At 39.1% G+C, this 72,089-nt stretch overlaps 1 protein-coding gene across 1 annotated transcript; it reads right to left on the minus strand.

Annotated features, from left to right (window-relative positions):
• Positions 1-9,410: 9,410 nt before the first annotated feature.
• Positions 9,411-47,758, minus strand: KATNAL1 (katanin catalytic subunit A1 like 1). The gene is made up of 11 exons (XM_014057877.2): positions 47,594-47,758; positions 39,654-39,829; positions 31,914-32,074; positions 30,720-30,885; positions 29,509-29,636; positions 27,282-27,387; positions 19,110-19,268; positions 18,528-18,654; positions 17,261-17,395; positions 13,604-13,730; positions 9,411-10,773 (listed from the first exon to the last, which is right to left on the minus strand). Exons 2-11 carry the CDS (start codon positions 39,813-39,815, stop codon positions 10,575-10,577), a joined length of 1,470 nt encoding a protein of 489 aa, XP_013913352.1. The 5' UTR covers positions 39,816-39,829; positions 47,594-47,758; the 3' UTR covers positions 9,411-10,574.
• Positions 47,759-72,089: the final 24,331 nt, after the last annotated feature.

The following is a 72,089-nucleotide window of genomic DNA, read 5'->3' on the forward strand; positions in this document are numbered from 1 at the left end:
AGCGGTTGGCGGCAAACATATTTACTCACATAATAGTAGTTTTAAATATTGGTCCAAACATACTTATTTCAAAACATAATATGATGGGTTTGTATCTTCATAATATATGCCTCAATAATAAAGCGCTTTTTCTGTGCTGTTTTGTCTACTCTGGAAAATCCCTAGATGATTCATATGCCACTGTCACGGCAACCTTTTCAAACTTTTCCACAGTGCATATATTTTGCTGCAGCGTTTCAGCATCCAGTCACTTTATTGTATTGTTCCCAGAATAAATACTGAGATGATGCTTATCTTTGGACTCCAACAGGTTTACAAATAACTACATGTGGAATCCATAAAGCATTAAAGAAAAAAAATCAAACTAAAATCTGAATGCAAGTTTTCTACAGCAAAAGTTCCTCAGGACTTTGGTTCTGACTGCCATCCCAAACCTAGTAGAGGAGGACATCATTTTGATCTCCGGATGCGAGGGGTTCCATAATGGCAGTGGTGAATAAAGGGAGAAAGCAGAAAATGCTGGGTTCTAGTACACCCTGGGATTCAATTTTTTTTTACTACCGGTTCTGTGGGCCTGGCTTGGTGATTCTGTGACTGGGGGGTTGTGGCTTGGTGGGCATGGCCAACCTGACATCACTCATGTTAACGAGTGCCTTGCCTGCCCTCTCCTTGCCTCAAAGGCCTCAACGAGATGCAATTCCCATGTCTATTTATTTACTACTACTGAACATTCAAAATACACTATTTAACCCTGGCTCTGATCTTAACAAGGACCAGAATGCTCTGTACTTTTTTTTAACCATTGTATTAGATATTTTTCAAATAAAATGAAATAAAATTAGTAGATCATTCTGGACTTTTTGCATGAAACAGGGGAAAAATAAATGTATAACATATGGAGTTGATTAGGAAAAATTAGTATATAATAGAAAAAAGAAAGATATGGTATTAACAGCTTAATGTCAATTTGTACATTTATCTGGCAAAAGTCATTTCTTTGTATTTCTTTTTCTCTCCACACTTTTGGCTTTCTTTGTTATTCTTTATTTTCTTTTCCTTTCTATCTTAATTATTATTAGTGTTTGTTAGGGTTCTTTTATCCTTTTTTTTGAAAATAGGGATAGGAATTCTCCCTATGCCACTTTTGACTTAATCTTCCAAATGAGATGATTCTCCCTTTTAAAAAAATAGCCCTGCAGATATTACATGCCAAACCATTAAAGGCTTTATAGCATAAAGCCTGCATATTTGATTTTTAGAGTCTTTTTGTTGCGATTAGAGCGGGAACTCATTTGAGATCAAGCATTTCTGGGGAAAGTAAGAAACAGAACGAATAGCTCCAAGGTAGAGTTATCTACTTTAAATTGTGCTTACTTCAGTCCTTCACGGATTTAAAAGGTAGGGAAATCATGCAGAGACTGGCTTCTGGGGGAGGGGGGTTTCCCAACACCTTCACAGGTAGTCTTTGACTTACAACCAATCCTTTAGTGACTGTTCAAAGTTACGACACTGAAAAAAGTGACTTAAACTGTTTTTGACACAACTATTGCAACATCCTGCAACATTTTGATTACAAGATCAAAATTCAGATAATATTTATGATGGTTGCAGGGTCCTGTGAACAACTGTGTTACTCATTTAACAAATGCAACTATTCACTTAACAACTATGGCACTAAAGGTCATAAAATGGGGCAAAACTCAACAAATGTTCCACTTAGCCACATACATTTTGGGCTCAGTTGTAGTCGTTACTCAAGGACTACCTGTACTTGCAATGACCATGAGGCTTCTGTATTTTTTTCCCCGGCCTAACCATGTAACATCTGTGTCAGTTTCTGTCCTTTTCTATCCAAGAACCGGGGTGGTGGTGAAATTCAGCAGGTTCTGGAGAACCGGTAGTGGAAATTTTGAGTAGTTCAGAAAACCGGCAAATACCACCTCTGGCTGGCTCCAGAGTAAGGTGAGAATGGGGATTTTGTAGTATCCTTCCCCTGCCACGCCCACCAAGCCACACCCACAGAACCGGTAGTAAGAAAATTGAATTTCACCACTGCCAGGAACTAATCTGGATGTGGGCATAAACACATTGCATATGCTGCCTATTATGAGAGCGAGAGAGACTCTAATCTGAGCAGGTACCTCAGGTGCATATACTGATGCATTTCTACTGTCCTGTTACGGTGCACCTAAGCTTACCTCCACTAGGAAGCACAGCACAGGTTAAACCAGGGGTGTCAAACTTGATTTCATTGAGGGACGCATCAGGGTTGTGTTTGACCTCAGGGGCCAGGGTGGGTGTGGCCAGCTTGATGTCATTCGTGCCAGGGGCACCTGTGGTGGTGCGAGTGCTTTGCCAGTGAAAATGGGCTCCTGAGCTCCGTTTGCGGCTGTGACGGCCTCCTGCAGCCCTCTGCCAAAGAAAATGGACCACCGTTTTTGCTGGCAGAGGTACCGCAGGCCGGTCCTTTGCTGTTTCCAGGGTAGCCCCAAGGGCCAGATCTAAGCACCCTGTGGGCCAGATCCGGTCCCCGGGCCTTGAGTTTGACACCCCTGGGTTAAACAATCTGCTCTGGATCACAGAACCAAGATTGGGATGGGGGAGGCTTAGAATGGCACAGATCACAACATTCAAGCTGCTATCTCTCCTGGAATATTTGGAGGATTTTTTTTCTGAAATATTTTTCTCTAAAACTCCCATCAGATCTGGTCCATCTAGAAATATGATGGTTCTTCTGCTCAATCTCCCTATCCCTAAACCAAATTCATTCAGTTACCTTTCTTATAGACAAATAGATTGATGGGGTCTCCATCGCCTTAATTTCTTTCCATCATTTCATTGGGTGAGAAAGAATAAAGGGAAACTTGGGAGAGAAGAGAGGTTCCTAATCTGAGATTCTGAACCAAGGTTAGGTAACACTTGACCCTCCAGAGATCGCTGGATTAAAACTGTCAGCATCCTTACCTTAGTGATCCTTCCAGAAATTTCCATTCAGCAGCTTCCTGAGATCTCACCTCTAGATTTGAGAACCTCTGTCAAGGAGAAAATATGCCAGCCAAAAGGAAGAAATTGCCTGATTTTTGGCTATTTCCTCTGAGCAGAAAATCTGTCTCTAACTCTTCAGTATCTAATGTTGGCAAACCTTAGCAAGATACAAGAGAGTTTATCCCTGTTTCTCTGGAAAGCAACTTGGGGATGTATTATGACTTAGCACCAGAAGTGGTATTCTGCCGGTTCTTTCTGGTTCAGGCGAACTGGTAGCAGCGGCTGTGGGAAGCTCAACCCACCCGACCCGACAGAATGTGTGACCTTCTGTGCATGCGCTCACATTTGCGCACACTCACATTCACAAACCGGTAGGGAAGGTAAGTGAATCCCACCACTGCTTAGCTCCCGTAATTTCCAATCAATATTCCAATGGGAATTATAAGAGTTGATGAAAATCCAAAATTCTAGGGAGTATCAGTTTAGAAAAAGACTGATTGAAACAAAAGACATTTTTTTTAAAGCAAGATAGGACTATTCATGTGCAAACTATTGTGTGATTTCTTAGCTTGGATACTGCAGTGTTGCCCAAAAGTCCTTTGTGTAATTTATTTAGTTCAAATGACTTATATTTATATCTCCTCCTTAGGGTTGCTATGGTTTCCGTTACGTTCATCCCCAGCTAATTTTCCTTTATCTCCATCACTACAATCTTAGTGTGATTTCTTTTTAGTTATAATTTGTGTCATTCCAGACCAATATGGACTAAAAATTCCCATTAAGTCAAAGATAGCAGAAAAAGCATTAGAACGATAAAGCAGTAAAACCATTAAAACAGTAATTTCAGGCAGCCATAATGAGAGAGGGCAACATTCTTGCCCAATTTTTTTGACCAAACGTAGTAAAGTTAAAAGGATTGATTTCTTCTAATTAAAACAATGTCACTAAAGATTTATGTATCATTATAAACTGCAGCAAAGTAATACACTGTAACTGCATCTCCTTTGTTAGGTAGTTAAGAAGCTTAAGTTAATTCCTAAACTTTGTAAAATACCATTGAAAATGTATTTGAAAATATCTACGTTAGGAGAAAGTTTAAAAAAATGTATTAGCTTAAAGAAAAATCTAGAGCAGGGGTTCCCAACTGGGGGTGCGAGACGATATTCCAGGCAGTTCAAAAACTTGGGTTTAGAAGTTTCAAAATTATAGTATATATGAAAAATTATATGCATATAATTTTGTATTTTTCAGTGGTGCGAGAATATATCCGAAGCATTCTATGGGTGTGGGACAGTGGTGGGTTCCTACTGGTTCGGACTGGTTTTGCTGAACCAGTAGTGGTTTGGCAGCCTGGGTCGCTGGAATTGGCAGCAACCCAGGCCTGCCACGCCCCCAAACCAGTTCTCCGGGCAGCACCGTATGCAGCGCCATCTTGTTTTTTGCTTCTGCACATGTGCAGAGCAATTTTGTTGCACTGCGCATGTGTGCCCAGTGCACAGCAAGCGCATGTGCATCATGCCCAGGAGCAAACCAGCAGTAGTGATTGCTGGAACTCATCTATGGTGCAGGGTATAGAAAAGGTTGGGAACCCCTGATCTAAAGTCTTTAAAAGGATGTGTACAAGAAGAAAAAAATATTCTGAGGATAACTTGGAGGGGGTGATCCAAATTTAATGAGTTAATTGGATTTTAGTTGGAATTTTATTGGTCTGTAAGTGAACTTTAATGTATGTATGCTAAGAGGAAGTTTTTAAAAAGATGTATTAGAATGTTTTAATTTTAGAAATGTTTTTAAAGAAAAGCTTAGCATTTTAAAATTGATCAAAATATTTTTCCCTCTAAGGTTAAAGAATCTGAAGAATACAGTGAAATTTGTTAATATAAATGGTGAAAGTTTATAAAGATTAAGTACAAATAGAAATATGTATTAGTTCAACAGCAAGGAAGATAAAGCAGTAATGGTTAAATTGATTGTTCTAAAAAGAGCCGGAGGTCAACGTCTTTTTTTTTTCTTCCCTTGTGCCTCGTATTTTCTTTCCCTCTTTCTCCCCCCACCATGATTTCCTATTTTTCTTTTTCTTTGTATTTTATACATTGATAAAACAATAAAAGTTATATATTAAAAAAGAGAGAAGCTAAGGGGAGGATCTGCTTCTTTTTAAAGATATTTTTCAAATAAAATAATCAAAACTACCGACAGTTGTTAAAGAAAATAACGCAGACACATATTGTTTTTCTGCTGTAATCTAAATTGCAGTCCTTAACAGTTGCTATGAAGTTTAGGAAAGTAATTTTAATTTTAAAAATCACACATTTAATTATTGGTTTCCTGCCCAATATCTACTTCAGCCCAAACTTACTTTTAACACACATACTGTGCTATTATCAACAGCTATAAGAACATTAATTCTTGGCTCTCCAATTTACTCATTAATAATTTTAGGCATATTGTTTCTCAGCTGAACTTCGTTATCTCTATAAAATGGAATTAATTGTAAACCAAGAAGAAAGGAGAGAACAGAAGTGAACAAATCTAAACACACTGAATAAATGTTTAGTAATTCTAAATGATACCATATGTTTTATGAAAATCTTGAAAGTGTAATCCCATGCAAATAAAGAAATATTGTTCTTGGCAGTTAATAATATTAAATATTGTTCTATAGTGTTTCACAATTTAAAAAACACTACAGATAGTACTAATATTTAAATTATTCTTTCCATTTCACACTGATACATTTTGAAATTGTTCTCAAAACTGTGCTGAAAAGGCAAATAAAAAAATAAAAATTAAATAAAACAATAGAAAGCAAAGATCGGTATTGGTACTAATACCGATATTACTATTACTAATTACTATTACTAATACTGCTATTGGTACTAATAGGTGACTTAGGTGCAATCCCAAAACTCAAGCATCACTTAAACACCATCGGAATTGACAAAAGCACTAACCATCAATTGCAAAAGACAGCTTTACTTGGAAATCTTATATGCTGGGTCATCTTGAACACTAGATCAAACATCAACATTTGCCTATCCCAGATCCTTAGGAAAGACTTCATGGATTAAAAAATGCCAAATCCAGTCTTGATATCTGGCTGATTGTGCAACCAACCATAAGCCCCATATTCTAGAATCTAGATGGTTCAGCACCCCTCAGATGAGTTGGTATACAATTCAATGGGTCTTCCTAAACTCCTTGGCAAAACTTGGCAAGGAGTTTCGGAGAGTCACAAATCAATTAAGCGAACAAATTGTCTCCTGCAAACTCCACTCCCCTTTTGCTCCTCTTTTATTTCCTCTGGCAGGAGCCATTCATTGTCTACCTGTGGCCTTACTCCCAAGTCAACCCATTCTTTAGCCGTTTCCTTCGTATGGCAACTCTGCGCATGTGCACACTGGGAACAGGCTCCAGTTGTTCATCTGCCTCACTGATGTTTGACTCTGATAACTGGCATACGGCTCTGACCCCCCTCTGCCTCTGACACAGAACCCTCATCAGAGCCTTCCTCAAACCCCAGGACTGGCCCATGTTCTGCCCCAACCTCCTCACTGTCCAAAATTGCTGCCAGCTCCACTGGCCCCTGGCATACCACAACACCTTGTGAGAGCTAGGAAGTATCCCTTTTCCATGGCAGCCCCTGCACAAGGGAACATTTTTCCCCCTGAAGCTCAGCTGGCCTCTCCCTTCTTAGCCTTCCAAAAAGCACTGAAAACTTGGCTTTTTTCCAAGAACTGGGATAGGAAGAGGCAACTGTATGTTGGAAACATAACGGTGCCAGGTTTTGGAGTTTTTTATGTTTATCTAATATCATCTTAATTCTAGATTAGGAGCCATATATACAGTAGTCCTCCACTTACAATGATTTGTTTAGTGACCATTCGAAGCTGCAACGGCACTGAAAAAAGTGACTTATGACCGTTTTTCACATTAACAACCGTTGCAGCATCCCCATGGCCATGACATCCAAATTCAGATGCTTGGCAACTGACTCATGTTTATGACAGTTGCAGTATCACGGAGTCATCTGAATCCATTTTGGGACTTTGCAAGCAAAGTCAATGGGGGAAGCCAGATTCACTTAACAACCGTGTCACTAATTTAAGAACGGCAGTGGTTCGCTTAGCAACTGTAGCAAGAAAAGTCGTAAAATGGGGCAAAACTCACTTAACAAATTTCTCACTTAGCAACATAAATTCTGGAGTCAATAGTGGTCGTAAGTCGAAGGCCACCTTTATAAGTGTTTTAAATAAATAAATAAAATTAATAATAATATGAGGTTTGATTAGATGTTCCCCGTTTTAGTATCAGGGGAAAAATTGTCTACAGTTTTCAGATTAAAGTATCTTGTATCATCAGAATTAGAATAGTTGCAGTGAGCCCTGCAAACTGCTGCACCTGTGTTAAATCAGTATTTAATGTTCCCATTCCAGTGTTTCCATCAAAGACATACTGATAGCTAACTCCTGCTATCATTCCTTTACCAAGAGACTAATCCAGAACATCTGGAGTACAAAATTGATTTTCCAGAAGATGAAACAAAATAGAACAATCCAAATCTACTGGGAGAAACTAGCAAAGATTGCCAAATCCAGTAAATAGGTAGTCAGGTAAAATTTTAAGAATTATTTTTACTTTTAACATACGAGGTCTTTATTTTCAATTTATTTATGGTAGTATCTAAATTATCATGCTGAAACTACCATGCTGATATTTTAGAAATATTTCAAAGATTTCCTCTATCTGGGTTTTCCCCCCTCCTTTTGAAGTACAGAAATAAAATATTACCGCAAAAAAACAATGCAACTTCTAGTAAGAAAACAGTGGAGGCTCCTAAAAGAATTTTATGTTTCCCATGAGAGTCCTTATTTTCCATGCAAATTACAATGCCAGGCCACTTTGTTCACAAAGGAAAACAATGAATGGATCTAAAAGAGATAATGTTGTTAAAACTGGAAGATTTATGAGTTACTGATTCCCTCATATGTTTTTGGAACATCACTGCCAACTCAGCTAGCGCAGGAGTGCAAAATCTGTCCCCAGAACAAAAACTGCCACATGAAAGAAAAGTGAGTCATCATTAGGACATTTATTACGACTTCTTCTGTTCAAGGTAAAAAAAACTGTCTTTTGTTGGAAATGAACACAATGCACCATTCACAGTCTTGATACCAGATGACTTCAACTGCATTTAAATTGGGGGGGGGGGGAATCTGGCTTGAACTGATTCATCCTGTAAATGCTTATGCTGCTTGATTATTCCTACTTGACTCCTCCTCAAGTGGGCATGGCTAAACAAAACAAGAAATCCCTCTTGGGTGGCTTAGTATTATGTTTGTTTAGCACTGATTAGGTTCTTTCTTCTAACAAGCCAAAGAAATACGTTAGAAAATGTCTGGATTATGTTTATGGATTTTAAGGGAGAGAGAAGATAACAATTCTCAGTTCTCGTGTAGATACACGACATTCTGATTTGTTTACTTGCTTCTACTGGCAGAAGGAATCAAACACCAACAACGTTCTAGATTACTTACATTTAATATTAGATAAATTGTAAATTGGTGCCATATCTTGTCAACACAACCTGCATAATGACATATGAAGTGTAACAGGTCTTTGCCACTGGAGCACTTTTACCTACTGAGTCAAACCAAATTTGTCTCAGCTATTTTATTATTTCTTTCCTGGGTTGAATAGCATTGTACAAATAAAATGATTAATACTGATCTATAACTGTAGACATGGCCAAAGATTCTGCCAAAATGTTGGTAATCACAATGTATAAGCAATGACACATGGCATCATTGTAAAGCAAATAAAGGCTAAGGGTGATAGCTGAACCTAAAGTACATCGATAAAGAAGAGATGTCAGCTAATTCTTAATATATGCTAGGGAGGGGCAGAAAGGCTGCCAGGGATCTATTTCCATTTTGTTGCTGGCATCAATAATGATGAAAAAAAAGGGCAGCTTTGGAGTGCTTTACCTCTAAGTGAAAAAATACCTAGAGAGTCAGAACAGATTACCTAAATAATGTTTTGACAACAAAACCTTAAGCTTGGATTTTCATAACATCTGAAACCAACAGGATGTGATAGATGTAGATAGTTTGATTTGGAAATCCAATCCATGTTAACTTTTCTAGAGCCACATTCAAAATCAGAATCTGCCAGGATCATTTATCACACATCTTTCTTCAACAATAAATAAATAAATAAACCAGATCTACTCATTCAGAGGATCACTTCAAGATCTCAACTATACTTCATATCTACATACTGTAGACCTCACAAATGATGACACTGTTTTGTAACACTTCCCATGTACACCTTTAAAAACAAAATCTTTAAGCATGAATGTACATTGCTACATCTGAGAACAGCATAATGTTATATAAAACCAATGATAAATATTAAAAAAAAAATTCTAAAAAAGGAAAAGGAACAGAGTAGTTCTGGATTTCAAGAACAACAATTCAAGTTTGAAGTGTCACTGTGTTCCACTTCAATATCCTATATTGTAAACACACAATTAGTGTTCATAAAATATAAATTAATGTTAAGTTAAATCAGTAGCCATTGGAATACATACGATACAGTCTTAGAATGACTAAGATAGTTGAAGAATTAACATTTTCCTCGTTCACAGTGGTACGCAGAAGTTGTGATAGTTATATATCAGGGTAAAGCAGAAACACGAGCAACAGTGGTTCTGAAATTTCAAATAACAAAAGTATAAAGCAAGTTGTCAAATCCCAAAGCTTCCGATTTTGATGCAGCAAGTGCGCTGATTGCATTTAATCTGCTGCTGGCTACAGTAAACATGCACAGATCAAAATTGCTTTTTAAATTTCCACAAATGATGGGTATGATGTCAAGAGCTCTCTTTGGAGAGATATATCTCCTTTCCCTTATAACTTAACTTTTCCTGAACTGAGTATCCCCCCAGTGCGTTTGGAATGCAATTACTAGAATTCCCAGCCTTCCCAAAGGTTTCTGGAAATTATGGGAGCTGTAGTCCTGCTATATCAAGAGGACAGCAGATAGGGGAAACTAAAATAGTTTTGCTTTATTACTGAATTCTAGCAAATATCATTGTAGCCATAGCAACCTGAATGCAGCATAAATGATCCCCAATATTTTTGGTGTAGATTATACTGATAATCTTTGCATAAAGGAGGAAAGACAAAATAAAAACCTTTCACCCACATTCAAGGCAGTCCAGATCTGATGTTAATCTGACAAATAGAGCCTAGGATGCAGTATTACTCATTTTAATTTCTTCCTATCCGGTCTCATGTCTGATTAGCAGATGAAACTATGTCAACAAAAAATAGGGCACAGGCATTCATTGTTAAAGTGCAGAACACCAAAACTAGACAAGGATTTCTCAGTTTCAACCTTCTTCTATGGAATACTATGACCTCATTACATTACATTTTCATTTGTTCCCCTAAAAGTGCAAAAAAAGGGGGGGAGGGAAGGGGAATATTGTCCATAAGAAAACCACAAGCCTAAAAGGTTTCAAAATCCTTCCAACATTTTATAATTAAAAATCTAAAATCCTTCATAGAGAGATGTCTCCAGGGTTAAGCAGAGCCAAACTCTGACATCCACTTCTCGTACTTCTCCAGATCTGCAGCTGAAACTGATTTGGAGATTTTCTTCAGAGCCAAGTCAAAGTCCCCCTTGGTGACGGGCATCTGAAGCTCTTCTTTAGAGAGGGCCCGGATCTCTTCTGGAGACAAGCCATTAATGCGTCGCCTCATCGCCATCAATGAGGCATCCCTAAAAATAAAATCCATAAACACTACATATTAGTAATGACGTATAACAGCAAGGCTGAAATACCATTTTATTTATTTATAACAGGGTGTTATCATTGTTTTTTGCATTGCCAACAATGATTCCATTACATTTAATTTCCTATATTTAAAAACAACAGCATAAAAATTTGCATTTGTTTACACATTTTCTTTAAAGGATAAATTCCTATATAACCTATCCCCTGAAATTTTCTACTTATCTTACAAAAGAGGTCTGCAAAATTTGGTTAAGTATACAGCCTGAAAGCTAAGCATTTGAATTGACATGTTAGTCTAAGAAGTAGTTAATTTTTAAAAAACCATATAGATTTCTATGTATCAGTTGTAAATTCCCAACATGAATAGATAAAATACTTATCCTGCCTAGCTGCTTACCTCCACTTCCAATACAGAATCATAATATATGATTCTACATTGGATACGTTCAAGTAGAAACTGGATAGCCACTTCTGTGGCCATAAGTGGGGGACAAAGGGCAGGTGGAGGGTTAGACTCCATGGTCTAAATTAGAATTTATGAGTTGAAGCTGACATATCTTAAAGCTGCTAAACTTAAGAAACATTGATCTAAATAGTCTCTTCCCCTATGATTTCATAATCCTTCACAGACAAGTTTGGAAGTAAAGATGATACAACACTAAAGATGAAAATCCACCAATAATTCTAGCAAATGAGCAGATGTAAAGAAAGCTATAAAGCAATTGTATTGTTATAATATATAAAGGTACTAAAGCAATCATTTTGATTATGACCTAAAAGACAGCTTAAATTCATCACTGGATTTTTCTTCTATATAAAATTAAGCTGAACTACAGAACAGTGCTGCTCAACCTTAGCAACTTTCAGATGTGCAGACTTCAACCGAATGCAAGCTGGATGAAGAATTCTGGAAACTGAAGTCCACACATTTTAACATTGCTAAAGTTGAGAAACACTTCTATAGACAGAATTAAAGTTCAGCCAGGCAACCTTGCCAGTACTGGAGACTCAGTAAATACTTGCCCCATTCCTCAAATATACACAAGCCAAATTGCAGAGTTGGCACATCAATTATTATGACTGCTGTGACCTCTGCCTAATCACAAAATGACTGAGGACGATGGACGATGACAAATCCTAAGTCATAAATCATATTTCATCTATCAGAAAGCAAATGGATGGGATTTGCTCTCCATCTTCTCATCCGACATTTTCACCTAGATCCATGATGGCGAACCTGTGGCACACGGAGCCATTTCTTGGAACACACGAGGCACTGCCCTGAACCTCCGGAGGGAGAAAAACGGCCCTACGGGCAACCCGGAAGTCTGTTCCCGAACTTCCGGTTTGTGCATTGGGCCGTTTTTTGACCTCCGGAGGCTTTAGGGGGCTTCCCTGGGATGGTCACGTGTGCATGCGCGGTGTGTGTGCATATGTCACGTGCACGCCTGCACAGGGGGAGAGCACACACGATCCCTCGCATTCCCCCTGCTTTTGACATGCAATGGCAAAAAGGTTAGCCATCACTGACCTAGATGTTCAATAGCACTCCATTTAAACTTTTTTCAGTCCATGTGGGAACATTTCCAAATAAGTACAGTTGAACAGCCACCCATTATTTTCTAGCTTACAACAAAGTGTTTGTTTGGTTTTTCCCCCCCTTCATTCCCTGATTCTTGGAGACTGCCTGAACAGGTCCCTGCAGTTTTCTTGGCAAGGTTTTTCAAAAGTGTTTTGCCACTGCCTCCTTCCTTAGGGTTGAAAGAAAGTGAATGTTTCCAAGGTCCCTCAGCTGGCTTCATGTCAAAGGCAGGACTAGAACTCCTGGTCTCCTTAACCACTACACCAAAGCAGCTCTCAACAAATTGTTAGGTCTATCTAAATATATTTTTGGAAATCAAAAGTGATAGCTAGAATTTGATGCTTCACAATATGGTGATTTTATTTTTTCATTAAAAGAATCTGAAGGGAAAGTAGATGGAGCAGGAAAAAATGTTTCCAGTGATATCTCCTCATCCCATATATTCTAAATGGATGGGTGTTTCAGGTCCTACTATCCAAGGGACCTAGAAAGCTTAACTCTTTCTTGAAGTGCCTGGAAGTATCTCTCCTAAACCTGCTGGCCTTTAATACAACATTAAATACATACCTCTTTCCTCCAGGGTTGAGACCAGGCTGACTGGAGTTTCCACCTGGAGGAATATATGGATTCCCAACTTTTGATTTTAAGTGTAATGTGTGCTTGTTTCCCATATGCTGCCTAGTTCTATTTCTTGTTGATTGTATATTGCCCAAAATCACAAAAATGGGTTGCCATATAAATCTCATACATAAATAAGTCTACATAGTCTCTAAGAACAGGAACCATAACGGTAAAGTGGAATTCTAAGAACTTAATAGTCCTTAGGTAGTATCTTCAGATATATTAGAGACATATTATTTTTTATTGAATCCAACCAATACGTTGGTGAGTTTTTTGTTTTCTCAAAAATATCTTACAGAGCCCTCAGTTAGAAGAGAATTACAGAGAAATATGAATATACTTCGCTAACTAACTAATAAGCAAGAATAACACTTGGTAAGCTTGTTGAACTTCCTTTGTGTAGAAAGTGAATATCCTTAAAAAATCCCAAAGATTTTCTGGTTTTCATATAATATAAAAAGTAAGCAAAAAGTGTTCACTCCTGGGCAAAATGTAAGAGAGCAGGAATTACCAGAAAAGTATGAAAAAATGTATATTCTGGAAGATTCAGTGTTTAGAAATGTTCTTGGGAAAGGTGCATTCTGATTGGTCTAGAGAAGAAAACAGGATACCTGCAGACATTAGTGATATCAGCACCAGAGTAGCCTTCAATCTTCTCAGCAATTTCTTCCATACTAATGTCAGGATCCAGTTCAACTTCCCGGAGATTAATCTTAAGCAGTTCCACTCTACCTTTTGCTGTAAAAATAAATGTCATCTTGATTACAGGAAACTGACAAATAAGTCAGTATTTCTACCACATCTAAAGTTATAATTTGGTTTACTCTGGAGAGAAAAGAGCCTCTTGATTAAAGGAGTTCTGAAAGCAATTTTGTTAATGGCTCTAGAAGTCCCTTCCCTAAATTGGTGCTCTGGAGATACAGGGTTGCTACCGAGGCCACAATGGTTGCATGCTTCGAGAATAGGTCCCAAATCCAAAGTGAGGAGATTGGACGGCAGGTTCTAACTCTCTTAAAACTGTGAGGTATGTTTAACAGCTTTTTTTCAGAAAGAAATTACAAGTAGCTTTGTGGATTTACCTAGAGTTCTCTAGCAAAGAGAACAACCCTCCCCCTTGATTTGGGTTGTGAGCCGCCCTGAGTCCCCTTCGGGGAAAAGGGCGGCATACAAATGTAATAAATTCAATTCAATTCAATTCAATTCAAAGTGTTTTTTTTTTCCTTTTTAAAAATGTATTAAAATTTATTAACAATTATATGCAGAAACAAAAGACATAATTTTATGTCATTAGATTATCTAGGAAGCTAGAAAATAGTTCAGTCTGTGTTGCAAATAATTAATAAATTTAAACCAGATGGAGTAAAAATCATCTTCTATGTTACTACGTGATTTTGTTTGGGGGGGCGGAATCGGCTCTTCCATCAAAACTATTTTCCAACGTATTTGCCACCAAATGAAATAATTCAAATTTTCCAGTATGTTGCTACTATCTTTCTGGCTACAACCATCAAGAAAACTATCAATTTTTACTGTGTGTTTCAAGGTTGAATTATTAAAAATAAACTTTGAATTTGACATTTGAATTATTTAAAAAAAATTATAAGATACATTTAGGATTTAATTTAATGGCCTGTGTGGTGATCTATCCTATTTGAGTAAGATTTTGGACAACTTTAGAAGATCCAACATACAACATATGATAATATTGCTTTAAACTTTCTCCAAACAAGTGACTTTTAGTAGAATTTATTATGTTAAATTTTCTTGGTGTTAAGTAACATCTATAAAATTCTTTCTTTATGGTTTTCTCAATTTTGGCTGAAAGCAATTTCAATATTTTTCTTTGTCAGTTGATCCGCCATAAAGTCAAAGATAAACAGGACTTTTATATCTTATTCTCATATGAAAGTTTTTCTTCTCTTCTAATACACTATCGTAACTTTTTGAAAGTTGTTTTTTCCTCTTGTTAGGTAATTAATTTAGCTTAATTTCAACTTCTGCAATTGTTGCTGTATTTGTTTCTGAAACTGCAGTGAAATGTATTTGACATCATGAATGAGCCAAACATTCTAAAAACATTTATAATCACTCTCTAATTTTTGACTTGTCCCTTTACCAACACTCTTTATCTTCATCATAAAAGCATGATGAAATATAAAAGGTTGAAGCAGTAAAAAAAAATCCAAGTTTTGAAAATATTTATAACAAATGATTTCTGAGTAAATTCCAATTCTTAATAATAATTTCTGGGAAAAAGAAGTGTCCTAATTTTCAATGATGTTATACATTCCATTTCTAGTCATGATGTTAATTCTTCTGAATTTATCAGCCTAGAAATGTTTGTGATTAGCATCCTAAAAATATTTAATATTTAGAATTCCAAGGTTACCTTCATTGATGTATTTATAGAGAATATTTGAATTCTTGTTTTTTTTACCCAAAACATATGCTTATTAACCATTTTCTGCCATGTTTTTCAGTAATATATGTATACATCAGGGAGGAAGATGTTTAAGAAAGAAGTACAAATTTAAAAAGTAATGACATTTTTACTGCTTTTATTTAACCAAGTATTGTAATTCTAATTTTGACCACTCTTTCAATGGTTTCAAGTTTAACTTGAAGTTCATATTTTTAGGAATGTGTTTCCCCATAACATGTAAAAGAGCATTTGCAGTATTAAATTCCTAATTTTTTGCACGATCATAGGTGCATTTATGCACATACATTCTTAGAAAAATGAATAAAGTTGCTAATTTGCAAAAATGGCAAAATATTCTGGAAAATATCTTAAGGGGATTTGAAACAATCAATATAAATTAGTGCAGTAACATACAAATGCATGAATCTATGAATATATAAGAATAATTTATTATCTATCAAGATGGATACAGAATTTCTCAGCCTGTCAACAGAAACAAATGTAAATAGGCTAGAGAAATTCACTTCAAAATCCTTTTGTGGAACATGATGGATTTTTGTTCTTTTGTGCTTTATAGCTAGTGAAATTGCAGAGCCAAGACCAGGTGATAAGAGAAGAAATGGCAAGTGGGAAAAAAGGAAACAATTATTTAAGCAGTAGTGTTCAGAGATAATTGTGCTGGCCTTGTCATGGACCCATATAGGTCAAGCTGGGTTTTATTGACATTCAGAAGCAATTCAGGATGACCAATCCTGAACTGACAGGTTCATTAGCCACTTTCTGCCTGCCCTTTGCTGTGTTTACTTCTAACTGCTATGGAGAAGATAGAATTCAGGGATTATATTTTTTATATCCCATTTTAAAGAATACCCAGGTAAATAGCACAAGGGCTACCCATCTCTCTGAATTTGACCAGGACTTTGACATATTTTCTAGGTTGCCCAATTCTTTATTCTTAAGGTTAAAAAAAGGGAACAATGCACTTGTTTTAGCTTCTCACTGTTCCCTACTTGAAACACTCTTAGGGGCGTTTTTTTTCCCCATTAGAACCAAATGAGAACATTTCAATGGAATGTAAGGCTTTTTGTCCAAACTTTGAAACAAACTGCCTTTATTTTCATTAAATGCACACCCCTAGCAAGCAGGAAAAATAACGTATCAAGGTTAAGACAGTCCTCCTTTCCACCAAATTTCATTAAAACCACTGTCACACTGTGTTCTTATTTAGAGTCAAGTGGTAAAAGGCAGGTAGCATGCTACCCTAAATCAAGAAAAGAGACAGCTTAAAAGCAAACCTAAGATGATACAGAATCTTGAAGTTAATAGCAGTTCTGACTGACAACCTGGAGAGTCATTCTGCAATGAGGTTTCCTCAAGCAGGGAACAAATCAGCCAACCGCTCTATGAAGAGCTCAAAATCTAGTCATAAAATTCAGGCAGGAGTTGATTTACAACACGGCAAGCTTAGAAGTTAAAATTAATGGCTTCACTTTTCTGTATTCAGCAATGGGCACATAGGAAAATGCATTGGCAATAATTCTTTAAAGATGTCTACAAGGCTCAATCTGTGCTCGTTTAAGGAATGCCTGTTAAACATTCAAAAAAGTTTACAAGTTCATTAAAAAGCTTGATCTCCCTCATTGAGTCTACATTGAAAGACTGCTACAGCTCTTTCATTCTGCAATCGCCAGCAACTTTTTTTACTTTTCCCCCCCAATGATCAAGATAATTATTAAAGCCTGAAAATCCAATGTTGTTGCATAAATTTCAATGTGTTCTTTAACAGCTCCCTGAGGAAGTGTCAAGTAACAAGTGCCAGACAAGCACATTTAAAAAGAAAACCCACCTGTTGGCAAAGGTATATAAATTCTTTTTTCCAGTCTCCTTCTCAAAGCTTCATCAATATCCCAGGGAAAATTTGTAGCAGCAAGCACCATCACCATTCTTGAAGGGTCGTCATTCTCCAGAGCTCCGCCTACACCTAAAGGAGGAATAATAAAGCTAGAGTACATGGTGCTTTTCTATTTAATTCACTTTAATTTGAGGTTTTGCATGCGGTATACTGTAATCTGAATCTTGAAAGCATCTTAGTTTCAGCAATACCACATATTGTATGGGGGGAAATGGATAATAAGAGACCCTGCATGTTTAGAAAGGCCTAATACTGGGAAAGATTGAGGGGGAAGAAGGGGACGACAGAGAATGAGGTGGCTAGATGGAGTCACCGAAGCAGTCGGCGTGAGCTTAAATGGACTCCAGAGGATGGTAGAGGACAGGAAGGCCTGCAAGAACGTTGTCCGTGGGGTCACACGACTTCACAACTAACAAGACCTAAATTAAATATAGGTAGTCCTCAGGTTACAAACATTCATTTAGCAAATGTTCAGTTAGAACGGCACTGAAAGAGCGGGACTTATGACAGGACCCTGAAGTTCTGGCCATTGCAGTAACCCTGTGGTTACATGACTGTTATTTGGATGCTTGGCATCCAGCTTGCAATTACGACTGCAGCAGCCCACAGTCACATGATTGCCTTTTTCAGCCTTTCCCTCAACAAAACATTAGGAAAGCCAGCAGGAGCTGGCATGTCACCCCCATTCCTGCTGATTTTACGCCTGCCTGCCCACCCACTCACACTTTGTAGCACTTGCCCGCGGTACCCACTCACCTGCCCACAGTTCTCACCCATAACTCTCACCTACTGATCTGCTTACCTGAGACTCCCTCCTCTTCCCACTTTAGTCAGCCTGGTCCTAGGATTACAATGGCTTTATGATGGCACAGCTTAGCAAGAAATTCCAGTCCCAATTGCCAACATAACCCAAAAACTATCTATTGGTATGTTGAACTTTTTAAAAACTATGCTACAAAAAAGGACAATATTTTCAGCTCCATTCCTTCAGGGAAATCTACAATTCCTGCAGTTCTCAGAATCCCCAAAGGTTCAGTTTTTTAAAAGTGGTCTCTGGATGCACAAGTTGCCTGAACCAAGTGTAGAGAATAAGCATAGTGACTTTTTCTTTAAAGTCCTCCCCTCCTTCACAGTCTATTCTACAACAATGTATAAAACAGGAAAAAGACTTTGCAATGCAGGCAGAACAAACCCTATTTACCATCCATCTGAACCAGCAGCTCCGACTTGACTCGGCGGCTTGCCTCGTGTTCATCCACAGTGCCTCTGCGACTACAGATAGAGTCTATTTCATCAATGAAAATGGTCGTAGGTGCATAAAACTTGGCCTTAAAACAAAGACAAACATTTCTTATGAGACTTAGGGATTCATAAGGTTTTTTTAAAATCATATACAACATCCCTCAGTGTTACAGCCATATTTAACAAAGATAAATACCAATACATTTTCTTAATAAGTATAATCTTTATTGTCACTGTACTTAAATACAACGAAATTGGTTAATGCTAAATCAAGATAGTTGTGAATTTAAGGAATGTCCTATGGATGCATAAAAACAAATAGTAAATAGTATATCAAGCTAAGACATAGATATGCAGGAAACTGGTGATGTTGTCCATTTAAACCATCAGCTCCCAACCAATTCAGTATGGGCATTTATAGTATATTATACTCATTGTAATGTATATTGATTGCCCTGAAATCATTTTACAAAGAAAAGGAGCCAGGAAGAAATTAATGCAAATAAAGAGTTTAATATCTGAGGGAATCAACAATACCTACCATTTCAAACAGCAAACGAACTAATTTTTCAGACTCGCCTCGATATTTTGATGTGAGAGTGGAGGAAGACACATTGAAAAATGTAGTTCCACATTCTGTAGCGACGGCTTTTGCTAGCATGGTTTTACCAGTCCCAGGAGGGCCAACCATAAGCACTCCCTGAAATTAAAATCCAAACAACTGAAGAAACCACAAGCCTGATGCAAGCATATAACAACATCGTGCAATTAAATTCATCTAAACATAATTTAGATTGTGGATCATCAGATTTAGGCTTTCTCAAACAAGGATGTGGTGACACTTGACTATCTTATACAAATTCTGTATGTCCTGGATCTCTTGGCGACTTTCAATACCATCAGCCATGGTATCTTTCTGGACTGGCTGCAGTGATTGGAAGAGGCATTTTTGCAGTGGTTTTTCTCCTTCCTATGTAGCCAGTTGGTGTTGGTGGGAAAGGTCCAGCCCTAAGCCCTTATAATGTTGAGCACCTCTACCCAAAACTTGTGAGTGGAGCCATCCAATGGAATGGAGTTCAACATTTAATAGCAAATTATAACCAGTAATGATACCCAAGGGATGTCATCACAGTGCTGATCCAAATACTCAGAAGCTGTGAGGGTCTGGAGGCTGAGCTTCTTTTTGGGTGCAACACAAGGTGCTGATAATCTTTTAAAACCCTTTATGACCCAGGGCCAGGTGATTTGAGGAACTGTCTCTTTTTGAGGGTATCTGCCTGCCTCACTAGGTTGGATAAAGTAGGAATACTTCAGGTCCCTTCCCTTATGTTGCCCTTTAATAGAGCATCCCCCAACCATTCCAGCTTGGACCAGTGGGGGGAAGTGTTTGGATGGTTCAATGCAAGGGGCAGGCACATGCCATTTGAGTAAGTGCCGGATGTGCGCACCTGCTGTCCACACAAATGGAGCTTTGTGCACAAGCGTGAGCACCCACTACTCACACAAGTGGAGCTGTGCATGCACAGTCACCCGTTTGTATGGCCCAGCTTCGAATAAAACCGAAGCCCAGTAGTGGGCCACGACCCAGAGGTTGGGGAACCCTACTTTAGTGAACCTAGGAAGCATGACTTTGTCATAGCGCCCCTGCCTTCTCTTTGAGATCTGGTAGGATCCCCATCCGCTTAATCTTCCAGAAAGCTATTAAGAGATTACTTTAATCCCGGGGATTGAGATTGCAAGGGTGGAGCCTGGAAGAATACATTGGGGGAGGGATGTAATTATTAGACCAGGTGTACGGTTTTTTTCTTTATGTTGTATTGTTTTTATTGTCTTTTTATTACTTTGTTAGCAACTCACGAGTTGTGTCTCACAAAATGGGCAACTATATAAATCTTTTTAAAAATCACTCATTCACTCCTGGATTCTGATGCTTCCATTTGCCTTGTGAATAATTAAAGATAATTAAACATTGGGCCCAATTGTATGTCTTTGATTATTACTGCTCACAGAAAGAACTGTCAGCACATTTTCAATAATTTATTTGTAACACATCTTTCTGTAAAAATTGAATGTTTCAACTAAGGTTCTCCAGGACTGAAAGCATTTAATGTTTAATTTATATTTATTTATTTTTATCCCATCTTTATTTTATTTTTTTACAAAATAACTCAAGGCAGCAAACATACCTAGTATTCTTTTCTCCTCCTATTTTTTCCCACAACAACAACCCTGTGAGGTGGGTTGACCTGACAGAGACTGACTGGTCCAAAATCATCCAGTTGGTTTTCCTGTCTAAGGCGGGGCTAGAATTCACAGTCTCCTGGTTTCTACCCTGGTGTCTTAACCACCAGACCAATTGGACTAAACCACAAGACAAAGCATAATACTTTTCATCTATTTATTAATATAAGAACTGGATGTGTTAAACAACAATGAGAATCTGAACCCTTGAAATGGGAGAGAAAGCTGCATCATTTGACCTGGTAGTTTCTGAATTTTACAGAGCTCTTTCTTCAGACGTCAAACTATATGAACCTGTATTTTTCAATGTATAGGACGCAATTCCCCCACCCCCAAAAGTGAGTGGAAATATCTGTGAGTCTTATAGTTGCTGAATGTTGCTGAAGCCCCACCCACTTGCCGGCCCCCAGCATTCGGCCTGTCTCCAGCAATATGCCTCCTTGCAGCAAACAGGAAACAGCCTGGTCAGCTTCAGCACAGCCTGATTTAGTACCAACAGCTGACTGGTCGTTGGATCAGCCTCCTGGAATACTGCCTATCAGCTGTTCCAGGCTGCGGGGATCACCACCGCCCATCACCACCATGCGCCATTTTCGGCCTCCACGAGTCCCATTTTTGAGCTCTGCAGGCCCATTTTCAGCCTTTTCCAGGCGGTGGGAATAGGCGGCAACAGCAATCCCCACAGCCTGGAACAGCTGTTAGGCGGTATTCCAGGAGGCCGATCCAACCGCCAATCAGCTGCTTGTGCTATATCAGGCTGTGCTGAAGCTGACTAGGCTGTTTACTGTTTGCTCTAAGGAGGCAAATTGCTGGAAAACAGAGGAAGATTTTTTTTCCTGTTTTCCTCCCCAAAAGCTAGATGCATCTTATAGTCCAGAGCGTCTTATAGTCTGAAAAATACAGTAATTTTAAAAGAAATGTCAACTAAAATCCTATTTCTGCTCTGGCTGCCCTCCTGTCAGGCAGGATCCCTACCCAGGTCTAGTGTTGAAGTTCCTTCATCTTTGAGGTTTGGGTGACTTTAATCTCCATGCACTGGCTAGAACCGGGACAACTGGGATTTCATGGCCTCCACCTATGAAGATCAAGTAACCATGAGTAATCGTTGGCCCATCATACTCAGGCTGCTATATTTTTGACCTTATTTTGCCTCAGACCACTTGTTACATGATTTTGATATGGCTAGCATTTAGATAATCTAAATAATATTGTCATCAGGATGATCAGGCAGATTAAGATAAACCACACCATGTGTATTATGAAAAAGAATGTATTCAAGCAAATGCTCAGGAGAGTTGCCAGCAACCGTAGCCTATTCTGTTCAATGTCTGGTGAATTGAAAGCAATTGGAGGTGACATAGGCCCTTGAAGTTGATCACTCCCAACCAGTCTTGTCTCTTGGCTTGTCTTTTCATGGGCATGGTCTGTTGTAGAGGCGGGGGAACATTTTGCAACATCAGCGAGATTCTTTTGACATTATGGATTCTGATGAAATGTAGAGGATGTAGTCTTCCAGGCCCTCTGCCATCTACAGGCTAGGTCTATGCCTTAACTGAGTTCTCCAGGGGAAGAATAAATGCGACTAGCTGATGTAATAGTTTCCACTCCTGATTTACAATAAATGGGCAGCTCCTAACTGTGTTTAGATTTCTGGGACAATCCTATCTGGTCTGTGCCTGTCTTGGAAAGCTTCACAGTTATATATTTTAAATGATAAGTCCACAGCACAGCACCAGTGTGCCTAGCAACACTTAGTTCTCTCCAGACACCACAGATCATCTGATTTTATTGTTTTGTTCGGACTTCTTTTAAATAGCTGGTGGTTGCCCCAAAAAAAGGAGTATAGAATATCTTGAGAGGAAGATTTATCTTTTGCTAAATGTCTGTTTTATGAGCAAACCCACCACACTAATCATTTTGTGATGTGCCCGCAAAAGAATTTGAAAAATTCCAAATATACCTAATGGTTCCAAAAGTTAAAACTCACAATTTAAATTTCACTTGTTCTTTTGCACCCAACTTGTAAAAAATTTAGAATTTACCCCGGAGAAAGAATGAAAGAGTCATTGATGGGGGAAGAAAGGACAAAGCCATTAAGAAAGGACTTGAAAAAGAGACTGCACGCTTTAGAGACTGAAATAAGTGTGAGAAAGAAACTCCAAATAATCCCATCTTGATTTTGTTTACATAAAATGAGATTTAAAAAGCTTGGATATATTCCTCTCTGAGGTATCTATTTCTTTATCTGGTCAATCTCAAAGAGCTAATTCCATCTGTCCTTCTGCCTAGTGCTCTAACCACAATCCTTACAATTTTGCTATTTTGACTGTGCAAGGTAAATTTTCCATCTTGATCTGTTGTGAAATGTGACTCATGAATGCTTAGAATAAGCATTTCATGATCTTTTCTCTTTTTTTCATCAATGCGTATTCAGAGCTGTTGAAAAGTCACATATAATTCATGAAGCAAAGGTTAACTGCTTCTGTGTAAAACCAGGTTTTTAATTACAGACATTATATTATTTCATAAAAGGAAAGCAATGAATAAAGGGAATACACACATCAGTTTTGCTACTGTTACTGAATATCTTTTATCCACCTGAAAATTACTATCAAAAGATTTCTAAAGAAAAATTGTACTTTTAGGATAATCACATTAACACCAGACATCAAAATGAACTTTACACTATTAACAGCGTACATATTTTTACAATAAAAGAGCTAATGAAAACTAAAACAAATTTTGCAAAATGCGTGCTTTCTGGGGGGGGGGGGGGAATTCAAAATTATTTTTAAATTATAAAAATAAATATAACAAAATTAATTATTCAAAAATCATGTTTCTTCCTAATATGTTGTATTCTTCTCAAAAAAAAACAACCCCTCCTAAACCAGTATCCTTCATAACAAATAAAAGTTAGCTACCAATGTTATCTCTACCCTGGACCCTTATCTATATCAGGACTTTGCCATCAAGACAAAAAAAACCTATACCACAGACCTTGCCTTTTGGAAGAAAAATAAGGGGGGGGGGGATTCCAAGCATCTATAAACAACCATTCACTGTAATGGGAAGGTTCCACAGACCTACCAGAACATGTATCCAGACATATATTCAGCCAAGCTGAAGAATTTATGCTGAATTCTTGCATAAAGCATACTCACAAAAATATAGTATTCTGTGCAAATGCTGAAGATTTTTTTTGTCCACTTCAGACATAAGCAAGAAACAATTCAAGATATTTTATATTTCCCATATCCTGGGAAAGCATACAACTGCAGATCACTTAAAAAACCACGTAGATGTGTGTTTATATCATCATTCACATCAACACAACACAAAACACAACATGCTTGTTACTGGACTGTGTGCTCTCTCTCTCATTAAAGACCTGGGTGAACAGACAGATGTTTTTGACTCTTCTAAACAACAGTCATCCATATCTTGGAGGATGCCTAGTTCCAGTTAGCAGATGCTGCTAAAGCGAAGGTGAAGATGGTACTGCTCCTGCAGCACTCTGCTGGCCAAAATGGTGTGTGGGGTGCCTCTGCCTTCTGCAGCACTCTGTCTCCTGCCCACGGAGCTGGTTTGGAAATATCAAAGGACCGGCCCACAATGCCTTTGCCAGCCAAAACAGGGCATGGGGGGGTGCATGCACCCACCCACCCCCCGAGTAGCCAGTTTTCAGCCTCCAGAGCCTTCTGCAGCACTCTGCTGGCCGAAAACGTGCCACAGAGGAGCCTCATGTGCCCCCCTCCGGCAGCCCATTTTGGCCATTAGAGGCACCGCGGCCCATTTCTTTGATATTTCCAGGCCGCATCCAGAGCACGGGCCTTGAGTTTGACAGCCCTGATCTATAACTATATCAACTATATGTGTTTTAAGTCAAAATAGGAAAAAGCCTTATCAAATGCCTACCTAACTATTTAAGCTTAAGTGGAGGTAAGTTGCATTTGCTTATGTTTATCGAAATGACCCTAATAGGCTTATATAACTAGAGGTAGAATGGATTATTTTACAGGTCAGCTGTATGTTCACTCTGATACATTAGGGATCTCTAGAAGCTTGGCCTGCTGGAGATCCCATTACGGAATCAGATAATAAAGCAGTAATTTTAAAAGCCTGAAAATTAGACTGACAGGTGTCTGGGAAATGAATGATAGCTACATCTAAGACAGGGTCGGTTGCCTAACCCTGTCTAAAATGAAAGATATTCAGTGAATCAATAATTCAATTTAAAATCAAAATTTAAGGAGGAGGAGAGGAATATGCAGCCACAGAACTAAAGCTTTTATTAAAAATCCAGTCTTCCTAAAAAACATACTATTTGATAATAATGGGAATAATAATAATAATAACAACCATTTTCTTCATTTCAACATAAGACAGATAGTGAACTTGTTCCAAATAAAAATACTGAGCCATAACAAGTCTCATAATTTCAACCACCACTACAAACTTGTACTCCCCCCCCCAAAAAAAATCAAACATGAGTAATTTGATCAGTAAAAGCTTGCAAATTCATCTGCAATAAAAGATACCTGATATTTTAGAAATGGTTTGGGGGAAGGGCATAGGACATTTTACTTGGAATAAATTCGTTGAATGAGATTTGCTAGATAAATGGCAATGGAGAAGCTGTTAATACTATTACAGCAACAAGATAATCTGATGCTATCTTAGAAATGGCCAATCTGGTGACCTTATCATATGACTTCTGCCCGGGCCATCACACAGCTCCATTATGTGTAGTAATTAAGACTTCCTCATTCATGGTTAGTGATCTCTTGCTTGGACCTGTACAAGCAGTTTACATGGGCTATTCTTAAATAACATTTGGAAGCTACAGATAATTCAGAATGCAGCAATTTGAGTAGTCATGGGAGCACCTTAATTCAGTCATATAAGCCCACTACTTTAGGATTCAATTTTATATGCAATTTTAGGTTCTGGTTGGCATCTTTAAAGCATTCACAGCTCAGGAACAGGTATCATTGGGACCACCTATGTATCTACCCAGTCAATAATATTTCTATGTCTGAATTCTGGGAATGTCATCAAAAAACATCACAGAAGTGAGCTTTGTCAATTGCTGCCTCCCTTCTCTACCATCCCCCCTGAAATAGTTTTAGAGTTTTAGGAAGGCCATTAAAATGTGGCTTTTCCAGCAGACCTTGGGAATTGGGAAATCCTAATGTTATTCCCTCTGGTTTTGAAGTATTTGTTCAGTATAACTGACATTTCCAAAGTTTATAACTATAGACCTATTCTGATTTTTGTATTGGAATTTTGTTAGTTTTGACCTGATTTACAGAGGACATGCATGATGCACAGAGTCAGAAGTAACTAGAATGAAATAAGCCCAGCAAATAAATAAATGAACAAAATTCTAGCCTTATGTCCTTTACAGGAAGAACAAAAGCCTCAAACAGATCTTCTACGATGGTTTAGCATCATCTGATCATACTCACTAAGTATATTCAATTATTTGTATCAAAAGAGGTACTCCCCAGCTTATAACCATAATCGAAATCGGAATTATGGTTGTAAGTCATGCTGGTCATTAATTGACCAACTCAATTTTACAAACAATTTTTCCAGTCATCCTTAAAGTGAATCAGCAGGGTCATTAAGTGAATATGTGGCCGTTAAACAAACTCAATTATCTGCAATAGGTGTTTTGCGCTTTTTTTTTGTAGGAAACCAGAAGCAAATACCGTTTTCCAGCAAAAAACCAAAATCATAAATGAAGGTCATTTAATGACAGAACACTGCAAACAGCCATAAATGTGAACCAGTTGCCGAGTGTTCGAAATAGGAATACATGACCGTGGGGAGAGAAGAATCGGAATTTCAGATCCAGATCATAACTCCCTTTTTTTGAATCCGTGGAGTCAAGGAGTCTCTATTCAGAATATTTCATTTTCTTTTTTTTTTAAAGTAATACTAAAGATTACATTTAACAGGTAAAGGTAAATGTTCCCCTCACACATAGGTGCTAGTCATTCCTGACTCTAGGGGGCAGTGCTCATCTCCGTTCTAAGCCAAAGAGCCATCACTGTCCAAAGACATCTCCGTGGTCATGTGGTCGGCATGACTAAACACCAAAGGCGCACGGAACGCTGTTACCTTCCCAACAAAGATGGTTCCTATTTTTCTACTTGCATTTTTACATCCTTTTGAACTGCTAGGTTGGCAAAAGCTGGGACAAGTAACAGGAGCTCACTCTGTTAAGCGGCGCTAGGGATTCCAACCCCTAAACTGGCAACCTTTCTGATCGACAAGCTCAGGGTATTAGTCACTGAGCCACCGAGTCCCTTTATATTTAATATATACCCCCAAATTGGTAGATTTATTGCAGGAGAAAATGTTTGAATATGTACAATTGGTAGATTTATTGCAGGAGAAAATGTTTGAATATGTATATCTTCATAAGGATATCACACACATATAATAACTAGACCGTTCTTACTTTCCAAGGTCTTCTGATTCCTTTGAAAAAATCTGGCATCCACAGTGGAAGAACAACTGCTTCTCTTAATAATTTTTTGGCTTCTTCTAAATCTGCGATATCATCCCTATGGAAAATGAAACTCAGTTTTAGAAAGATAATGTATCTTTTTTTTCCAACAACAAATATATAAATAAATGTTAAATGCTTGCACTTCACTTCATTGATAAAATATATAATGACAAGTTCTTGCACAGGATGCTAGCACAATTCAGTGTTCTGAAAAATGACCTTCCACTTAAAAGACATGCGGAAAATGACTTGCAGCTAATCGCGGAACAGAATGTTCAGTTTAAAAATAATTTTCTTGAAAACATTATTATCAAGGCAACACCTAAAAAGCTTTTCAGCATTGTTGCACATTTTAATGAGTGTCTGTAATGAGCCTTTTGTTCGTGGTACTGTTTAGACATGAAGTGTGCTTTGTAAGCAAAATAGCACTCGCAATTAGCTCAAGAAGCTTTTCCGCCGTAGCAGAACTGGAATGAACAATATGAATCTGTCATATCACTCTTGCTTCAGGTCTGCTTTCTAGATTTGACTACTGTCTCCAAACTCTAGGGTGACACTCAAAGCTGGCCCACCTATTGAGCAATTGAAAAACCTATATCTCCTTAATCTTTCAATAATTCCCTGTTTTAGTCATAGTAATTATTTTAGCAAAGGACAGGAAATCTGCACACCTCTGCAGCCCAGGACCCAATATATGAATAAAGTAAACCAGCAGATTAAAGACAATTAAGATGATATTGTTATTTTAGGGACAGGCAGAATGAATAGAAGGAAACCCAGGATCACATGCAGAATTTCAAATTACAGCATTGCTACTTTTCAGGCAGCTCCTTAAAACACTACAAGTCCAGTTCTTGGTGATCCACAGAGAAAATGAATACCGTATTTTTCGGAGTATAAGACGCACCAAGATTTTGAAGAGGCAATTTTTTTTTAAAAAAAAAGGGGTTTTGCACTCTGCAGACCTCCCCAAAATGGCCGGTTTTTCGCGAAAACGAGCCCATTCCCATCCCCCAAATGGCATGCATAGCCTTTAGGAGGCTTATATAGTGATCCTGGGGGCTGGGGAGACAAAATTGAGCAAAAATGGCCAGTTTTTTGCTCATTTCTGACCTCCCCAGCCCCCAGGAGCACTCTGCAAGCCTCCTAAAGGCTATGCACGGCCATTTTGGTGAAGGGGCGGGGTTTCTGGAGTCAAAAAAATGCTGTATTTGGTATATAAGATGCATCCAGATTTTCAGCCTCTTTTCTGAGGGAAAAAGGTGCGTCTTATACTCCGAAAAATACGATAATATGGGAAATGATAATGAAAGATGAAGTTTTTAGGTGCTCACATAGCTCACCTGCCAACTTAGATAGAAACACAATGGCTGCTAAAATTACTTGAGAATTAAATATATTTCTGGAAATCTTATTTGAGCTATTTTCAACCTTTTTTCAGTTTCACATGTTTACAATCCCATCTAGACTTAACAGTAATTATTGTACTGTTATGGGAGCCTTGTGAAGAGTTATAATGCTTTAAGGCTGAAGTATCTCCATATGGTATCTGTAATTTACAGATTTTTCCAAGTAGATATTTATAGCTGCATAAACAGCTTTTAACAGCACAATCTTCCATAAAACAATATGCAATATACATTTAAAATTTAACATCATCACACTTTTATGTAATGATATAGAATATTATTGGCAATTATCAGTTTTTCAAATCTCAAAATTCTATTATGCACGATTCTCTTATTTGTAAGGCAAGAATAACAGACTCAATATACATACTGCCCAGAGCATATTAGCTGATAAAAGACTATTTCTATTTGATTTTCTCTTGACAATAATTTGCTATTTTAAATGTCATGCATCTATGAAAGATTATTCTACCCTTTTAAAAAAGGAAAAGTACTGCAAAGATATCCGAAGTGTTATCCAAAATAACCCCAGATATGTAAGAAATAGTTCTTTTTATGTATTATGCTCTCAATTTATTGTTCTGCATTTAGACTAATCTATCAAGCCCTACAAAACCATTAATCTTTAATGTGCAACAAATCTATTGAGTTTTTTAAATATCAGCAGTTACTACAAAATAAACACAATCATTGCCCAAATGTCAACATCTTCTGGATATGTATCCACAATGAATATTAATATATCTCATTTTACAGAATTACTATACCAATGAATACTCAGATTTCTTGACACAATATCTCTCTCAAGAGCTTCAACCAGATCTTTATCATATCCTGTTCCATCAAATTTCTGAATTTCACTGTCACCACCACCATCCTGGGGGATCTTCTTTCCCTGGATAAAGGAGTTAGAGGCACATAAGTATTCATCAATATTTCTTTTTCCTCTCTTAAAAAATTACCTGGGTTCTACTCAAATAAATTTGATGGATTGTAGTTGTGGGATGAAGGAACCAAAACCAGTAACCAGCCATCATAAATACCAGGCATTTCCAATATTATCTTTCATGAAAAATGGAAATTTGAAAGATCTGAAGGCTAGATGATCATTGTGGGAGGGAAAGAATAAGTAGCATTCAGGAGTTATTTAGCTATGCCCAGCTTAATCAGAGCAGAGTAGAATAGAATTATTTTCTGGGTAATACTTTTTCTTCTTCTGAGAACTGTATTTCCTTTGAGTTACTTTCAAACCATAAATGCCTACTATATGCAAGACGTAATCCAACCAATGTTGGGAAATACATTATTAGGGGAAGGAAGGAAGGAAGGAAGGAAGGAAGGAAGGAAGGAAGGAAGGAAGGAAGGAGGGAGGGAGGGAGGGAGGGAGGGAAGGGAGGGGAGGGGAGGGAGTACTAAATAATAAAGAGCTAGCTCTACCCCTTGTCCTATCTGTGACACCATCTAAATGCAGGACTAAGAGTGCAGATACTTCTTTGTTTACCCATTCTAAGAGCACAGTCCCCAATTTCTGCTCAGTCTAGAGCCAATGGTCTTAGTATCTGTGATGAATCAGTGAACATCAGAGTTTTATAATCTATGCCTATGCCTGTCTGAACCTGGCAAATACCGGTAGCTGCCCTAATTCCAACAGTTGCTTTCTTAATGTGTGTGTAGTGAGTGAGGTGTTTTCTATTGCTTTGGACTATGGTCAAAGTGGCATCACACCTTCCTTTCTTGTCTGCTGCCCCTATGTTTAGTCTGCTTTCACCTCATGTCATTATCACAAAAAAGATGGGCAGAGAGCAATGCCTCCTTCTGTTGACTTTGATCTCACCAGTCAATAAACATAAGCCTATATTCTTTCCTTTATAAAACATAAGCCTTATTCTTTCCTTTATAAAGCATTCTTGTGAGTTACAGAAAATGCCTTCAGAATGCCGCAAGATTATAAGTTGGAAACCTCTGCTCTATGCCTTACCTTTTCATCCTTCCCTTTTCCTTTAGATTCCCTCTCTCGACTACTAGCAGGTTTTTCATTTTTTGATATTGGTTGAGCTCTGCCTACAGGTCCCCGTTGTAATCCTGGCAATTCTCTCCGCAGAGGTTTCACTTCTCGATTGGGTCGTTTTATCTGAGGTGGGACTCTGTGTCATGTGAAGGAAGCACACAAGAAACTGCTAAGATAAGTAAACGTATTTCCATCTTGTATTGCTGTTCAATTTTAGTCTTCCGAACACATTGTCCTCCAGATACATATATTATACACTATGTCCAGAATTTCAAAACATCATAGCCACTACTGAAAACTCTATGAACTCAGTTTTGAAAGGTGCCACAACTGAGGAAAATTGATCAACTCTGGGGGAAAGCTAATGTTCAAATTGCATATCTTGATCTCTAAAGAGCCAGGGTATAGCTATGCTTTGTGGTGGAGGGTCTGCTGCCTCACAGTTACATAGTTCTTTGTATCCACATAATTCCTTTCATCCGTTTTCATTGCTGTGCAAATGATGATGATAGAAATTAAGTGAAGACATTGAAAAACTATGTACACAACTCACAAAATGGAGCAGGAACTAGGAAACTGGGGAAAAGGTAGAGACAGAGACAGATGCTAGAAAATAAGTAGAAAGGTGGAAAAAAGAAGGCTGAGGAGTACTACAGTCTGATCACAATAGGTACAAGAAATAATTGGACCAGAAGCTCAATTCAGGCATCGCACCAAACTGCAATTTAGGAAACTTAGCTACAATTCTGTGCCAACTCCAAACTAAATTAAGGTTTTCAATAGTCCAGCATACTGGAATCTAGGAATTATGGTTAGAAGTGGTTTTGAAAAAAATAGTATTTTGGTAAAGTCTTCCATGAAAGTCTGTAATTATAACCTGTAATTATATATCCGTTTTTAATAACTGTCATACTAACAGCAAGTCAGCAGAAAAAAACAGATCTTAACATTATATTTGTAATGCAAATATGTAAATATATTGTAAAGCATTATTACTAGAATAATAGTTCAAATGTTTGATCTGATAGTCAATGCTCACATTTTAAAAAGGAGAAATAAGGTAAAACAGCTCTTTTCTCAATCATTATATTACTTTGTCTCAAAAAATGTAGTTGCTACTGCCTGCCTGCAAGTAAACATGCCATCCTATTTAAACCCAATTACCTGTGCTCAGCTGGAACAGGAGGTGGCCACACAATTGGATCTCTAAAATGTTCATCTTGATAAGATACAGGGATATCTGTAGGCTTGTCTATTTTAAAACTCTCTAAGGTGTTGACAATGCTCTTTACTTGTTCAAATTCTTCTAATAATTCTTGCCGAACCTGAAAAACAAATAAATATGAAGCCGTTCAAAAATTGAATTGCAAGGTATTACAACATGCAGTTTAAAGTAAGAGCAAATAAAACTGCTGTTGGTATAAACCAAAGCCTATTTGGAGGGGAACTGTTGATTTCTGGTATTATTTGCACAAGGCAAACTAAACTGGATAAAACTCAAGTCACTCTAATACAAGGGCAGTGCCAGTCTAAGATCTGCATCATACCTGTGTTTTATACATCTCATATGAGCAACCGAATAGGACCGCCCGTTTGCTTATTGTTTGTTTTAACCAGCAGAGCTGGAAGGTTTAGAACATAAAGTGAATTTTGCAATTCCACTAGATAAAACATTTCCCTTAATTTTCAATTAGAAACACAACTCACCAGGACCCTACTATGTACCCCAGAAACCCCTCCTCCTCAGTTTTGCTTCCTTTTGCCAGCAGATCAAAATTGCCACAGCCCTTCTGCCAATCACAGTAAAATAGAGTCACTCCCGCTTTCCCAGAAGAGAATAAAGTTAAGCCCATCCATAACTTTATTCTTATTTTTGAGCAGATTCTAGAAATGCCTTAATTTGCTGCCAATGATACCAAATGCATCAGAAAAGAAGATTCATATAAGGGAGGAGCCGTTCACAACGTTACAACGTGCGGTCTTGACATTCTGAGACCACCATTGACACTTTTGCCGCTTGGGGGGTGGTCTATTGAGACCTAAACCATCCCATAGAGATGGTGATCAGGAAGACAAAGCCTTGCTGGTCTCAGGGATATCGCAAAATCCCTGTTAGACCCAAGGGAAGTGCTTTAAGCCCGCGGTGAACAGACAGCCCCTAGGCTGATGAAGTCGGGATACTCCGGAAGGAAGGAAGTAAAAGAGAAAATGAGTCCATCTGGTGAGGTATTTTTTTCTATTTTGCTAAAGACTGCCCAAAGAAATGTTTCCTTAAAACCAAATTGATGCTTAAACAAAAGAACTAAGCTGCGGAAATAATCCTAATGGGATCGTGGAAATTTTTTCCCTTTGTCATTGTAACTATTTTTTGTGGATTGAAATGTTTGTCACGTTCTCTATTTCTCCTCTTAAAGTGAACCGATTGTTTTTGTTTTTTTCTTCTGCTTCTTGTTGCTTTATTTTTTGACTTCTGGATTAAAACCTTTCTTTTTATTTTAACAGTTCTTCCTACTACGTGTTATTAAATTACACTAAAAGCAATCTAAAGAACTTTGTTTCCTACAGAAGGTGAAAATTAACTGCCAGTCAGAGGTTTTTTTTTTTAAACAAGTATCTCTTTATTTGACTTCACTAACTCTGCAGCTGAAGGGTTTGTAACTTGTTTACAGAAACTGATAAAAAACCAAGGCCACCAACTGTTTTCACAGGTGCCTCTGAGAACTATTTTGGCAGAGAAAGGAAGGAAGGAAGGAAGGAAGGAAGGAAGGAAGGAAGGAAGGAAGGAAGGAAGGAAGGAAGGAAGGAAGGGGGAACGGAACCCTTCCCCTTTGAAGAACATAAAAGAACTTGTGTTTAAGTCAACTTAAATAAAATAAAAGCTAAGAGAAGCCTGGAAGACTAGACTGGCAGTCATTATTGGTTTTTTTTCTTTTTTTTTCTCTCTTCTGTTTTAGAAACATGGGACAATACTTAGATGAGGAAACCTTAAAATTCCAAAATATCTTGGCTGGAATTCAAAATCTATTGGAAGGATATCGGAGAATTGAGAAGAAGCTGGATAGACTAGTCTTCCTCACAGCAAAAGATGATGGGGTTGAAGCCCCCAAAATTAAAGGGGACAATGAAGATATAGAAGATAAAGATAAGAAAATAGATGAATTTAATAATGGAGTAAATGTGGGTGAAAATGGAAAGGGAATGTAGAAAAAGGAATTCGACAAATTGGAGCTCTACCTCAGATTCCAGGACACAGAAGAGAAAAAAATACTAATGATGATAGACATTGGAAGAGAATTTTTTTCAGAAGCAGGATTGACAAACAAAGACAAGTTAACTTTAGTAGCAGTGGGCAAGGAGATTATCTGAGAGACCCTTCAAGCAACAAAGTGAGGAGAGAAGCCTATAAAAACCTTATAAAGGAGACAAAAAGAAGACTGACTCCACAATTGGCAAGAGACTATTTTGTTACTGGAAAGCTACAGGTTGACAATAAAACTTGATAATAAAAAAATAGTTTTTTATTATTGGTGTTTAATAAGTAGGAACATTGTAACTTCTAGATTGTTTTAGATTGTTATTAAATGTTTACTCACTAACAATTAATTAACCATAAATAATAATGAAATGATAATGGATAGAGCGTAATGATATATACATGTATTGACAATTTAGTAAAAGAAATTTGGATATAAATTGTAAATTGTGACTTGGGAAAAAGACCTATAAATTTCATTAACAAATTTTCATTCAGATCTTGTTATAAAGGTGTAAAGTGTTTTTTTTTGGGGGGGGGGCTGATGAGAGATGGGGCATAAATAGTAAATGATTTTTAGTCAATTTTAATAACAACAAGGAAATGTTAATGGTCATTGTTTAACAATATATACATGCTGTAGTATTGGCTAAAGTAACTTAGATATAAATAAGTCAGTGAGTTGGGGGGAAAAAAGAGGCGGGAAAGGCTTAAAAATGTTAGCTATTGACTTTTACTTAAAAGATGCTGTAAAGGTGTAATGTTATTGGAGGATTTTTTGAAATAGCTAATGAATGCCATTATGTGATTGTGTCTTTAAATATGAATGATTTGAGGTAAAAGCATGTTCAAATAATTGTAATCAAATTATAATTAACAGTAAAATATGCAAAGATTTTTGACTTAAAAGTGTATAATCTAATATGAACTATAAGTAATGATTGTGGAAGAAATGCACGAAAGTTATCTGTAACCAATTGACACGCTTTCTACAAGATGTAATGAAGGATGATTCTTTTTTTGTGTTTTTGTTTAATTAAAATTTTAAAAAATTAAAAAAAGAAGATTCATATGAAGTTATCACATAAATGTCCTTGCAAAATTTTTGTCAAGGTGTGCGAGAACTGGTAAGTAAGGCAGCTCCACCGCTCCCATTCCCACCCTAGCTTATTTTTTACTTGTGTGCATCACCCCACCCCCTGCACCCCAGGGGGTGGGTGGGATCTTAATTAGGGCTAATTTTGTGGGTGGGGCTTAATTTGATCGCATGTGCTCAAAAAGGTGATAGGGCTTATTTTCAAGGTGGGTTGTCTTTTTTGGAAAACACGGTAGATGAAATTGAGTGAAAAGAGCTCTTCTTTCTCATGAGGATTATGTATAAAAGAAGGGAAGTCTTTTTTGTGAAGTAGAGGCAGCCTGCACTTACTGGCTTTTTGGAAACAACTTATAAAACTGAGAACCATTTTTACAAAGTACACTGATGTGCATCTCCACCTGTCTCTCTTCTCTTTCAAGCAGCTCCCAGAGCAGCAAATCCCACCAGTCCATCAATCCCCTTAGACCTCCCTTCCCTCCCATCAGCCACTGCCAATGTCTCAGATAACATTGCCCCCAATATCCCAAGTGTCTTCTTTTTTCTCCTGTCCTTTAGCCTGTTACCCACTGCAACCACTGTCAGAGCAGTTGTCAGATCTTTGCTAGCTGCCTGAACTGAGGGATTTTCTTTCCCAAATACAAATTATTGTGTTTTTTCCAAGCTTTATTCAGATGAAAGCAGCAGTGATATGTGAATTCCAACAAGTGAATTAATTATCTTCAGTTTAGAATCAATATCTCTGTGTACATTAGGACGAAGACTTCCTATGTCATTTTTTCTTTACTTTCTGTACACAGGGAGGAGACAAGTCTCTTCTGCAGCCATTCTTGCCAGTCAAGAGGAGCAATAATTTTAATTTACTCTGCTTTGATCAGACTCAACTTCAAATACTGTATCCTTCTGGCACTTCAGTTTCAGAAGGATTCAGAGAAGGACATGGGGATGAAAAGAGGATGAGACATAAATCCTATGACGAGAAATTGAATGAATCGTGATTGTTTAGCTTTGAGAAAAGTGAGAGATTACAATACCTGAAGAACCTGAAAGCAGGACACACAAAATACTGTAATGTTAACTTACAAGTAGGAGGACTCTAGTGGAGTTGTTAGAAAAACTTTGCAACAGTAGGAGGTGTTAATCACCCAGAGAGATGCTAAACCCCCTTCCCATGATGTATTTAAGCAGAAATTGATAGTTTTCTATTTTACTGTATATGCCTTTTGGAATTTTGCAACGAAAAAGGGCTTGGACTCCGTGGCTTTGAAACTCTTTACTGTAAGTATATTATTCCACAATGGTTTATATATTTGTTTTCATAATAGCCTATTTCATCTCAAAGAGTGATCTACCTCTACCTCTTGGCTTTCAGGAAGTCTTAGAACCTGCTCTGCCAAATGGCCTGGAGTCTTGATGGGAATGTGCCACGCTTGAGATGGCTAGTGGATTAAGAGACAATTCTACTTCCACCATTTTGTATATCACTTGCTTCCTTAGCCATCTTTATTAATTTTAATTTCAACATTTATAATTTTAATGTTTTGATGTTGCTGTAAGCTGCCTTGAAGAGACGGGCAGCATATAAATGTAACAAATAAATAAAGTTATCACAATTCTAAAACTGATATTTATTAAGAAGCATGATTGGTCTACTGTTTAGGGCAGGGGTCACCAATCTTTCAGACCTCAAACTAAATTAATAATTTTAAATCCTGCGGACCACTAATATGAATTTTTAAAAAGATAAATAGTATTTAGTGCAATATAAAAAAAAATGCAAATAATTTTTCTGTGGACCACCAAAATTTTCTCATGGACCACCAGTAGTCCATGGACCACCAGTTGGTGACCGCTGGTTTAGGGTACCAGATTAGAAACCAGGAGACTTTGAGTTCTAGCCCTGCCTCAGACATGAAAAACGGCAGGGTGAGTTTGGGCCAGCCACTCTCTTACACCAATTCACCTCACAGGTTTGATATTATTGTAAAAATAGAAGAAATGTGTATTAGGTATGCTTGCCACCTCCAGTTATTTTCAGTTAGTAGCTATGATACTAAGCAAATAGCCATTTCTAAAACATCTGTACATATCTCTCATTTCTACCGGAATCTAGATGTAGTCTAGATTCCTGAACAGAAAAATGAAATTGGACTCAGTCTCCAAGTTCAGGTGGGAATTCAGTCACCAAATGCCTTAGAATGTCCTAAACAGTTTTCAGTTATGGTTCAGGTATGGCAAGGAACAGGCACAGAACTGATAATATTCGTGGCACGACAAAACCGCGGTCCACTAAAGCGCGTCGCTGACGTCAGCAGCAGCGTGACAACAGCGACCGCGGAGAAAAAAGAGCGCTTTAAAAAGCGCTTTGAAAGCAAGCCGATTCACGTTAAGGTAAGGGTTAGGTTTAGGGTTAGGGTTAGGTTTAGGGTTAGGTTAAGCGTTAGGGTTAGGGTTAGGGTTAGGTTAAGGGTTAGCGTTAGGTTAAGGGTTAGATTTAGGGTTAGGTTTAGGGTTAGGTTAAGGGTTAGGTTTAGGGTTAGGTTTCGGGGGGTTAGGTTTAGGTGTTAATTTTAGCTTTAGCGCTCACAGCGTGCTTTTTTCATCACGCTGTGAAGACGTCAGGTACGCGGTTTCGTCGAGTGCGCTTTAGTCGACCGCGGTTTTGTGGTGGAACCATAATATTGGGGGATGAGCTCCAGGAGAACTTGTACTGTAAAGCTTTTGGCCCTATTGGATATCTCAGTAGCCTTCAATTCCATCAATCACTGTGGTATCTTCTGAACTGTAATGAAATGGGAGCTAGAGGTCCTATTCTGCAATATCCCTCCTTCCTTAGTATGCAGTTTCAGTTGGCTTAGTGAACCCTAGGGAGATACTGCAGGATTAAGTTGTTTCACCACCAGCTCTTTTTAAACATCTGCATAAAGCCATTGAAAGAAATCATCTGTCAGTTCAAGACGAAATATCATCAGTGTGTCGATGACAGTCATGCTGCTATCCCAGGCTGCAGTGATGATGCTATGGAAATCTTGTCCTAGTATCAAGAGGGTATAAGAATCCCATTGGGGCAAAACAGGCTGAATCTAACCCAAATAAGACGGAGTTACATTTCATTCATCAAGATTCTTGGTCGGCTCCAGTACTGCCTCTTGAGGAGAAGCACTACACCAAAGGCTCTGGTCTGCCACTGGGGGATTCTCCTGGACTCATGTCTACAACTGAAGGAAAGGTAAAAAATGTTGTCAGAAGGACCTTTTTCCAGCTTTGGCTGATACGCCATTTGCAAGGCCATGGACCACAAGGATCTCACAACTATGACTCACGCCCTCATTACAAATCAGTTGGACTACCATAATGCACTCTACTTGGGTCGGTCTTTGCAAACCATTTAGAAATTGGTTCAAAATGTGGCAGTCCATTTATTGGCAGATATTGGTCACCAAGTGCCAACAGATATTTCAAAGCACTGGCACTGACTTATATGGTTTGGTGCCACCTGCAGGATGCCTTCTCCAACCAGAATCGGTTGGATTGTATGTTCAGCTTAGGAGAAGCACTTCAGTGGTTGCTCCCCATGGGTACTATTCTCCTGTTTCAACTGCCTGTCTTACAGAAGAGAGACTCCTTGAAAGTTAAGTATGGCCCTGTTGTTACAGGTTCCAGAAGTTATTTCAGATGGATGGCATTCAGTCATTAGCATCTGTTGCCATATTTGGTATTTTTATTATGTGTTTTTTTTATCATGATTATGCAAAATAATAAGTAGGATTATTATTTCATTTTTGTGTTGATTGTTACTGGTTATTGATTATTGTGGATGTGTTAATTGCTTTTGTTGATAATATTTACCATGATATATTAATTATTTATTTAGGATTATTAAGTTCTGAATGTCTATGGCAGATTTGGCAGCATAGAATTGTACTTCCAATCCCACTTTTCCATAATTTGCATAATTCTTGAGATCAGCAGCAATACTATCAAATAATGTTATAAAATAAAACAATTCATAAAAGAAGTAACATTATTTATAAGAAAAAGAAGCCGGAGAACCACCAATATAAACAGATAAAAGTGCCTAGAACAAACTGGTGTTGGATTCTGGCATACCACAGAGATATCATTCTGCACAGAGCAGGCATCACTATGGAAAAAGTCCAACTCTACATCATTGCTAAATGAAATCCTGCTTTCTAATTTTGGATGCAGAACAGCTGAAAGGGCACCTTCTACAAATGTCCTCCTCAGCTTATGTAAAATATAAGGAACTGTATATTCCAAGTAGCACTTCATGTTCAGAGATGTTCCTTATTAGGCAAAGAAAATCCAGCGAGTTCAGATAAGGAAATATAATCTATTTTTTCTCTTAAGAAAAAAATTAATTTGACTGATGGTCAAGGATATTTAATAACGGAAGTGACAAGTTCTGCTCTTAGTTTTTAACATTATACAGAGTCATATTGTCTTTCAGTGAGTTCCATTTTCATATTGTTATTCTGCTACATAAGAAACATTAGCAGCAATTAAACATTTGCATTTAAACCTTTTGTTATTATACCTGCTGCCATTTGCCCTTTAATGTTGGGTCTCTGATCGATTGACAATGCCGTTGAATTTGCTGGATGACACCTTGGTAATAAACCATGGAAGAATCATAATTTCCAAGTAGTGCATATTCTCTTCCTTTTTTAGCATTATCACAAATCTCAGCCAAATTCATCTTCTTTGAAAAACCTACAATACAATGTGAAACAAGAAGTAAAAATTAAATTACCCTTTGGCAGAAAAATCAGTTCTTTCACTTAAAACCATAACTGCAATTTTTATTAAAGTATGTGTTATTATTTTGTTATACTAGTTACGAAAACTATCAATCATTCTAGAGAAGCTTTGCAATCTTTTTCTTTTACTTTTGAAATTTCAGCAAGAACTGCCCATGTATTTGCTACCACTACTGTATATTTAGAACTAGAAATCTGATATTCTAAAATAAAATTGACAGCTATGTTCTTAACACTATATGTTATACTTTTTCTTCATTTTCCCTCTTCCAAATTGCAATGCACACAATACATCTTTAAGAAATGGGTTTTCCAGCTCAATACAGAAAAATCATGGGTTTATAACTAAGAAATTTGGCAAATAGCCATAGTGAGTTCTAGCTCTCTGATTCCGCTATCTCTTTTCATTCACTATTAGTTTTGCTTTTTTATATTTTTGTACTAATTGTATACGGTTAACATTTCTAGGGAATCACTTTGAAATTTTTTCAATGAAAATGCTAGATGCTAACAGTTTCTGATGGGGGAAAGGTAATCTTCATAAATAAAATATGTGAATGACCTACATGTATAAACAATGTATTACATCACCAGGAAATACAGCTGTAACATTCATACATAAATGTAGCTGAATGACAAAGCCTACTAGTTTCCTTCCCAAACTGCTCCATAAAAATAATCTTCAATCTCCTCTAATCCCAAATGTTAAAAAAAACAAAACCTCACAAACTCAAAAGCCAACAAGTTTGGCCTATTTTGTTTGTATATGCTTTAGTCTTCCAAAAAAAGTCTCAAAACATGAGCTGCATGATATTGCAAACAAAGCTGTTTCATTTGAATGTACTAAACTATTAATTGCTGGAAGCTGGCGTCTGTTCAGAACATAATCCAAACAAATTAATTCACTTGAGATACAGCAAATCCATATAGATAGTTTCTCAATGCATTGCTGAAGAAAAGCTGATGTCACCCAATTATTTTTGGTATATAGCGACACATATACAGCATCCTTTACTTAATCCTCCAAGGAAAGATTGAAGGCAAACGAGATCCAGGCAGAATAACATCATGGCTTCAAAACCTAAAGGACTGGTTTGGACAAAACTCAGCAGCACTTTTTCATGCGGCTATTGACAAAAATAGGATTGCCAACCTGATCACCAACATCCCATCACGGATATGGCACAAGAAGAAGAAGATACAGCAACGCAATTTAACATTACAACTTATGTGATATATCAAGAAACATGCCCTTAAGGATTTGTTCAAGATATTGTTCAAGAACCATCAACCAATACATTCCAGTAAAATATAAAGATTCTCTGCCTCAGAAAGAATATTGCTCATATCAAGAAATGTGTTAAGCCAGGCTGAGGACCCCAGTTAACCTTTGAGGAATGTGTCAGGGCTGCCTTTCAACAAACACGCTAAGATTAAATTGGATTATTTTATTTATTTACTGGATTACCAAATTTTTGGAGTATAAGACGCACCGGAGCATAAGATGCACCGGAGTATAAGACGCACCAAGGTTTTGAAGAGGCAAATTTTTAAAAAAGTAAGTAGGTAGATAGAGGGATAGAGAGGGAGAGAAAGAGAGAGAAATACAGTGGAAGGTGGGGAGAGAGAGAGTAGGTAGGTAAGTAGGTAGATAAAGGGAGAGAGAAATACAGTAGATAGGTAGGGAGAGAGAGAGTAGGTAGGTAGGTAGATAAAGGGAGAGAGAGAAAAATACAGTAGGTAGATAGGGAGAGAGGGTGGGTAGGTAGGTAGGTAGGTAGGTAGGTAGGTAGGTAGGTAGGTAGGTAGGTAGATAGATAGATAGATAGATAGATAGATAGATAGATAGATAGATAGATAGATAGATAGATAGATAGATAGAGGGATACAGAAAGAAAGAGAAAGAGAGAAATACAGTAGGTAGGTAGGGACAGAGAGAGAGTAGGTAGATGTTTCCAGGAGTATTAAACCATGTGCTGGAGAAGGAAATCGCTGACAATCTGCAGCACCTAAGACTTTGTTTCTGTTGGCACTTGATCATTTGATCAATATAATTCTCATCAATCAGTTAAGAGCTTTCCAAAAGGGAAAAAAAAGTTTTTGCACTCTACAAACCTCCCAAAAATGGCCCGTTTTTTGCAAAAATGGGCCCGTTTTTTGTTTTTTGTTTTTCAAAAAAAGGCATGAATAGCCTTGGGGAAGGGGGGCTTGCAAAGTGCTCCTGGGGGGACAAAAACTAGCAAAAAATTGCCCATTTTTTGCAAAAATGAGCCCGGTTTTTGTCAACAAAAAAAAAATGCTTGCATAGCCTTATGGAGGCTGATAGATTGCTGCTGGGGGCTGCTGGGGGGCAAAAACAGCCCATTTCTGCCCTCCCCAGCCCCCAGGAGCTCTCTGAAAGCCTCCATAAGGGTATGCACGGCCATTTTGGTGAAGGGGCAGGGCTTCAGGAAGCAAAAAAATGCTGTATTCTATGTATAAGATGCACCCAGATTTTCAGCCTCTTTTTTGAGGAAAAAAAGTGCGTCTTATATTCTGAAAAATATGGTATTTTATTTACTACCAAGGGGGCTTACAGCAATAAATACAAAAAATAAAGCAACTATAGCAAATCAATAAATACATTTACAAAATTGTAACATCATGAAACCATAATTACATCCTAGGAATCAGACCCAACAGAGTGCAGACAGTTACAGTACAGGTAGTCCTCATCTTACAACAGTTCATTTAGTGACCATTGAAAGTTACAACGATAGTGGGGAAAATGATTTATGAACACTTTTCACTCTTATGACCACTGTACAATCTCCTGGTTACATGATCAAAATTAAAATGCTTCGCAACTGACTCATACTTATGACAGTTGCAGCGATTATGTGATCACCCCTTTTGTGACCTTCTGACAAGCAAAGTCAATGGGGAAAACCAGATGCACTTAACAGCCATATCATTAATTTAATAACTACAGTGATTCACTCAACAACCGTGGCAAGAAATTTGGAGCTCAATTGTGGTCGTAAGTCACGGACTACCTGTAATATGATTCTTTTCTCTCTATTTTCTAGGCTTCTTTCCTGTGACAGTAAATGTTGCAATTTAGCTGATATAGGCAGAGGTGGGTTGCTACTTTTTAGGGTTTCTACTGGTTCGCCAGACTGGCAATTTGCGCACAGTTCAATGTAAATTGTTCTTCATGCATGCGCAGAACAATTTATAGTGAACTGCATATGCACAGGCACTACTAAAAAACATGCCAGCAACAGGAGCAGCGACCAGGGAACCAGTTCAGGGGCGTGGCCAGCCTGGGTCGCTGCCAGTTCTGCGAAACAGGCCTAAATGCCACTACCGGTTCGGCTGAACCAGGCCAAATCGGGAACAACCCACCTCTGGATATAGGGTTTATCCCCTAGAGCCCTCAGGAGCTAGGGGGGAACAAATGCATGCTTGGAACCTCAAAATGTAGTTCCTTGAAATCTCAAACCATGGGAAGCAAACTATTTATTTTTTGATCCATATTTGCTAATATTTAGGTTTATTTCTAGCAGTCATTACATCTTTTCAAAATGCCAAACGGAATTTAAAAGTAGATAGTTCTCAGTTTGTTAGTGGATAAATTGCATGCATATTCCATGTTGGTACTAAATCAACCAACTTAGACCAAAGACTTGACAAATCACACATTGCAATAAGATCCATATCAAAAGTCCCTCTACCAGCAGAGTTGCATTAAGAGAGTTGTACTAGTTAATTGTATTCCATCACTGGTTCCTATCTGTTTCTATTTTTTACCTTACATAAATTAAGCCCCTATTAGCACCTTTTTCAACGATTAAATCATGTAAATCAAAACATCAAAATCCTTTTTCAAAAATGAAACTTTTTGAGATTATGGTCCCTATATACATGAATCTAAATTGCAGAAAATTATGCCACCCATTTTTAGCACACACCACAGAATTTTGACAGAATGATTTGAAAAAAAGATCTGTGATAGTTTCCTCAGTTGCCAGTTTAGATAATGAGGAACAGCCAGCTCCAGAAACATCTGGCAGGGCTTATGAGGACCACCTGGGGGATTTCAGAACCAAGGGAGGTTCATCATAAGTTCAAACAGTCACTAGATGACTGGTTGCAAGTCAAGGATTGCCTGTATCAGACAGGACACATGACCAGGTGAGCCAATTCTACTTTATTGTAAGGCTTTATTAACAAAATCTAGCAAGTCTGATAATACAAATCTACCATCATCTCTTTTTCAGCCTGAGAAGTCAGGGAGGTTCCTGAGTTTCTTTCTCTGCCCATTATGATCGGCAGTGATCAGCAGTGGCGATCGGTGACAGGGATCGCCGATCACTGCCGCCTAGAACACCACTTCGGTGGTATTCTGGGAGACCAATCCAACCACCAATCAGTTGCTTGGCAGCAAAGGCTCCAGCATTCCCCATCCGTGACAAAAGCACTAACCCTCCCTCCCCCCGTCACAATATTTGCTCTATAAGACGCAGACATTTCCACTTACTTTTGGGGGGAGATGTGTCTTATAGTGCGAAAATACGGCACTTTATGGATGATTTAGTGTGAGAATCTCTGGGTTTTCAAGCAAAAAATTAAAATGTGTGCATTTTAGGATAACTCTGTCATATAGTATTTCTCAGATTTCTTCTGATAAAAAGATACCTTGAAATATAGGAAATTTGAATTTATTACTTGGATGTGAAGGACCAACACTATAGATTTAACTTAGTCATTCATCTTTATTACTATTCATGGGACTAATATCTATTAAGGTCAATTCTACAATACTATTATCAAAAATAATCTCACACTAACAACTGTGCACATTAAAATACAAGCCTATATATCTTATCAAATAATGCACACATAAATTCCTACTAAGTGATTGTCAAGGAAAAACCCTATCCAGATATTGCACAGAATAGTTAAATTAATGAAGTTAAATTAATAGTAGCTGATTCATCATTTAACACCGTATATATGTAGTATATATATGCGGTCCCTTAAACATACAAATAACTTGGAAAAAAAAATACATTGAGGGACTGCTATGATTTTCATTCTTTTTATTGCAAAATCCTAAACCTGACATGAATCTTGAGATCTTTTAAATATTTACATTAGATGTTAGCGAAAAAGCAACACAAAAGTGAATTACCGCATACAATTATATTATTAACTGTCAAGTTTTTTAAGATGAAATCTTATGAGATGAGAAATAATAGTTTCAAAATAAAGTTTTGAGAAATTGAGTCATGAACAATGATCTCGTACAACATACCTAAATTGTATGTTTGATTGTAATGTCTTCTGTCCCATGACATTTAGCAAGTTTTATCTGAGGAAGGAATTATATGGTACTGTACATATATACATACCCATCAGGATCTCCTTTTTAGGATAAACCATAATGTAAGTATAGAAATTAATAAAACAATAAGCCAAAGAAATTAAAGACATAAGATAAGAAAAATGAAAGGATTCCACTATTCCTCTCCTTATCTTTCCAACACTGCAAACCATCTTTGCATCCATTCCACCAGATCTGTTTTATATATTGCCTTTCTTGACTCTCTTTATGAGCTCACTAATTTCTTCTAACCACAATTTTCTTCTCTTTCCTAGAACACATTAGCTACTTGGGGTAAAACTAGGATGGGATGCACTTGTGGCATACTAGCCAGAATGCACCAAAACTGACTAGTACAATATTTTCTTAAGTTTTAGAAGGGTTGCTGCTGAGTGGGCAGGTATACAAGTAAAACTGTAAAAACTCTCTATCTTCCTAAAATGCATTATGTGAAAAATATTCTATGTTTGTTGAGTTAGATATTAAGAAAGTAAATAGGTTGGAATTATGAAAAGTTTTGCCATAGGGAATTGAAATTTGAATGCTAAATACAAAATAAACAGTATGTGATAGACATCAAACACATCTGTTAATAAATAGAATGTATATCAAATGGTTCAATATAAAATTGGGAGCAAAATACAAGTGTGATGATCTCCTTGATTATTCTGGGTCTATATATCTATATCTATATCTATATCTATATCTATATCTATATCTATATCTATATCTATATCTATATCTATCTATCTATCTATCTATCTATCTATCTATATATATATATATATATATATATATAATGTAATATTATGTATGTATGTATTTCCTTCAAATACAAAAGGAATGTTTATGGTGATGTTTAAAGGTGTTTCAGTTGGGAAGATAAATGTGCATGTATTGTGTCTGCAAATATTATCATGTTATTGGCTGAGAATCCAAATAATCTGCAACAAATCAAGTATGGATTTGAAAATTAATGTACTAAAGACCAACATACAGTAATTGTGACTGATAGAAAAAGAAGTCAATGATTGCATATTATAGAAATGAGGCAAAAAACTAGAGCAAGTATAACGCTGTTGATCTTTGTGTGTTATTGAAAGAGGCAAGTTCTTGTGTGCAAAAAAGTGCTTCTGTCCACTGTGCTACATAGAACATCTGGCCACTCTGTTCCATGGAAGTGAGCTTTGGGTATATCAAGAGAACCATAAAAGAAAATTGAGTGCAGTGAGAAGAAAGTATTTTAGATGTAGTAAAACATAGGCTCAATAATGAATGGGTGATGAATGGACGCAATAGTGAGCAAGCAAGCATGAAGAAAACGTACTGAAGAAAAGTCCAAATTGTAAACTGGTCTTAAGAAGGAGTGAAGATGTCAAGAGAAAGAAGACAGAAAATAATAGATAGGAGTTCATAATATCCTCAAAGAGATTAGACTTTTACAGAGCAAAAGGCAATGTATAAAGTTGTATAGATATGATGAAATCAATTGATTGTTGGATTACATGCCACTGAATTATTTCAAACACACTGCGATCCACCGGCTGAAATAAAGGATGGCTGCACAAAGACAGAAAAACATGGAGCCTATGTTTTTGTGAGATGAGTCGTCATATAAATATGACACAAATTCATAAAAGTGAAAATTTCCTTTCTTATCTCATGCCTGCGATTTCTTTTGCTCCTTATTTTTACTCCTTTATTTATTGCTTCATAGAAACTTGTTTTATCATGAAAGTGAGCATCATTGATTGGTATTGCAACTCCTCTTGTCCCCCACTCTTCCTTTCCATTTGCAGCCCTTGCAATACTGGCTGGCTAACTTTCTGCCTCCTCACTTAGCACTGCATCATATTTATACTGGTACCTCAGGAGCCACCCTGAAAAGTGCTGCATTGGCAACCCCTTCACCTTGTGCCTATTGTGCCACTAGCTGAGAATGGAGGGAGCCGAGTTCCATACATCTATAGGACGTCAGATTGGAGGTGGAAATCCCAAATGGTCAGGCCTTCAAAAAAAAACACCCATCATTAAAGAGGGGCTTCTCTGGGCCATTATAATTAGGACTCAACCCTACTTACAATTGCTCCGCGTCGAACTCCCTCCATTGCACAGGTAAAACATGCCTTTCCTCACCCTCCCTTAGAATAAGCAACTGAGCATCCCAAACCTTATTCTCCCCCCCACACACACACACACACACACCTAAAAGGAACAAGGAATCGCCAGCATCTGTAGTCCTTTGAAGCCCGCTCTTTTCGAGCAGCCGCCAACAGGACTACAACTCCCATCATGCTTCTCGGAAAAAAATCTTTTTCTTTCCAATCCGCCCCCCACCCCCTTGCTCACCTGGGGAGGGAAACGCCTGTTACGAATTCCGGGGGCTCGCGATTCCGAGCGGGGAGGGTGGGTATCGCATCCTCCGTCTTCCAAGCTAATCCTTGGGTCTAAAAAAGTAAAAAAAAAAAGGATGGAGTTGCTGGGCCTACGGCGGGGAGGGGCCGCCGCCTTCGCGTGCTCGTGCGCGCGGGGCGCGGAAAGAGATAGTGGGTGGGGGGGGCAACACCGCCTTCTGGGTCCTTCGGCCCGTTGGCGCGCGTGCGGGACAGTAGCGGCGGCGATTGGTTACCATGGAGGCAGAGGGAAGGCGGGTTGAAGCCTCCCGACGCTCCTCCCCCTATTGGCGGGAGGGAGACCCGAATCTTTGCTGTGGAGCCGCTTCCCGGCACAGTTTCGAGATTGGACGGTCCCGGCTTTTGTTTTGTTTTTCCCCTCGCCCGTGCTTTCTTCCTTCAGCCTGAAGTGAACTCCGCCACAAAAATTTTCCGCGTGTATAGAGAATAGAATAACAGAGTTGGAAGAGACCTTGGAGGTCTTCTAGTCCAACCCCCTGGCTAGGCAGGAAACCCTACAACACTTCAGATAAATGGTTATCTAATATCTTCTTTAAAACTTCCAGTGTTGGAGCATTCACAACTTCTGGAGGCAAGCCGTTCCACTGATTAATTGTTCTAACTGTCAGGAAATTTCTCCTCAGTTGTAAGTTGCTTCTCTCCTTGATTAGTTTCCACCCATTGCTTCTTGTTCTACCCTCAGGTGCCTTGGAGAATAGTTTGACTCCCTCTTCTTTGTGACAACCCCTGAGATATTGGAACACTGCTATCATGTCTCCCCTAGTCCTTCTTTTCATTAAACTAGACATACCCAGTTCCTGCAACCATTCTTCATATGTTTTAGTCTCCAGTCCCTTAATCATCTTTGTTGCTCTTCTCTGCACTCTTTCTAGAGTCTCTACATCTTTTCTACATCGTGGCAACCAAAACTGAATGCAGTATTCCAAGTGTGGCCTTCCCAAGGCATTATAAAGTGATATTAACACTTCACGTGATCTTGATTCTATCCCTCTGTTTATGCAGCCTAGAACTGTGTTGGCTTTTTTGGCAGCTGTTGCACACTGCTAGTTCATATTTAAATGGTTGTCCACTAGGACTCCAAGATTCCTCTCACAGTTACTACTATTGAGCAAGGTACCACCTATTCTGTACCTGTACATTTCATTTTTGTGGCCTAAATGTAGAACCTTGCTCTTTTCACCATTGAATTTCATTTTGTTAGATAGCTCCCAATGTTCAAGTTTGTCATTCTTCTGTATATTAAGCCTATCTTCTTGAGTATTGGCTATTCCTGCCAGCTTGGTGTCATCTGCAAATTTGATGAATACCCCATTTATCCCCTCATCCAAATCGAAAAGAAAATTGCTCCTTTTTCATTTGTGTGTGAATACACACTGCCTTGAACCATTTTGGGGTGGGGGCAGGTTGTGAACCTAGTCAGTTGGAATTCCTTCATATTAAAATAAACTATAACTAAGTGCAATATGGGAATGACACCAGTGAAGCCAAATTTTGCCTATGTGAACCTGGAGCCCCAATTTAGACCAATGGCTTGGATAGCATAAAAGCCTTCTCAGTCCATCCATGGGATGGCATCTGCAGCAAACCAGAATGAGCAAATGCATAAACCCTGCAACAGTCTTGACAACACAAGTCTTGGAGTGTTAGTGAACAACCAATTAAATATGAACTAAGTGCGGCGGCAGCAAAAAAAGCCAATGAATCCTAGATTGCATTAATGAGAATACAATCAAGATCAAATAGTTACCAATACCACTCTATAAAGCCTTAGTAAGACCATACTTAGAATACTGCATCCAGTTTTGATCACCATACTATAAAAAAGATGTTGAGACTCTAGAGTGCAGAGAAGAGCAACCAAGATGATTAGGGGACTGGAGACTAAAACATGAAGAATGGTTACAGGAACTGGGCATGGCTAGTCTAGTGAAGAGAAGGACCAGGAATAGACATGATAGCAGTCTTCCAATAGGGGCTGCCACAGAGAGGACGGGGTCAAAACTATGTTCCAAAGCATCTCAAGGCCAGACAAGGAATAATGACTGGAATAATGGAAACTGATCAAAGAGAGATTCAACCTAGAAATGATAAATTTTCTGACAGAACAATCAACCAATGGAACAGCTTGCCTTCAGAAGTTGTGGGAGACTGACTCCTCACTGGAAGCTTTCAACAAGAGACTGGACTACCATCTCTCAGAAATGGTGTAGGGTCTCCGGCTTGGGAGTTGGACTAGATGACCTATAAGGCCCCTTCCAACTCTGTTAAATTATTAAATCTGTTACAGTATGCCCATTCTTTCAGCATTTGAAGAGACCATATTCATAAATCCTCTTAATACACCGAGGTACGCATTCACAGCTGGTTCTGTTCAGCAGTATTGGGCTTCAGGTTTTAGTGAACAGATTTCCTGATGTTTTGCCGACAACTGTGACTCATATCTTTAGAGGATGATGCCAGCCACAGTTGGCGAAACATCAAGAAATTAGTTTTTTAAATCAAGGTCACTAAACCCTGAAATGCAACAAGGGCCAATCTCTTTAATTTTCTTTAGCTGTTCACTGCTTCTGCTATCTGTTTACTGGAACAGTGGTGACACTAATAAAATAAAAACAAAGTAAATATGTTAAACCAAAAGTGGGATTTCTTCTTTTTGGCTAGTAGCCACACCAACCTTTGAACAGAGGGTCACAAAATGCCTAGTATGTAATGGAAGTTTCACACTTTGCATCAGATGTTAATAAACCCATGAGACTAGAATCACAGAGGATGCAAAGCAAAACCCAAACAAATTTAAGCAAACCAATGATGATTAGTATCCAATCTGCCTCCTAATAGGATCCTCGGGATTGTGCTAAAACTTTCCATGTGTTTCCTTTATAAACATAGTAAAAACATTGTTTATAGAACTATGTCAATTCTGTACTTGAATAATTAATTCGTTAACCATTATTTACTTAAATTTCTCCTGAAGCAGAGAATGGATTCCTGCATTTAATAACTTTAAATGTCTTTACAAATTATAATCATGCACTTTTTAATATAATTTTAATTGCTTTTTAAATAATAAAAGTATAATCATGCACTTAATAATTACAAATATACCCACTAATTGAAAATAAAATAATAAAATTCTAGATGGGTTTAACCAGAAATGTCCCACTGATTTCAAAAAAGTGTACACAGCCCTCATTCACATATCATGCAAGCCATGGTTTATATTTATCCTAAGGTTTTCAATAAAATAAAATTCCCTGGATTGAAATACAGTGCCAAGCCACAGATCAGATGCAGGCATTTTTTTTCAGCTTGGGGCTGTGCTTCCTCTTTCTTCCTTGTCTGGGGACTTCAGGGAATATGACTGGTAACGTATCATATTATCAAACTGGACAGAAATATTAAATGTTTTCCAGATTGGCAGAAATTAAATGAGTGAAATTGCTTTTCTTTTTGGTCTTTAAAACCCCTCCAAAGTAGAAAATCATTCCAATTTAGGGCAAAGTAATTCATGAAACATCTGTTATCTGGGATATAATCCTAGCTACTGTGTTTATACTGCATATTGTAGATCTGGCTGGCAGAAAAGGAAGAATTTAGCTTTTCTCAGATCTGTCCTTTAGGTTTCTACCTGGTGAAGCAAGTTAGGACTGGAGGAGAAAGAGGTGTGCCATTTGAGAGTCAGCCAGTCTTGAGTAAATAAAGCTATGTTTAGGTTGCCAAGACAATTTAAGCTGTTACAGTGCTATCTGCTCTGTTGCCTAATGGCCTGTCGCTGTTCCTAAACTGTCTGAGCTTTGGCATTACCAGACGATTCTTGTCTGAGGGATTTCAATGTCTATGCTGAGCTTGTCCAGAGAGGAAGTGCCAAGGACTTTTTTTACTCTATGAAGACCACAAACGTATCCTAATTAGTTGCTGACTCCCCTCCCCACTCCCTGTAGCAGGGCCTAGACAATGGACATTTTAGTCCCTAGTCAGTTTTAGCCTGACTACTGTTAGATACCTTTGCAAAAAGATATGTCCTATTAAAGTGATCTCAACCTATTAATTGCTTCCTGACACATGTCCCTCTGCCTCCACTGGAATCTCAATAACATTCCACATCTGAGACAGCTTAAATGCCATACTCTTCATGGTGCTTTAGAGCCTTCTCTAAGCGGTTTACAGCCAAAAAGTCATAATTCTTTGCAGTCTCATAGAGATAAATAGAATGAATAATGGATCAGATGACGTAAACAGATAGTTCTCGACTTACACTGTAATTAAGCCCAGAATTATAGCCATAAGTTCTTACGTTTGTTAAGTGGGTCATCATGTGACAGGACCAGAGGTGGTATTCAGCAGGTTCTGACCAGTTCTGGGGAATTTTGAGTAGTTCAGAGAACTGGTAAATACCACCTCTGATTAGATCGGGCGGAAATGGGGATTTTGCAGTATCCTTCCCCACCAAGCCATGGCCACCAAGCTATGCCACGCCCATCAAGCCACAGTCACAGAACTGGTAGTAAAAAAATTTGAATCCCACCACTGGACAGGACCCAATTTTACATTTTTTGCAGTGATCCTTCAGTGAACACCATGGCTGTTAAGTGAATGCATTGGTCTTTAAGTAAATCCATTATAGCTATGTGCATTTTTTGCCAAAAACCAGAAGTAAATGCGAGAAACTGGCAACAAACATCAAAAACCATAGTTATTAAATGCTAATCACTGCAATCACTTGTAAAAGTGCCAAAATGCAATCATGTGACTGCAAAGGTGTATGTGTGCAGCTGTTGTAACTTCAAAATCAGGTCGTAAGTAACTTAACAACTGCTAAAAAACAGTCATAAAGTTGAGGACTATCTGTAATCTCATTTTTTTTTTAAATTCCATCTGCTGATGATACAATGGGAAAGAAGAAAAGTTACAGTAATCAGAGCATTGATCATTCCATTGGCAGAGGGTTTTTATATGTTGAATAATCTTGGCTGGAGCTGGAATTTCAACCAAGAGAATTCCAAAGCACAGATGTTGCATGTTAACGCTATAGAGACATGTGTATGGTTATGTGTAAAGGCACACTGAGAGGGCAGCAAAATCTAGGATGCCATTTTCTTTTACGGTCTAGGATGGAAAAAAACTAGGGCAAAGCAGCTGTATGTATGTGGCCTAAATCCTTAGTTTACTGTATATGCCAAGTCAGTGCTCACCCCTGGAGATTGGATAAATCCCTGCAGTTTTCTTGGCAAGGTTTCAGAAACGGCTTGCCATTCCTTATTTCCTAGGGCTGTGAGAAATTGACTTACCCAAGGTCACCTAGCTGGTTTTGTGGCTAGAGCAGGGTTCAAACTCATGGTTTCCTGATTTCTAGCCTGGTGCCTTAACCACTACATCATACTGGTTTTCTGAGTTTCCTTATTGCACTTGAGGAATTTCTCCCATTGCCTATCAGCAATGCTGTCAGCACCTTGACTGAATTGTAAAATGCAGAGACCTACGAGCAGTTTTCATCATGTATTGGGTTCTCACTAAAACAAGGAAGATCACAGCTAACAACAGTTCTTTATTATATTCCAGGAAACAAGAAATAAGGCCAGCAATTTCTGTACGAAGAGAGTGGTAGTTCATAAATTGGACAGGTCTCAAATCCTCCTCATCCTCCTGTAGCAACATCCCAGAGAATGAGAGAATTGGATTTCCTATTTCTAATCCTCATGGTGTTCATTCGTCAATCACAGAAAAATGGGGAATCTGATGCAAGGATTTCTTCTCCCTTTCCACATTTCTCCCTCCATGCAATCTCTGGAACATAATAGTTCTCTGCTTACTATCACTACTATCCCCGGATCCAAATTTGCATGCCTTTCCTGGATAAGCTGACAATCGTCCCTATTCATGCCTCCTTCCCTGCATAATCTGGATGCACAAGGTCAGGCTAGGAGGACACCGTGAGCTATGATGGCAGCTGTTACTATAAAGATAGGGTAGCTAGAGAAAAGCACTCCACTCTGGAAGCAATTGCTGTGAATCTGTGGAAACATAATGTACTGCCTGCCTGCCAGCCAAAGTGTGTGACCAGAGCTGACCCTCCTTCTCAAGGCCCATTGCAACTCAGAGCTGTATAGCTGTCCCAGTCAACCCAGTGCCAAGCCAGTGCCAAGTCATTCCACTCCTGCCATTCATTCCACTACCATCATACATTCATGGGATGTGGGATTGAAAATTTTTATCAAAAATTTTCTGCTAGTGAGCTTCCTGCGCCACAGCAGGGGGGGGCATTTTTGCTCTCCCCAGGCTCTGGAGGCTTTTCTCAAGCCTCCGGGAGGGTGAAAAAGTCCTCCCCGGACTCCGGAGACACCCCCCCCAGAGGCCGGAAACAGGCCTGTTTTCGGACTTCCGGTACTTTCCGTAGGCCCATTTTTTGCCCTCCCAGAGCCTCTGCAAGTACCCTAAATTTTCCTCATCTACAAAATGGACCACAAAGAGACTCCTGTCAGGGGAGGGGAGGGGAGGGGCAGGAAGTGTCACCCAGTGCTTGAAACTATTAAAATTAACATCTGGTTCGCCTGAACCAGTCCAAAACAGCTGAATCCAACCCCTGCATACATTGATGCAGACCGAACCTACCACCTGTTATGATTGAAGAAAGAATGCAAGAAGGAAGGGTGGAAGATGCTTTCATGCCATCCTGGGTTGCCAACAAATGCCATCACAGGCCAAGCAGAACCCTTGTCCTTTCCCATTTGCCATTTGATACCTGAAGAGGGAGAGGAGAATTAGAGAATGTAAATACCTGGTAGTCCTCACTTATCAATCACTGTTAGGACCAGCAGCTCAAGTCGCCAAACACCAAGGTTGCTAAGTGGAAAATCACATGACTGCAACGGGCTTATGATTTTATCCCCACCCCCACCCACCCCGGTTGTAAAGCAAAGTGCCACATTCACTGAGCAAAAACTCATTTGACTGCAACTTGTGATTTTACTCCTGCTTGTTTCATTAACTTCGCTTGTTACACGCTAGTTGCAAAGCAAGCAAATGGTGATCACGTAACTGCAGGAATACTGTAAAAGTTGTAAATACAAGGATTGGTTACTCACAAAGTTATTTTTCAGCACTCTTGTAACTTGAAATGGTTGCTGCACTATGCAGTCGGTAAATGAGGACTACCTGTAGATGTACAGATAGAAGAGATCTAGTTGTTGGTTATATATAAATGAACTCAAATATAGCACAAACAAAACATATAGACAAGGAGAAGTTGAAGAGCAATTGCAAAAGGCTGAAGACAAAAATATCAGAGGGAGATGTAAATTAATTAAAGGAAGAAATTATAGAATTGTCATGCATGATGCCAAAAGAAGTAAATAACCGTCTTTTTATACTCTGAATAAAATTGCTCATTTACATTTCAAACACTGTCACCCCTATAGTCAGAATCTTCTTGTGCATGTCTGTTTCAGTTGCTGTGACAAATCAAGGTTTTTCAAAACTGAAACCAATAAAAAGTTGTCTGAAATCTACAATGAGTCAAGAAAAGTGATTGATCTGCCAGGAATTGCTTTTGAAAATGACATCACTTATACTAGAAAACTGATAGACTGAGAGCAGTCTTTCTGAGACAGACAGCAAGGAAAATATGTTTTAAAAAGTAATGGTAATGTATATCTCATTGCCCAACTCAAGACTTCTCTGAAAGTAATTCACATTTAAATTTTAAATTCAATGCATGTTTGAAGTTTTGTTTAGGTTCTACTATTTAGGACTATTTTCAACTTGTAGATCCAAGGATGTGGGCAGAAGGTGGGGAAGGAACCAGTGGTGGGATTCAAATTTTTTTTACTACCGGTTCTGTTGGTGTGGTGTGACTTGGTAGGCATGGCTTTGTGGACATGGCGGGGAAGGATATTGCAAAATCTCCCTTCCCTTCCCACCCCATTCCAGGGCAAGGATACTGTAAAATCCCCATTCCCTCCCCACACCACTAACCTGCTTTCCAGCTCTGTTCTCCTGTGCAGGGCAACAGAAGAAGACCCAGCCAATCAGCTGGGATGCCAATCAGCTGGGACTCGGGAGGCAGCGAATAGATGCGGGCAGAACCAGCCAGAGGTGGTATTTGCCGGGTCTTTGAACTACTCAAAATTCCCGCTACCGGTTCACGAGAACCGGTCAGAACTGGCTGAATACCACCTGTGGAAGGAACCCTGTGCTGTCAACCAGCATGGGGATCTAACAGTAGGATGAACCCTGGGGTTGGCTGGTGGCTTGGGGATTATCTTTCCATCTTTTAAAACGTCGTCTACTTTTGTACAGATTTTTGTGTGGATTTCAAAACTTTTTTATAGGTGTAAACCACCCAGTTGACTAGTGGATGGATGGTGTATAAATTTGAATAAATGAGTGAGTGGATTAAGTAATTAATTAATTAATTATGTATATTCTTAAGTATTGCCTTGTCCTTCCTGCTTATTTAAATTAACTGGCATAGGGAAGCTGTGAAGAGAAATGGCATGTTAAGCGTTTCCCAGGGACCTGAGGAGATTTGTTACAAACTTGTTTATTTTTAAAAGATTTCTCTAGCTTACAAGAACTATACAATTATAGACATATCTCAAACACTGCATTTTGGGAAAATATAATTGGAAAGGTACTAGCTGTAGAGTTTCTGGGATATCTGAATTATACGAATTATCTGGACCTTTGTCAATTAGGCCTTCAGACAGAATACAGTACTAAAACTGATTTGATTGCCTTATAGTAAATAACCTATTCCAGAAAGTAGATGAAAAGAGTTCTCAACCCTGTTAGTTCTCCTGCTCTCTTGGCAGTTTTCAGTACCATCCACATCTGCACTTATGTCAGTGTTGTGCCTTAAGGGGACAATTCTACAGTGACTCCAGTCCTTCCTGTTTAGATTTGTTCACAAAGTGATGCCGTTTCAGTTTTGCTGGAAGCTGAAGCTTTTTATATACGTATGTGAATGTTCTTTAGAGCGTGAATCTAACCTGAAGAAGAATTAGTGAAGCAGGTTTTAAGAGAAAGGAGATGTATTGACAGACAATATATTGTAGAGATAGGAAAAGTCTAACTAACAACATCCTACAAGAGAAAGGTTTCTAGGTGCTCTGGGCATGCATGCTTAAATAAAAAGGCAGAAGGAAGTGACCTCAAATTAATTACACATCTTTTAGACAAAGAGCAAGTAGAAAGTAAACAAAGAGGGGACCCAGAGTAAATGCTTAACCTCTAACCACATCTTTATGTACCCTGATGGTCAGTAGACCGTGAAGTGCTGAAAAGTCAATGCTGTTGACTTTGTAACCTCTAGTGTGTTTGAGAGAGCTCTGTCAACATCTAGATAAAATTGCTGGGTTTTGGAATTGAATATCTCCAATATCAGCTCTATTGCTCCTTGTTTCCAAGGATGTAGTTGGCGTGGCACGACAAAACCGCGCTACGCAAAATAGCGGAGATTAAATCGCGTCACTAAAGTCGCGACGTCATCATCGCGCGTCATCACCGCGGGGACAACAGCGCGGTGACAGAAGGGCGTTCTACATACTTTGTTCTTTGCCTCCAAAGGTAGCCCTCCTCCTCCAGCTGACAGCGGCAGTGGGCACGGGGCAAAGTGGGCTGCCCAGCAGCAGCAGCCTGTGGGAAGGGTCCAGCACAGCCACGGGGGGCAGCAGGAAGCCCGCGGGGGGCCCGAGCAGGGCCGCCGAGGCTGGCGGCGGAGGAGGACGCAGCAGCGGTGGCGGCTGAGGCTCTCCCGGGGCCGGCAAAGCGGGCTTGCCTGGCAGAGGCAGGCCGCCCTCTTCTTCCTCAACAACATCTCCTTAGATGGGCGGCCGCCGCCACCAGGCAACCTGCTTCGCCGGCCCCAGGAGAGCCTCAGCCGCCGCCGCCGCCCGCCCTGCCTCTTCCTCCGGGGGAGGCGCCGGCGGCGGAGGCCGCCCGTCCAAGGAGATGTTGTTGAGGAAGAAGAGGGCAGCCTGCCTCCGCCGGGCAAGCCCGCTTCGCCGGCTCGGGAGAGCCTCAGCCGCCGCCGCTGCCTCGTCCTCCTCCGCTTCCTGCTGCCCCCCGCGGCTGAGCTGCACCCTTCCCGCGGGCTGCTGCTGCTGGGCAGCCCGCTTTGCCCCGTGTCCGCTGTCAGCTGGAGGAGGAGGGCTACCTTTGGAGGCAAAGAACGAAGCATGTAGAACGCCCTTCTGTCACCGCGCTGTTGTCGCGGCGGTAGGGTCGTTTTTTTCTTAGCGCTTCGGACGCCGCGGATTTGCCTCCGCACTTATGTCGGCGCGGATAAGGACATCGCGGTTTTGTGGTGGAACCGTAGTTGGTACCCTCTAAGATTAGTGATGTTTGATAATGACCTAGCTGAGGGAGAATAAGCTGATATTAAATCCAGATAAGATGGAGATTCTGTTAACAAACAAGAAATTGGGCCCAGAGACTGAGATTCGTGTTTTGGATAAAGCTCCATTTGTCCTAAGGAACAGGGTACAGTGGAAATCTCCTTGATACATGGCAGATGTGGCAAGGCATCTTTTTTCCATAATTAGATACGTTGTGCCAGCTAATCATTTGGCAATAATTATTCACACATTACTTACACCCTGTCTTAAGTACTGTAACACAAGGGTCCCCAACCATCAGGCTGCAGCCCAATGCCAGTCTGTGGCCTACTTGGAACTGAGCCATATAAGATGTGGGCCAGTGCACATGCCCATTCACACAAGCAGTGGGCCAGTGTGCACACACATGCACGCATAGTTCCACTTGCATGAGCAGGGGATTGGCGTGCACACGCATGCATGCCAGAGGTACGTTGCTCCTATTCTGCCCGGATCAGGTGAACCAGTAGTGGCAGTGGCGGGAGGCTCCGCCCACCCACCCGGATGTTTCTGCGCACACGAGCGAACCGGTAGTAAAAAAAAATGGAAACACACTACTGATGCACGCACAATTCCACTTGCACAAGTGGCAGGCTGGTGCTCATATGCATGCATGTGGGCCTGCTGCTTCTGCAAATGGAGCTGCGTGCATGTACATGTGTGCCATCTGCTACTCTTGCGACCCGGTTCCCCTCTTCCCCCCCCCCCCAGCTGGGCCGCCATGGTCAAAAGTTGGGAACTGTTGCTGTAACATATTCTGCATGAAAAGTATATGAAAGCGGCACCTCGTATAAAATGCAAGGCTAGAGTGGTAACCCATGTAAGTAGCAGCAGTCACATGATGCCTCTATTTAAAGCTTTGTATTGGTTCCCAGTTCCTATCAGGCACAGCTTAATGTGCTACATTTTTCAGCCCTTAGCAGTTTAGACCCTGACTATCTAAAAGTGAGTCTCTCCTGTTACCAATCCATCCATCTGCCTGTCCTGATCTGCAGGAGGAACCATTCTGAAGATGCACAGCGGCTTGTTCTTCTGGCACAGGGAAAGGAATCTACATTAGCAACTGACTCCCATTTTCATTCAGATATCTGTAAAGACAGTTTAGTTAAAACATGCCAAAGACACATATCTTTTGGCTAAAACTTTAACTATTAATTAGTGTTATTATCCATATTATGTTTTTTATCTTTGCATATTCTGTTGTAGCCTTTACTGGACAACACAACGAGACAAATACTACCAGGACTAACTCTTCGCAAAGGCAGTTATTCATCAACATTTTATCAGGCTGCAGGAAATACATGGAAAACACTATCAGACCAAATTCAAGAGTTTAGACACAGGACTGCTTTCCTAGAGGGGCAAAACAGAAAATCTAGCAACCAGCAAATATTTAAGAGCTAAAGGTTCCCTGAAGGAAAAGACAAATGACCCAAAAAGAATGCTGAGAGGAGAGTTCTCCCAGCAAAGCCAGATAAGGTGTGAAGGTCATTCCATATGGCCAGCTAAAGCAAGCTGGCATTTATTTAAGGCAGCAGCAATAGAGGAAGATGCTAGAGGCAGATTATCACATTAATGTCAACTGCAAAGTATCATTTCATATTGTGCAAGAAAATACACTGGAAAACCATGCCTGTATATTTTACCAAGAAAACCACATGACTGGAGAGAAGATAAAGTGGTTGCTGATGTAATGCCAAATCATGGGCCTTTCGGGTCAGTTGATCCTTAACATCCTTAAAAGCCATGGTGGCGCAATGGTTAGAATGCAGTATTTCAGGCTAATTCTGCTGACTGCCAGGGGTTCGATCCTCATTGGCTCAAAGTTGACTCAGCCTTCCATCCTTCTGAAGTTGTTAAATTGAGGTCCCAGATTGTTGGGGAAAATATGCTGATTCTGTAAAATGCTTAGAGTGGGCTGTAAAGCACTGTGAAGTGGTATATAAGTCTATTGCTGTTGCTATCCTGTTAAGAAATAACTAAGGAACAGTCTTTCACAATATTTGTGGTGCTGATGGCACAGCTGTAGTAAAGCCCCTGGATGGATGGATGGATGGATGGATGGATGGATGGATGGATGGATGGATGGATGGATGATGTGATGCAGAAAAAGAAAATCTAAAAAGAGCTTTAGAATGGAAGAATGGAATCCAAGGAGCATGAACATGGGGAAGCTCAACACAGTGAAACATGAAATTAATTCATTAATGATGTATTGTTGTCTTAGGCATCATTGAATTGAAATGGGCTAGAATTCAGCATTGTCAGATCTTTGTGGTAGACCAGATCACAAACAGCCACTATCATAACTACTGGAACTTTATGGCTGCAGAGTATAATAGCAGAATTATACCACAAAGATTCAAACTGGAGTAGTCATAGATTTCTTCCTTGCCCACTCTTGTCTTTCCTGAATAAGTTGATACTTTTGCAACAGCTGCCACATAACCTTCTGCAGACACTTTCAGTCAGAACATCTTACTGCTTGCTACACAGGAAACGAAAAACAAAAAGGATAGTCATTGACTGCAGTAAAATGCAGTCAATGAGCAAATAATATTAGATTTTGTGAAGAATTCTTTCGTGTGATAGTTATCCAAGTCAATTCTCCAACCATTGATGCAGAAGAAGGAGACGTTGATGAGTTCATTCTGAAATTGACAGAACATGCAAGCATGATGTGCTGGTTGTCACTGAAGACAGGAATGCCAAAGTTTGAGTCAGAAAGAAGAAACTTTAGTCAGACTGTATGGCTTGGAAAACAGAAATGAAGCAGGAGAATGACAGTCCAATGATTCTCTAATCCAATGGTTTCTTCATTCCTTACATCTCCTTCAAACAACCAGAATGACACCTAAAGACATGGACATCACCAGGCAAAAATCAAACTGACTAAATTAGTACTACCTACCCTTTGTTCTACCCTTTGAAATAGCCTTCTAGGTGAGATCAGGCATGCCTCACATTAATTTCAATTCAGAAAGATGTTTGGACTGTGCTCTTCCCTAGAACATTTCTCAACTGACTGGTAACCATCCAGGTTGAACGTAGAGTTTGCCTTTTATTTAATGTTTAGAGTCATTTACATATTTAATTGAATTGGGTTTAAAAAATATTTACCATTTTATTTTTAAAATACTATCTACTGCTGGAAATCCTATAGAATTTGGTGGTATACAAAAGTGTTTCTTTCAGCCTTAGCAATTTCAAGGTATATGGGCTTCAACATGCTGGCTTGGATATTCTGGGATTGAAGTCCACACATCTTGAATTTTCTCGGGTTCTCAACTGCTAGGGTTGAGAAACTCTGGGATGGATGGATGGATGGATGGATGGAGAGATGGATGGGTGGGTGGATGGATGGAAGGAGGGAGTGAGGGAGGGAGTCTAGGACCACAGCTTTTCTATGACAAATGGCTCTAGTCTTTGTGTTTTTTCCAGGACTCAATGTTTGTTTGTTGCTCAATCCTAGTGTGCATGATTATACTTTTCTGGATTTTTTTAGAGTAGAAAAAGTGTTGTTTTTGTTACTAACAGATCTCCTCAGAATTGAAAATAGTATTATGTCTTTTTAATATTCCAAGTCAGTAAACTGCAGACTATACCGATTTGCAGAAGGAAACTAAAGTTAAGCCTTAATAAGCTCAAGTGGCATTTTTTTTCATTAAGAAAATTAGTGTGATTTAAGAGAAAATACAGGAAAAGCCTGAGTCAGAAAGCAGTAGGAGAAAGTGATCCGATCAGTAAATGCCTGAGGGATACAAGTGTGCTGTAACTTAATAAAAGATAAGCAGATCGTCTTCCTACATTGGGGATTGGAAACTTAAAGTACGTTTTCGACTTTTGACTCTGTTGACTCGGATTGAAGGAAGCTAAGGTCCCCAAAATAAGAAGGGCAGGATTAGCGGTGGGATTCACTTACCTTCCCTTCCGTTTGCAAATGTGAGTGCATGTGCCGCATCTGCACATCCACACCGCCTTCTGCACATGTGCTGTGCGGGCGCATTATGTTGGGGCAGGTGGGCGGAGCCTTCCGCAGCTGCTGCTATCAGTTCACCCGAACCTGAGAGAACTGGCTGAATACTACCTCTGGGCAGGATGCCTATCCAAGACCCATATTTGTACATTTTTCACAGAAAAAGTGAGCAGCCTCAGAAACAGAGAAAAGACTTGGGAAGAGGTAATGTTAACTCTTTGACAAATTATCTTCCAGCAAGAGTCCGAAGCTCTTTTATATGCATTTTGCAAGAAGTTCCCATTGGTTTCCAACCTTCCTCCCTTCCCCTCTAATGGTGCTGAGAGAACTGCTATTTGCACTTTCGATAATTCACTTTAATGGCATTCAATCAAAATCACCTCTTGTTTGGCTCTGACTTCCATACAAAAAGAATGTAGGATTGGTTAGCCCTGTCATCCTTCAACTACATCTCATTGTTATGTACCACCTAGTGGTGTGAACAAAAAATGCAGTCTGAGAAGAATGCTTATCCTACAATATATTTTTTTTAAAAAGTGCTTTTCAGACAGTCTGATAACTGCTTGGACAAGACTTTGCAGTTTTATTTGCAACGTTTTAGAAAATGGCTTGCGATTTCCATCTTCCTAGGCAGAGGGGGGGGGTACTGGCCTATACATATATAGCTTTATTGATTAACCTATAACAGTAATAACAAACCTTTTTTGGCTCCCGTGCCAAAAGCGGAGGGAGCGCAGGGGGGGTCGTGTGCGGGCATGCCATACCCATAATGCTATGCATGTGAAAAACGCCCCCCCAGTGCAAATGTGTGTGCGACCAGGACACACACACACACACACCGCTTTTGGTGCGCTTTTTTCGCCCTCCCCAGGCTCTAGAGGGTTTCTAGGAACCTGGGAAGGGTGAAAACAGCCTCCTCTCCCCCCCCACACACACAGATGCCCTCCAGAAGGAGCTTCCCTGAAGACTCCAGAGGGCGAAAAACAGCTCTACAGCCAAACCGGAAGTGACTCCTGAAGGCTCCGGAGGGCAAAAAACGGTCCTACGAGCAAACTGGAAGTTCGTTCTCAAACTTCTGATTTGGCCATAGGGCTGTTTTTTTGCGCTCCGGAGGCTTCAAGGAATCCTCGGGAGGGCGAAAAACGGCTTCAAAAGAAGGCCGAAGTCAGCTGGCCAGCGTGCGCATGTGTGCTGGCCAGCTGACAGGGCAGTGCCTCGCATGCCCTAACAAATGACTTCACATGCCACCTGTTGAACACATGCCATAGGTTCGCCATCCCGGGCCAATAGGCCATATCAAAGCACAAGGTTCAAACACATATGACCAATAAAATCCTATGCAAACAATTTAAAATAAGAGTAGGGTAAAATACAATAGTTATAGGATAAGATACACTATAATTTAATACATAAATACATTAAATAGAATAAAATGACATAAAATTATATTCTGGTGTCACCCTTACAATCTACCCCAATCAGTCCCACTTATCTCAACCGAACCATTTTGTTTATGTACTGTGCTATATGAAATGTTATTTTCAGGTTCTGGCCGCACATAAAGTAAGTTGTTTTGATATGGGGATCCCAATGGGCTATTCATTTGGTATATTAGACCAAGGTACCTGTCTCTCACCCCCTTCTACAAGCAACAATCAAATAGGATGTGAGCCAGGTCTTCTACCTGTGCTGCTCTGCAAATGCAGAGACCTAGTTGGCCCAAGGCAGAATTAGAATTCATGGTGTCTTACCTGATGCCTTAACCACTACATCAAACTGACTTTTTCATTTACTTACTTACTTATCAAGTTATCAAATTTATAGATGCCAATCTATTTCATCATACAGGACAACCAATCTGAATGATTGATCTTTTTTTTCAATTTTAATTTTATTCATTAAAAAATATTTTGTTTCAAGTTTGTATAACAAACAAAACTAGACAAGAACATTAGAAATATAAATTAAAAAGAACAAAAGAAACCACACATATTATCCCCCTTTAATTGAACACTGACAAATTTATTGCAACAATAATAGCTCCCCTCCTTGCAAAGCAAGTCCAAATTTTTTAGCTTCTACATTTTATTTATTTATTTATTTATTTATTTAGGTATTATTTAATAACCTAATTGATCTGTTATTAAGAACCAAAGGAGGGTATTTGATTCTGGACAGATCAGAGGTAATGAATGGGACAATTCGTGGTAAATAAGAAACTGTGTAGGCTTTCAATAACAGTAAATTACAATAACAGAATATTAACAGTCTGCCTTGAACTTTAACTTTGCTGTTGCTTAACCTGTTAACTACATTTTTTCATATATGCAATGTATGGATGATTTTTCATTGCCATGTATTTCATTTAAATGTTTCATCCAATTTTATGCTTTTGCAATATCCAACATTTCTGTTCTATGAAAAGGTAATTAGATATATTTATCCGACTTTAAGACAGGATTTGATATTTTCAGGTATCCATATTATTTTACATGAAAACTGATGCTCAACAACATCTGTCCCATTCAGATTGTTAAGAGACTGGTCTTTCAACAATGGAACCATAAATTTATGGCCCAGTTACTTAGTGGATTGAAGACCTGATATAGCATGCAACACAAACACAAATTGTATAGGTTTAGGTTATGTATGGATACTTGCAATGAAATATGCTCATCCTTTGTTAGAATGCTATGTAAATATTGAGAGCCTTTTATATTGTTATAAACTTGTTGTGGCTCCTTGCTATTTTTCCCCTCCTTTTTCAATATTTTCCTTTGATTATTTTCTTAAATAAAAGTCAACAATATCCAAGACTTGTTTCCTGTTGACTGTTCTCTCTCCTTTCCACACACACCCCACCCCTATCTTCACATCTTTGCAGCAGACACATAAAGGAAAGATTAAAAAGCAAGAGAGGGTCTGCACTGCAGTGGATGACATCAGACAGAATCTTCTCACATGTAACAGAGGCACGGTGTGCATATTTGAGTGGGGGAAAGTTTGTTAAATAATTACCTCATACGTAGCCTTGCCAGCTGAGACTTTTTATATTTTCTATTTTTTTCAAGTGAATCTCCACCCAAGCCAATGATCACGATGGAAAGAATTGGTCAAACTCACTCTGCTTAAGGACTTACTTGGGCAAGAAAAAAGCAAGGCTCTACATTTAGGCAAGAAAAACGAAATGCACAGGTACAGTATAGGTGGTACCTTGCTCAATAGTAGTAACTGTGAGAGGGATCTTGGAGTCCTAGTGGACAACCATTTAAATATGAGCCAGCAGTGTGCAGCAGCTGCCAAAAAAGCCAACACAATTCTAGGCTGCATAAACAGTGGGATAGAATCAAGATCACGTGAAGTGTTAATACCAATTTATAATGCCTTGGTAAGGCCACACATGGAATACTGCATTCAGGTTTGATCGCCACGATGTAGAAAAGATGTGGAGACTCTGGAAAGAGTGCAGAGAAGAGCAACAAAGATGATTAGGGGACTGGAGACTAAAACATATGAAGAATGGTTGCAGGAACTGGGTATGACTAGTTTAATGAAAAGAAGGACTAGGGGAGACATGATAGCAGTGTTCCAATATCTCAGGGGTTGCCACAAAGAAGAAGGAGTCAAACTATTCTCCAAGGCACCTGAGGGCAGAACAAGAAGCAATGGGTGGAAACTAATCAAGGAGAGAAGCAACTTAGAACTGAGGAGAAATTTCCTGACAGAACAATTAATCAGTGGATCAGCTTGCCTCCAGAAGTTGTGAATGCCCCAGTACTGATGTTTTAAAGAAGATGTTGGATAGCCATTTGTCTGAAATGGTATAGGGTTTCCTGCCTAGGCAGGGGGTTGGACTAGAAAACCTCCAAGGTCCCTTCCAACTCTGATATTGTATTGTATTGTATTGTATTGTATTGTAAGGAAACCTGAGAGTCAGAGGTGGTATTCTACCAATTCGGACCAATTCGCCTGAACCAGTAGCCCCACCCACCTGCACCAGCTCTATGGCATTCCTTTTAGGCCCTTTTTTTAGCCAAAAGCACATGCACGGAAGGCTGAGCGCATGTGAACAAAGTGAGTGCACATGCGCACACGCTCACATTTGCGAACTGGTTGGGAAAGTAAGTTACCACCCCTGCTGAGAGTCCTGTAAACACATGGCATCCCTTCTGTGCAGGACACCAAGTTTTGACCACAGACAGCTACCACTACTAGAGAAACATCAGCCACAGTATGACCAGACCTCTGATAACACTTAAGCTGCCCCCTTGTTCCCCTACTTTAGGGTTTCCAGTGAACACAGAACTGCGCCCCACATTCAGATAATATTAATTTCATTTCATTCATTTAAATCGAGACAATTGGTTTCATCCAAGAGAGCCAGGAACTGATCATCCTCCATCTGCTCAAGCTTCTTGCCAAGAAAGGGAATATCCATCACCAGCCCTAGAGCTGTTTTTATCCTCGGCATCCAGGTTAACTTTCTCCAGAAGCAACCCGATCACCGATTCTTTTTAAAAGACTGAAACAGCCCCTCTCTCAATGAGGCATTTATGGCAAATCCCTTGTCCACCTCTTCGGGCCTCAACTACTGAAATCCATCCAACAAAATAGGACAAGAGAATGATCTGGACAGTTCCACTTCTATGGTTTTATTAACTGCAGAGAAAGTTATGGAACTTTATCTCCAAAGTGTTGCACACACATCTCTCATAATGGGCTGCCAAAGGTACAACAGCCTCCTTCTTTACCATTTTACAAAGCTCCACTGGTCACCAATGTTTCGAACCTCAGGGACCACTAAATTCATAATTTTAAATCCCTCGGACCACTAATATGATCTGCCTAATGAACTGGTGGGGTGGGCGTAGCAAGGTAGTCATGTGACTGGGTGGGCGTGGCCAACTCGATGTCACTCACTTCAAGGGGCGCCTTGCCAGCCTCTACTCACCACTCCTCGCCTGCCCACTTGGGCTCCTTAGGGACCCAACAGGAAGCAGTTGCTGGACCTAAGCAGCCGCCATGAGAAACAGTTGGGAAAACAGCTGTCTCAGTTCTAATTGGATCTGACCGAGAAGGAGGCTCAACTGAAGCACTTCACTGAGGACTACGAGCATAGGCTTTCCAAGCAGAGAGAAGACTTGCAGGAGTGCAAGGCCAAGTGCCAGCGTCTGGAGGCTTAGTAGGCTGAGATGGTCAGCCAGTTCCAGACCATGATGCAGTCCCACTGGACTCTTGCAAGATGCAAGAGTTCGAGGTGGATTTGGAGTACCAAACTGGGAATTTATATTATCAAGCAGCGAGATTAGCTTGAATGAAAGAATGAATCCTACTGAGTAATACAAGATTACTGACATTGGAAGGTCATGATTTGCAGCTAGGTTGGCATGCTTTTTTGTGGTATAGTAAAAGTAAGGCACATGGCTATTTTCAAAGACATTATGTAAGGAATGGATTGTTAACAATATGGGAAAGCGTGAAAGGGAAACATTATTTAGAAATACTAATGTGGCTTTCAACAATGGAAGCATTGACGCATATCAGTAGTACGAAAAATATTATTAGATACAAAGATATCTTAACAGAAAGGGGGGAATTAAAACAAAAACAAGAATTAGAAAAACAAGGGATTGAGCCGAGGTGGCGCAGTGGTTAAGGTGCAGTACTGCAGGCCACTTCAGCTGACTGCTATCTGCAGTTCAGTGGTTCAAATCTCACCGGCTCAAGGTTGACTCAGCCTTCCATCCTTCCGAGGTGGGTGAAATGAGGACCCAGACTGTGGGGGCAATATGCTGACTGTGTAAACCGCTTAGAGAGGGCTGAAAGCCCTATGAAGCGGTATATAAGTCTGACTGCTATTGCTATATAGGATGGTTTTCACAATTGCAAATACAATCAAATATGAAAAAGATAAAAGGGAATATGCTTTTAACTTAGGAAGTTCGGAGTTGGATAAGATATTTATGGGAATGGAAGAAAAAATAATTAAGAAACTTATAGCTACCTATTAAGAACTAACTTAGAAGAAGAAGTGGTTAAAGATGCAATGTTAATTTGGGCAAATAATTTTGGCCACATGATTGAGCTAGAAAAGTGGCAACAACTATGGAACTATAAACTAACTATGTCAACAGCTTACAAAGAAAACTTATACAAATGTTTTATAGATGGTACATGGCACCGGGAAAATTAGCAAAGATGTTTAAAGACAAATCAGCGAAATGTTGGAAGTATCAACAAGCAATAGGCTCCTATTATCATATGTGGTGGACATGTGCAGAAGCAAGGGAATATTGGACTAAAATAAGAGTATAGTTAAAGAAAATGTTACAACAAGAAATAGAATTTAGACCAGAGATATTTTTACTAGGTATTATCCCAGAGAAATTCAAGAAAGAGGATACTTATTTGATTATACATGTAACTACAACAGCAAGAATTGTATTTGCCCAAAATTGGAAATTAAATAAGCTACCAACAGATGAAGAGATAATAAAAAAGATATTAGATTGTGCAGAGATGAATAGGTTGACAATGAAAATAAAGGATAAAGAGGAATCGGAGTACTTCAAGACATTTTATGATTGGCTAGAGAAAGGACACTAGAAAAGAAAATAGGGAGAAGATATAGAACCCAGACAATGCACTGTTAAATGAAAATGGGGGGGAGGGGAAAACAGAAAAGAAAATATTAAATATATAAGTATATATCCAAAAGTGAGATATAAAGGGGGGGATATAGTTAGGATAGATTAGTAAAGGTAAGGGGATAAGAAATTATATCAAATTATATTTGGGTTTGCGGAAGTACCATCCCAAGGAAACATAAACTGAGATCTGAAAGAGACACCTAAAATAATAGAAAAGAGAGAGAGGAGGAGAGAATGAAAGGAAGATGGGAGAAAGAAGAAAGAGGAGAGGAGAGAAGGATGGAAGGGACAGGAAGAAAAAGAGAGAGGGTAAAAAGGGGAAGAGGAGTAGGAGAAAGGGAAGGGAAGAAGGAAGGGGAAGGCGAGGAGGAAGGAAGGAAGTAGAGAAGGGAGAGAGGGAGAAAAGAAAGGGAAAATAAGGTGTTTTTTACAACAGGAGGAAGGAATGGTAAATAAAGCAACCCAAACTGTATATTATAACCTATTAAATGAAATAATAAATGTATAAGAATGATAAATGTAAAGAAGAATAACAATTATGTGAAGGTATACTTAAAATGCTATGTAAGAGAACAAAAAATTTTTTAAAAAATCTGGAATGTAGAGTTTTACAAATAGGTTTTACAAACAGGTTTTACAAACCTCCTTCAGTTCTGTTTTTTTAAACAGTTTCCTGACTATACAAACAGTAGCCGAAGTCTATTGTGTAGTGTGGAAAAGCTGCATGAAACAGTTACCAGCCCAACAGGAAAGAATCTTCACCCTTGGTAACCTCACTGTACAAATATAACAGTGCAAAGTCTGAGCAGGCGAGCTTCAATGAACAGGAGCCTGGGTGCTTCCCTACCACAAAGAGCCTGATGTCGTAAAAGAACACTTTAAAAAAAATAGTGGGGGAGGGGGGGACTGGCTTTTTGATTTCATGCCTGGCTTCAAAACTACCACCAAACCAGATGTTTGTTTGAAAAAAACTTTGCACCTGCCAAACCACCAGTCTGGAGCTTCCTCCTTTGTTTTTTCTTTCCCTCCCTTTTAAAGTCTCAAATGAGAAGCGGAAGTTTTGAGCAACGGCAAAGTGCTTTGTGGTGGTTGTTTTATTTCCCTTAAGACACACACAATCCAATCTCTTCGGAGCAAATTAAAAAAAAAAATCAGACAACTAAGTTTTCCAAGGCAGGAGAGAACTGCAAAGCAGCCGGACTTTGTTCAGAGGCTTTTATTTCATAACAGAAACGAATTTAGGAAAAGAGAAAAGTGTGTGTCAATGAGAACCTAAGTCATTCTGCAATCCAAACAGGGCTTGCTTGTTCTTCCTTCTTTTCCAGAGGGGTGATGTGGATCCCTGTTATTGGATCAGAACATTTATTGGTTCAAGATTTTGAATTCAGTAATGAAGTCTTTGGTCCTGATAATAAACAGTTAATCATATTACACCAGGGTATTAGGTAAATCTAATTCAATTTCAAGGGATGAGGTGGCTCAGGGCTAAGACACTGAGCTTGTCGATCGTAAAGGTTGGCAGTTCGGTGGTTCGAATCCCGACTGCTGCATAACAGAATGAGCTCCCGTTACTTGTCCCAGCTTCTGCCAACCTAACAGTTCGAAAGCATGTAAAAATGCAAGTAGAAAAATAGGAACCACCTTTGGTGAGAAAGTAACAGTGTCCTGTGTGCCTTCGGCATTTAGTCATGCTGGCCACATGACCACAGAGACATCTTCAGACAGTGCTGGCTCTTTGGCTTTGAAACAGAGATGAGCATCGCCCCCTAGAGTCAGGAACGACTAGCACATATGTGTGAGGGGAACCTTTACCTTTACCTTTTTAATTCAATTTCAGACAGGGAACACCTCAACTTTGAATATGTGTTAATTAGCACCTGGACAACAGTTACAATAGTACAAGGACTCTATTTAATTGAGAGGCTTTTATAAATTCTTCAGGAGTTCTGAAGCTTTCATTTTCACCTCCAACAGACCCAATGTATTTCACAATTCTCTGACCCCAGCAAAAGATCTTTTGGGAGAGTAGGGCTCCCTGATCTGGACTGTGGATGTATGAATCATTAATAATAATAATAACAACAACAACAACCCCTCCGAGGAGCTTTACCTTGTCATGGTGGAGGGGTTTGCGTGCTCTAAGGGATATGCTGAATAGGTACAACCATATCAGACAGGTCTTAGGTGAAAGGCCAGACAAAATTTGCTCCACAACTCATTCAAATATGGTGAATACGATAAAAATGAAATTTATGCCGGCTGAACCGTCACCTGGATTAACAAGGGTTCCGTTGGATGCTATGGCTCCTGGGCATTCTGCGCAAAATGAGCTACAGAGCTCAGCTCCCTCTGCTAGGCAACCAGGGCATGGAGCTGACAAACTACTGGAAGAAAAAGCAAAAAAGCGAAAAATCTGAACTAAGGAAGAAAACATCTCTATTATGAAAGCTTACTATCAGTCTAAGCCAGCAAAACGTGGATTTCAAAAATGAATGTATCAGATTTGGAAGGTGAATATCAGTGATATCAGTGAACAAAGGCTAATGGACCAACAACATGTAATTCTAAGCCACAAATTTTTCACTTCAAGAAAATTAATAGGAATTAAAGAGAAAGCAACTCTGAATATACAGAGAAGAAGAAGAGTAACATCAAGAATGATTTGCAGACTCAAAAGCAAACTGAGGAAGAAAGGGAGGAAGAGGATCCTGAAATGGATGAAGATAAAGACCAAGGAAACACTGAAGAACAAACACCAACAGATATTGCTCAGTTAGCTGAGAAAATAAAGCATCAAATGGAAGATGCTGAAAAAACACGTTTGTCAAAGCTGAACCAAGTGAACCGGAAAGAATTGAGAAAAGCACTAAAAAAGGTCAATGAGGCTGTGCAAACCATTCAAACCACTACATTAGCTGAAACAAACCAGCTGATGTATGCAGCAGCCTTCATAACCATCAAAGAATTGGGTTTGAAAATACAAAAGAACCAAAGAGGCAAGAAGAGGAAGCCTAAATGGAAAATTCGGTTGGAATTGAAGATCAAAAAATTTCATGGAGACTTGAGCAACTTGAAGAACCTAAGGCAAGGTCAGCTAAAGAACAAGCAGGTCAAAAACATCCTGGAAGCAAGATACAATTTGGAGAATAAAGAGATTGCAATAGTAATTGAAGAGCTGAAGCAGACGGTTGTTGCCATTGCTGAAAATATTAAAAGATATGACAACCGAGTAACTCAATTCAAGAAAAACTCACAGTTCAGAGCAAATCAGCACCAGTTTTATAAAAGCTTGGAAAGTAGAGATGGAGTAACAACAAATGAAAAGCCTGATAAAGAGAAAGCTCTGAAATTCTGGAAGAATTTGTAGGAAAACAACAAGAAGCACAACAGAAATGCAAAATGGATCAAACAGATTGAAGATTCTATTAAAGT

Source organism: Thamnophis sirtalis, unplaced genomic scaffold, assembly GCF_051295495.1.
Source record: "Thamnophis sirtalis isolate CommonGarterSnake01/CBP01778 unplaced genomic scaffold, rThaSir2_p1.2 scaffold_8, whole genome shotgun sequence".
NCBI classification, from domain to species: Eukaryota; Metazoa; Chordata; class Lepidosauria; order Squamata; family Natricidae; genus Thamnophis; species Thamnophis sirtalis.

Coding starts and splice junctions, on each gene's coding strand:
- KATNAL1 (XM_014057877.2), bottom strand. CDS start 39,815: ATGAATTTGGCTGAGATTTGTGATAATGCTAAAAAAGGAAGAGAATAT. Junction 19,269..27,281: donor GAATCAGAAGACCTTGGAAA/GTAAGAACGGTC, acceptor TTTTAATTTCAG/GGAGTGCTTATGGTTGGCCC. Junction 10,774..13,603: donor GATATCACTAATGTCTGCAG/GTATCCTGTTTT, acceptor TTTTATTTTTAG/GGATGCCTCATTGATGGCGA.